Source organism: Bufo gargarizans, unplaced genomic scaffold, assembly GCF_014858855.1.
Source record: "Bufo gargarizans isolate SCDJY-AF-19 unplaced genomic scaffold, ASM1485885v1 fragScaff_scaffold_293_pilon:::fragment_2:::debris, whole genome shotgun sequence".
Taxonomy (NCBI): Eukaryota; Metazoa; Chordata; class Amphibia; order Anura; family Bufonidae; genus Bufo; species Bufo gargarizans.
The window spans coordinates 847,594-919,682 of NW_025334084.1; the positions used below are offsets into that span (position 1 = coordinate 847,594).

General features: G+C 42.5%; 1 pseudogene; it reads left to right on the plus strand.

The window, feature by feature from the left end:
• The first annotated feature begins 17,072 nt into the window (after nt 1–17,072).
• LOC122922377 lies at nt 17,073–22,381 on the plus strand (annotated as a pseudogene).
• Nucleotides 22,382–72,089: the final 49,708 nt, after the last annotated feature.

The window sequence follows — 72,089 nt, forward strand, 5'->3', positions numbered from 1 at the left end:
CAGTCTAAATACCTTGCTTTTCTCAAAGCAGCTGTCACTGTTGGGAGTGGAGTAAACCCCCCACCGTACAATGTCAGGGGAGAATGGAATGCCACCAGGCCAGGATACCGGGATAAGGGAGCAGGAGACCACCTAACGCCACCCTAATCCAATCCCTGACCCTGACCTCCTAACTGTATGGTCCAGCCTCGATTGTAGGGGGGCTCATACTCTGGAACCTGTGCCCTTCTGACCCCAACGATCCCTGAAATAGGAGACAGGAATAAGACAACCGGTTTATCCATGACACGGATGACCCGGAGTCTCACACAGGCCTAGCAACAAAGGGAAGGGAAAGCCAGTGAGTAAAACCCAGATTGTCAGCTAAGACCCAGCGTCCACAACACACACTGGAGCAGCAGCACTTACCTGCCACAACGACTGGGTGGAATAACAAGTTGCTTACTGACTTTATGTTCCCATGCCGGACAGAATAAACCAAAAACTGACTAGACATGGAACAGCAACTAGATGCACAACAACCCCAGAACATACACCACCACAAAACATAACAACAGGTAAGGTAGAGGATAAGGAGGAGAACATAGAGAGACATCGCGAAAGACCTTGATGTTCTACAAGGAGGCCCTCATGAACAGGTGAAACATCCAGAGAGGAGCAAAGCTCCTTCTCAAACAATTGACCTCAGACTCACAACACCAGTATAAGAAGAGTCATGACTTGAGGCCACACCCAGCTCCACCTTGCACACAACTTAACCCCGAACACACCAGGATGGGAAGGAACACAAAAGTTAAAGGGTAAGTGCCAAAACATGCTAAAACAATGTTGCCACCGGACAGTGAGTCCTAACTGGAACCCCACTCACTTTACCTGCCTACTTGCAGTGCAAGCCCTATGTGGCAAGACCGCAACCGGTTGAAGTTCCCTATCCTACTCAGGTCCAAAAAAGTTTTTGCATATTGGTGCAATGTGTGAATTGAACGCATTGCACCCGCACTGAATCCTGACCCATTAATTTCTATGGGTCTGTGTACATAAGCATTGTTATTCGTCTCTGCATTAGGTGTAAATCGCAGCATGTTCCATATTCTGCATTTTTCACGCAGCCCTGGTTCTATAGAAGGGAATGGGGCTTTTGTGAAAATCGCACTGCATTTTCCCTGAAAAACGCACTGCATCAGTGCTTTTCCCTGATGGTTGCTAGGAGATTTAGATTGTTATTTTTCTTTTTCTTTTTTTTTCATGCATCAAAACTGGAAAAAAAACTGAATCACTGTACACAATCGCAAGCAAAACTGACTGCACTTGCATGCAAAACCATAACCCGTATCGTTAATGTGAAACTTTTTGAAGGCTTTTTGGGGTGTAGTCATATGCACCATCTGCACTTCAAATCTCAGCTGCAAAAGAGAGTAAATTGTTAAGTATACAGTAATGGATCATGGGATTTATGCAATTTATTTTAAATAGCACAGAATAGGGTGCTCTGTGTCTACCGTTTTGAATATGTCTAGTGCTATATTATAAATAGCACAGAATAGGGGGCTCTGTGTCTACCGTTGTGAATATGTCTAGTGCTAAATTGCAGTAGTACCAAAATGGCCTTATAGTTGCTACAAATCAACTTACCATAAAATATAGCGGTTTATAGAATACTAAAAAAGCAAAATGCAGTGTTAGGGTACTTTCACATTTGCGGCAGGGACTCCGGCAGGCTGTTCCATCGGGTGAACAGCCTGTCGGATCCGTCCTGCCGCTAGTTCACGTGTGCCCCCGGACTGCAGCTCCGTCCCATTGACGTCCGGGATTGAAGCGGCAGTGAACTAGCGGCAGGACGGATCCAACAGGCTCTTCACCCGCCGGAACAGCCTGCCGGAGTCCCCTGCCGCTAGTGTGAAACTAGCCTAAACTGTAAGCAGTTGTGAAATCCATATTGACAACATCCTGGAAAATATGTGAAGATAGAGTAGGTGTTATTCACAAGCAAGATATACATTCTGAGTAGATTTACTAAACATACGCAGCTGTTAATACCGTTAAAACTGTTGATACTGATCCGCTTTAGTTGCTTATGTGGCTGTTTGTATGACATTTCTTGTACGGTAACTGAAAAATGCTGTGAAAACAATTTTACTTTTTGCTATGTAGACAAGAGTTACCACTAAAAGAAAGAGTATTTTAAGATCAGGTAGAATGAGCAGATGAGCAACTGTTTAATCCCAATGAGCTACTGTTCAGTCCCAGTAGCAAAGAGCTGTGGTTTTCGACATGTTCTATGATGGCCTGTACACTGTCAGCACTGAGTGCTGACAGATAAGCGGCAGGGGCAATATTCGAATTCACGATATTTTGCAAATATTTTTTAGAATATTCCTCATATATTCGCGAATTCGAGAACTCGCTATTATTTTCTTGATTGCGAAAATCGTCATGTAATATTCGCGCAAAGCATGCGCAATACAGGTGTGGGTCATTTTTGCTACATTTTTCAAGCTGCTAGAAGTTTCCTGAGTCTGGAGAAAATGGTTGGCACGGCAGAACATTACAATAGCTTTATATGCAGATAGAGTGCTCCAATATATTTGCAATGACGCTAATCGGCAATTAATGATGCACATTTTTGGCGCAATACGTGAAACTTTACATTTTAGCAAGTCTGACTACATATTACTGATTGGTGCACTATGTATTGTTGTGACATCACAGCACTATGTCTGTAGCATATATGTATGGACAGCAGAACCTATCACACTGCCTAACACCCTGCACTGCAACAGCTACACTATATCTGGATATAACCTACATTGACTATCTCCCACTAACTATCTGTATTATATATATAAGCTATCTAACTATCCATCTAATGTAGTGTGGAAAGCACAGAGCACAGCAAGGACATTGCTGTCTCTCTCAGAACTTTAAAAGCCTGTAGAAAATGGCTGCTGGGGAAGTTCTTATATAGTAAGGGGTAGGCAACTTTCCTATTGGTTGCTAGGGATGTTGCTAAGCTCAGACAAAGACATTGCAGCCTTCTCATTGGCCCAGAAGCAAGAAGGGAGGTTACTGATGGAAAAAAAAAAACTTGAATATTCAAAATTACGCATTTATATCACTATATTCTAAATATTCGCGAATTCTTGAGGTGCTGATATTCGTGATTAATATTCGCTATTCGAATATTGGCGCCCAACACTAGACAGTATATGTGCGATCTGTATGCTCAGCACACCCAGCACGCTTGATAACTAACTATAGCTGCTGCAAGATGCAGGAGATCACTCCTGGCTATCCTGCATCTCCCAGTGGTGCACCGGGCTTACAGATTGTACATACTGCGTCAGTGCTCACAGTGTACTAATATCAACCAGACAGGACAGTGTATATATATATATATATATATATAGAAAATACTGGGCACTCTCACTAGCTGTGAAACCACATCGTTTATTGAGGTAATGTTTAAAATAGCAGTATAATAAAATGGATACAATATCTAACTATAGTAGCAGTATAATAAAATATGGATACAATATCTAACTATAACACTCTGTATGCCGATATATTATATAAAAAATGCATACAACACTTAAAATGACACATAAATCATACAATGGAAAATCCGGAATTTTGACTTTAAAAGCAGTGCAATACCGCCAGATGGTTGGGTTGTAGGTGTCCTAAAATGTTCACAAAGTCTGTGGAAAAGTGCAGCAGTGCAATCTCTTTGAGATATGCGATCTTAATGTTAAAACCTCTTGCTTATAGAGGATATCAGTTGGTGATTTAGTTACAGTGATGTGTATGCGGCGTCCCGCTGTACTCACTGTTTGATTCAAGTTAAGTTGCTTTTCTCTAGTTGCTTTATCTTGCTGGTGTTCCAGTACACTGGATGTCTGTGTCCGGTCCTCACTCGTGCTTTTCTTGTTCCTCACGATCCCTTGTGACTGCCGCTCCGTAGATGTAAGAGCCGGCACTCCGCGCTTGGACTTTGTTTGCACGTGTGTTTGGTATCTCGTGCTTCTATGTCCAAGTCCTATGTAGATGCGCGTCCTGGGATATAAGTGGGCACTGGAGGTATCACCGCAAGTAAAACTGATGTCCGTCAGGGGGTCTTTTTGCACCAAACGCGTTTCGGGGTGTTAATACCCCTTCCTCAGTGGTAATGACTCCCCCTTGTAGCCTTCCTTATAAAGTCTCTTCCTAATTGGATTTTGCAAACCTGCTGTGCAGCTTTTTTTTTTTCCTCCCCAAATCCTGGTTTGGATTCCCAGTGGCTATTTGCTTACACATCCATCTAAATTAGCAGCGTTATAACATTATATTCTGTGACTTCTACATTTCATTATAATTTATACCAATAGTTACAAGGTTAAAAAGACATACAAAATTCATGCTACCAATAAATATATATATATAGAGATGTACTAAATGACAGATCCGCTGGTAGTCCGTAACCGCACCCTTGGTAAAACCTGCGTTATTCATGCGGCCTTATACTTTGTATTTTTATATAGTCTGCCCTTCTAAGAGATATTTCTATAAAACCTTCTCTTCCTCTTTCTCAATATATGGGAATCCACATATGCGAAAACATATGGCACTTCATAATTATTGTTAGATCTTTTTCATTCATATTTTCTGTATGAATGAAAAAGATCTAACAATAATTATGAAGTGCCATAAATATTAGTTGCCTAATAATTATGCACACCTGATATAGGGTGTTGATGTCATTAGACCACACCCCTTCTCATTACAGAGATGCACATCACCTAATATGCTTAATTGGTAGTAGGCTTTCGAGCCTATACAGCTTGGAGTAAGACAACATTCATAAAGAGGATGATGTGGTCAAAATACTCATTTGCCTAATAATTCTGCACGTAGTGTATATATACACACACATTTATATACAGTATTTATGGAACGTTTTAGCTATGTATGAGGGAGGCAGTGAGCGAGCAGCGTCTTCATTGTTCAGTTCTTAGTGATCTACTTTCCAGATCACTAAGTTAAATTTTTATTTTTTTTGCAAATGTTTGTATGAAAATGTTGGAATTATTCTAAGAAAAAGGGACATGACTGACTGGTTTCCATATGCCATATATTGTCTGTTAAATGTTTTGTATTTTATTATGTTGCGGTTTCAAAATCTTAAAAAATAAGGTAGTTTTCCACCTTAAAGGGACACTGACAGGCCTTCTGAGCATATTTAGATCTTTATATGCCCTCCTAGGTCTTGTAATAAGTTTCCAATGCATATAAGTATTATCCCTGTGTGCATTGTAAAACGTGAAAAATTATCTTTATAGTCACCTGTCAATCAACTGTCCTTTGTGCCCAAGGGGCGTTCTTTGCGCCGCATTTGTGCCCAGCCATGCCCCAACTGCCGGATCCTCAGAGATGCCCATCTCATTAGAATTCACTTCGCTGGGCGGTATTTTCCTGTCCCCGACATTCATAGATCCCGCGCATGCCCAATACGAAGTTACGACATGCACAGTTACGCAGGCGCAGGATGGAGAGGCTGAAGCGGCCTCATAGAAACATAGGGGACGCAGGCGCAATGTGATCCTGGTGAGTGAGGGTGTCGGGCGCATGCGAAGATGATGCTATTGAGGCCGATGACCGTAACTTCGTTTTGGGCATGCGTGGGATCTCCGAATGTCGGGAACAGGAAAATACCGCCCAGCAAAGTGAATTCTAATGAGATGGGTGTCTCTAAGGATCCGGCAGTTGGGGCGTGGCTGTGCACAAATGCGGTGCAAAGAACACCGTTGGGCACAAAGGACAGTTGATTGACAGGTGATTATAAAGATTATTTTTCACGTTTTACAATGCGCACAGGGATAATACTTATATGAATTGGAAACTTACAGTATTACAAAACCTAGGAGGGCATATAAAGATCTAAATGTGCTCAGAAGGCCAGACAGTGTCCCTTTAAATGTGTTTGGACAGGGCTGGCTTTTTTAGGGTTAAATCCCCTCCAACACATACAAACTCCGCAACTATGATAGGGAATTAAATACACTAAGTAAGTAGTATCAAATTTAAAATGTAACTTAATTTTATGTAGAAAAGAATGTACAGCTAATACGCTCATCTCGGACATTTATGACTTATCATTAGGCTATGCCTTAAAGGTCTGACAGGTGCCGGTATGGTTCCCACCTCTGGGGTACCCACTCTTATCTCAAGAATGTGCTGCCAGCCTTCCATTCACCGCTACATGACTTGGGAAAATCAATGAGCTCCGGCCCAGCTATTTTCTGAAGTCTCACAGCAGTAAATGGAGAGGACATTGAGCATGTGCAGTGTGCTATTTAAGATATAGTAGTAACAGTGCCATAACAAGCTCAATACATAAATACACCACCAGAACCAAGCTCATAACATGAATACAGCACCAGGAGAAATCTCATTACATAAATACAGCACTAAAACCAAGCTTATAACCATGCATATGACATAAAAACAGCACCAGCACAAAACTCTTTGCATAAATACAGCACGGGACCAAACTCATTACATAAATACAGCAACAGAACTAAGCTCATAACATAAATACAGCAACAGAACCAAGCTCATAATAAATACAGCAACAGAACTAAGCTCATAACATAAATACAGCAACAGAACCAAGCTCATAATAAATACAGCAACAGAACCAAGCTCATAATAAATACAGCACTGGGACCAAACTCATTACCTAACTACAGCACCAGAACCAAGGTCATTACATATATATACAGCAGCAGAACCAAACATAAATACAGCAATAGAACACTGCTTACAATATAAATACAGTACCAGAACCAAGCTCATAACATATATACAATACCAGAACCAAGCTCATAACATATATACAATACCAAAACCAAGCTCATAACATATATACAATACCAGAACCAAGCTCATAACATATATACAATACCAGAACCAAGCTCATAACATATATACAATACCAGAACCAAGCTCATAACATATATACAATACCAGAACCAAACACATAACATAAATACAGCACCAGGACAAAACTCATTACATAAATACAGCACCGGGACAAAACTCATTGCAAAAATACAGCAGCAGAACCAAGCTCATTACATATATACAATACCAGAACCAAGCTCATTACATATATACAATACCAGAACCAAGCTCATTACATATATACAATACCAGAACCAAGCTCATAACATATATACAATACCAGAACCAAGCTCATAACATATATACAATACCAGAACCAAGCTCATAACATATATACAATACCAGAACCAAGCTCATTACATATATACAATACCAGAACCAAGCCCATTACATAAAACACAGCACTAGAACCAAGCTCATTCCAAACATACAGCACCAGAACCAAGCTCATTTCATAAATACGCTAACAGAACCAGGCAAATTACATAAATACAGGCCCAGAACCAAGCTCATTGCATAAGTACAGCACTGGAACTAGACCCATGACGTAAATACAGCCCTACAGCTGAGCACACTACATAAATACAGCATGAGAACTAAGCACAGTGCAGTGGGAAACTACAACTCCCAGTATGTCCTGACTCCTGAACACTAGGTGTAAAGATATGCTGTGAGTTTTTTCACAAAAGAGAATTCTACCACCCACGATCACACTGTAGACCATATGAGGGACTACAGCACTAGTCAGACACAGTAAGTGGCATTTACATTTAGTGACTTATAGGTGACATCTCCTCCAGAGTTCTTCTCTTTCTTTTCCTTCATTTTAATAGCATCACAGTTGACTTCTCCAGGCCCCAACTCATCGCTGCCGAGCTTGCTGCTCTGACGTCTTCAGCATCCACTATTCACTAACACAAACCCCTCTTAGTGCCACACGCTGTTCCTTTGATATAATAGCAGCATACACTGTGCCACATAGTACGCCCCCTGAAAATAATGTACCACAGACAGAGTGCCCCTACTGGTAGTGCCCTCTAAGATAGTCACACACACTCTCTGCCCCATACTGTGGCACAGACGCTGTGCCTCTCAATATACTGCTACATGCTCTGTGCCCTCATGTTCTGCCAAATGCTCTGGTCTCCCATACTGTACCATATGCTATGTGCACCTATGCACTCTGTGCCCCCTTATACATTGTTACGAGTTCAGTGCCCCATTATATAGTGTTATGTGCTCTGTGCCCCCTGTTCTATGAAAGGGTTTAAAAGGATCAGACTTTCCGAATGCACTAATATATTTAATAGAAATGTATTTACATGAAATTTTCATTTCCTGTAGTCCATAGGCAGCACAGTCATGAATGGGTTAATGGTTTAAAGCCTTCCAGGTACAACTACACAGATACAGTTTAATAAGCAGCAAAGATCAATTAATCAATTATCCAATCACCATGGCCCCTATAAAGCTGAGCAGGAAAAAGGAGCCAGTGTATTTTTATAAAGCAATATTGAATTTATTAAAGGGAGGGAAAGTGTTGTTGCTACAGACTACAGGAAATGAAAATTTCTGGTAAATACATTTTTGTTTTCCTGGATATCTTACGGTAGCAGAGTCACAAATGGGACCTACAAAGCAGTGATCAAGTGGGTGGGATTGAAGACTACATTCAAATATTTGATGGTAAATAGAGGCCTATGCAGTGAAGGATGAAGACATTGACCATGCGTTTGCATTGCAAATTTGTTTCAGTGGTATGTGCCCCAGTTCAACCCAGGACATGGCAGTTCAGTGAGTAGAGTGACTGATGAAACTGGCAGCACTTCTCAATAAATCCCTTTATCCACCATGCTAGTGGCATTACTTTCTCACTGTCTCTTATTGGGTCCTTGACGCTGAAGAAACCAGGCCTCAGAGTTTCTGAAGGTATGTGTCCTTTTGATATATGTTAAGACAGTCCTTCTGACATCAAGGGAGTGCCATTCCTTCTGTCCTTATCTTATGGACCCTACATCTCTAAAATAGGGTTCCTTGTATGACAAATCCTGTAGTTCACTAATACTGACAACTATTAAGATGGTGAAAATGATGAACTTAAAAGAGTCATTTAATTATCTAATGTTTTAAACAGATGTATAGTTAGGGCAGCTAACATTATAGACAAACTCAAGCAGGTACAGACAATGAAATGCTGTGCGGAATTTCTTTAAGGCTCTCATAGAAAACCCTGACAAGATAGTGGTTAGAAACCTTGCTTTGCCACTGTGCCTTGATGGTGATGAATTGAGCCATAAGGATTTTTTTTTTTCTTTTAATACATTCAACAAAAAATTAGCATAGTGTTAAAAACCTCAGTGGAAATCCTAGGTATAACAGGTTGTTTTTGCCAGCTTCCACACCTTGAGATACTAGTGTGGATGAAGAAAAAGAAACTCCTTCTGGAAGAGAAGGTCTGGAATGCCTGGTAGACTCCAGCAACTGTTTTTCTAAAGTGATCACAGAAATGGGAACCAGGCCAAGCAAGGCTATCATGGGAGAAAGGCTTTTATTTCTCTCTGCCTCTCCAGACTATTCCTGAGGACTCTCAACACTAATGGAGGCGATGGAGATATACTAGTGCATCTAAATAAATTAGAATAACATTGAAAAAATCTTTTATTTCAGTAGTTCAATTCAAAAAGTGAATATATTTTATTGATTCATTACAGACAATACTTCAAGCGGTAATTTTTTTATGTTGATAATTATGACTTATAGATTATCTAATAAAATAAGAATATTGTGAAAAAGTTCAATATTGTAGACCAGGCATCCTCAAACTGCGGCCCTCCAGCTGTTGCAAAACTACAACTCCCAGCATGCCCGAACAGCCTACAGGTATCAGCCTACAGCAGGGCATTGTGGGAGTTGTAGTTTTACAACAGCTGGAGGGCCGCAGTGTGAGGATGCCTGTTGTAGACTCATGGGGGGAGATTTATCAAAAGTGTGAAGGAAAACTGGTTGAGTTGTTCTTAACTACTAATCAGATTGCCCCTTTCTATTACCAAAGAAGCTCTAAAAAAATAAAAAAAAAGGTGGAATCCGATCGGTTACTATGGGCAACTGAGTCACTTTTCCTTTACACCACTTTTGATAACTCTACCCCATGGTGTCACACTCTAATCAGCTAATCAACACAAAACCCCTGCAATGGTTTTGTGTTGATGGCATTCATAACCTGATAAAAAAGACTTGTGAATCTTCGAAACGCATTGTTTTAATTGCTGATTTATGAAATAAAAAACATCCAATTTACACTTTCTGGTCATGCTGGTTGTGCCAAGCAGTGAAATCATTGAAGCTATTGCTAAAGCAGGTGGCTGTTCAGAGTGATGCAGCCAAGCATATAAATGGATAGTTGAGTGGAAAGAAAAGTGTGGTAGAAAAAGGTGCACAAGAAATAGGGATAACTGTAGCCATAACTACAGGCTGTTCATCAACATGGCACGCCGCATTAATGCAGTAATTCATGCAAAAGGAGCCCCAACCAAATAAACCAGGTATTCAAGCAACTTGGATTGAGTGCCTCTCCACTCTTCCTCCAGACTCTGGGACCTTGATTTCCTAATGAAATGCAAAATTTACTTTCATGTGAAAACAGGACTTTAGACCACTGACTAACAGTCCAGTTCTTTTTCTCCTTAGCCCAGGTAGGACGCTTCTGATGTTGTCTCTGTGTCATGAGTGGCTTGGGCTGGAAGCCCAATGTCTTGATAAAGCTGCTGCTTTGTTACTGTGTTGGAATTAAAGGGTCGGAAGCCTGTTTGTCCGGCGAAGCTGCTGTTCTTGCTAATCTGGACACTTCTGCTGTGTTGCAAGGAAAACTTGCTAAAATTTAACGGGCCAAAAGCCCAAGTTGCAGAAACTGTGTTGCTACAGGACTGTCTGTTGCTATGGGGTGGATTGAGGATCTCAACGAGCAGCTGATGCAGGCCAATGCATGGCAAAGAGAGACTGCTGTGGATGAACCCCTACAAGCGAATGGCAGTCCATCAGGTGAAGCAAAGTATTGGTGGGAATGTTGCCAGCTGGAGGACTGTGCAATGGATGATTGGTTGATCAGGAGATATGACAAAACATATGAAAGATCCTGCAATTTGGTGATTGGGGAAATCCCGCTGGGATGGACCCCTACAAGCGAATGGGAGTCCATCAGGTGAAACAAAGTATACTTTTCAGTAGGCCAACATTTCTGTATTAAAAATAATTTTTTGAATTGGTCTTATATAATATTATAATTTTCTGAGATACTAACTTTTGGGTTTTATTTAGCTGTAAACCATAATTATCAACATTAAAAGAAATAAACGCTTTAAATGGATCAATCTGTGTAGTGAGTCTATATAATATGAGTTTCCATTTTTTAATTGAATTACTGGAAAACGCATATTAAACCGACCACGGTACCTTACAGAATCCCCCAGTGTGTTGCTAATCATGTTTTTCTTTCCTCTTTGTGTTTCTTCATACTTGTTAAAAACGCTGTTTTAATGACAGTTGGCGCTGTCTCCAAGTCAGGCTTGAAGTCAAGGGGGCAGCGGACTCCTTGCTTCAAGTAAAGCTAAGCCCACCTTACCCCTCCTCTACAATTAGATGGACATGCTGCCGTGATGCCGGGATTGCGCTCTTCTAGCGCATGCGCAGTATGCTGCCTGTTACAGCGCGATCACTCACCCGCCTGCCTTTTGCTGACTGCAGATGCGCCGGCCAGTTCAATCACGCGCCCGGCCGTCACGCTGTAACATGCAGCGTACCGCACATGTGCTAGAAGAGCGCAATCCCGGCATCACATCCATCTAATTGTAGAGAGGAGGGGTAATGGGCGGGCTTAGCTTTACTTGAAGCAAGGAGTCTGCTGCCCCCTTCACTTCAACTCTGACACGAAGACAGCGCCAACAGTCATTTAGGCCTCATGCACACGGACGTTTTTTTTCACGGTCCGCAAAACGGGGTTCCGTTGGTCCGTGATCCGTGACCATTTTTCCGTCCGTGGGTCTTCCTTGATTTTTGGAGGATCCACGGACATGAAAAAAAAGTCATTTTGGTGTCCGCCTGGCCTTGCGGAGCCAAACGGATCCGTCCTGAATTACAATGCAAGTCAATGGGGACGGATCCGTTTGATGTTGACACAATATGGTGCCATTTCAAACGGATCCGTCCCCATTGACTTTCAATGTAAAGTCTGGAGTTCTGTTATACCATCGGATTGGAGTTTTCTCCAATCCGATGGTATATTTTAACTTGTAGCGTCCCCATCACCATGGGAACGCCTCTATGTTAGAATATACTGTCGGATATGAGCTACATCGTGAAACTCATTTCCGACAGTATATTCTAACACAGAGGCGTTCCCATGGTGATGGAGACGCTTCAGGTTAGAATATACAAAAAAACTGTGTACATGACTGCCCCCTGCTGCCTGGCAGGTGCTGCCAGGCAGCAGGGGGCAGACCCCCCCCCCCCTGTTTTTAACTCATTGGTGGCCAGTGGGCCCCCCCTCCCCTGTTGTTAACTCGTTGGTGGCCAGTGTGCGCACCCCCCTCCCTCCCTCCCTCTATTGTTTTAATACATTGGGGCCAGTGTGCGCGCGCCCCCCAACCCCCCCTCCCTCCCTCTCTTGTTTTAATACATTGGGGCCAGTGTGCGCGCGCCCCCCCAACCCCCCTCCCTCCCTCTATTGTTTTAATACATTGGGGCCAGTGTGCGCGCGCCCCCCCAACCCCCCCTCCCTCCCTCTATTGTTTTAATACATTGGGGCCAGTGTGCGCACCCCCCCACCCCCCTCCCTCCCCCCATTGTAATCATCATCGGTGGCAGCGGAGTAGAAGATTTTCATACTTACCTGGCTGCTGGCTGCTGCGATGTCTGCGTCAGGCCGGGAGCTCCTCCTACTGGTAAGTGACAGCAATGCGCCGCACAGACCTGTCACTTACCAGTAGGAGGAGCTCCCGGCCGGACGCAGACATCGCAGCAGCCAGCAGCCAGGTAAGTATGAAAATCTTCTACTCCGCTGCCACCGATGATGATTACAATAGAGGGAGGGAGGGGGGGGGGGGTTGGGGGGGGTGCGCACACTGGCCCCAATGTATTAAAACAATAGAGGGAGGGAGGGGGGGTTGGGGGGGCGCGCGCACACTGGCCCCAATGTATTAAAACAATAGAGGGAGGGAGGGGGGGTTGGGGGGCGCGCGCACACTGGCCCCAATGTATTAAAACAATAGAGGGAGGGAGGGAGGGGGGTGCGCACACTGTGCCACCAACAGTTAACAACAGGGGAGGGGGGGGCCGCACAATGATATTCAAACTGGGGAGGGGGGGGGGTCTGCCCCCTGCTGCCTGGCAGCCCTGATCTCTTACAGGGGGATATGATGGGGTTAATTGTACTATCATATCCCCCTGTAAGAGATCGGGTGCTGCCAGGCAGCAGGGGGCAGTCTTGTACACAGTTTGTAGTGTATTCTAACTAGAAGCGTCCCATCACCATGGGAACGCCTCTGTGTTAGAATATACTGTCGGATCTGAGTTTTCACGAAGTGAAAACTCAGCTCTGAAAAAGCTTTTATGCAGACGGATCTTCGGATCCGTCTGTATGAAACTAACCTACCGCCACGGATCACGGACACGGATGCCAATCTTGTGTGCATCCGTGTTCTTTCACGGACCCATTGACTTGAATGGGTCCGTGAACCGTTGGCCTTGAAAAAAATAGGACAGGTCATATTTTTTTCACGGCCAGGAAACACGGCTCACGGATGCGGCTGCCAAACGGTGCATTTTCCGATTTTTCCACGGACCCATTGAAAGTCAATGGGTCCGTGAAAAAAAACGGAAAACGGCACAACGGCCACGGATGCACACAACGGTCGTGTGCATGAGGCCTAAAACAGCGTTTTTTAACAAGTATGAAGAAACAAAAAGAGGAAAGAAAAACACACTGGGGGATCCTGTAAGGTACTGTGGTCGGTTTAATATGAGTTTTCCAGGTGACAGGTTACCTTTAACTTTGTTATGATATTCTAATTTATTGAGATTCACTAGTATATAAATATATATCTGTATATATATATATATATATATATATATATAGTGAGGCAGTGACAGGCCTCATACATGATAGAGGTGCGGAGGGGGTGGATATTTCAGTTCACACCCCTATTCCACCACAGGTATTCACCTGACCAGGTGAGGCTAGCTGGGTTTAATCACTGGGGGATAAACGAGCCCTAATTGGTGTGGTCACAATCAGGAGGCTGCGGGACCTTAGGGCTGAAAAAAGCCGGATCTTACCCTGTGTGTGAACTACTCTTAAGGCCTCTTTCACACAACCGTTTTTTTTCCCATTTACGGGCCGTTTCTTGCGTTCCGTATACGGTCCGTATACGGAACCATTCATTTTTTTAATGGTTCCGCAAAAAAAACGGAATGTACTCCGTACGCATTCTGTTACCGTATTTCCGTTTTTCCGTTCCGTTGAAAGATAGAACATGTCCTATTATTGCCCGCAAATCACGTTCTGTGGCTCCATTCAAGTCAATGGGTCCGCAAAAAAAAAAGAACACATACAGAAATGCATCCGTATGTCTTCCGTATACGTTCCGTTTTTGCGGAACCAACTATTGAAAATGTTATGCCCAGCCCAATTTTTTCTATGTAATTACTGTATACTGTATATGTCGTATGGAAAAACGGAACAGAAATGGAAACACACCGGAAAAAAAAATGGAACAACGGATCCGTGAAAAACGGACCGCAAAACACTGAAAAAGCCATACGGTTGTATGAAAGAGGCCTAAGGGTCCATTCACACGTCCGTTTTTTCTTTCCTGATCTGTTCAGTTTTTTCAGGAACAGATCAGGACCAGATCTGGACCCATTCATTTTCAATGGGTCCTGGAAAAAATCGGACAGCACAATGTGTGCTGTCCGTTTCCGTTGTTCCGTTCCGCATGTCCGTTTAAATATAAAACATGTCCTATTCTTGTCCTGAAAAATCGGATCCTGGTACAATACAAAGTCAATGGATCCGCAAAAAACGGATGACAATCGGATGTCATTCCGTATGTCATCCGTTTTTTGCGGATTCCGTTCCAGGAAACACATAACAATTTTATTTATTTATTTTTTTTCAATTTTTTTTCAAAGAAATCCAAACAACTTTATTTGATTATTGAAATGTATACATGTTCCCGTTTTTTGCGGATCCGCAAAAAACGGATGACATACGGATGACATACGGAAACATTTTCAGGAACAACGGATCCGCAAAAAACGGACCGTTTTTCAGGATGAAAAAAAACAGGACGTGTGAATGGACCCTAAAGGTGAGTTAGGGAAAACACAAATGTATTAGTGAGTGCCTAGACGGGCAGGTGTTTATTTTGTTTTGTTCTGGCATGCTGGTGCTGGAGTCTCACCTTCCCCAGTGATGATATAACTGGGGATTGTTCACCTGTTTATGTTGAAGTGCCCACAGTAAAGTACAGTATGGACTTTAAACCTCCTGTTTGAGGTGAAGTCTGTCATTGTCGATCCCTGAGAGAGAGCGATCCCTTTCATATGGTGGAGGATGCTGGCAGTATCTATGCTAAAAGGGCACAACGTTGTTGCTAGGGGAAACGGCATGACAAAAGGAGCAGGTGCTGCTGAATGCCGCTAATCCAGATACTGTTGCCATCTTGCATGAAATTGAGTTGGACATTTAAAGGGCTGGAAACTCAATGTCTTGATAAAGCTGCTGCTTTGTTACTGTGTTGGAATTAAAGGGCCGGAAGCCTGTTTGCCCGGTGAAGCTGCTGTTCTTGCTAATCTGGACACTTCTGCTGTGTTGCAAGGAAAACTTGCTAAAATTTAAAGGGCCAGAAGCCCAAGTTGCAGAAAATGTGTTGCTACAGGACTGTCTGTTGCTATAAGAGTGGATTGAGGATCTCAACAAGCAGCTGAGGCAGGCCAATGCATGGCAAAGAGAGACTGCTGTGGATGAACCCCTACAAGCGAATGGCAGTCCATCAGGTGAAGCAAAGTATTGGTGGGAATGTTGCCAGCTGGAGGACTGTGCAATGGATGATTGGTTGATCAGGAGATATGACAAAACATATGAAAGATCCTGCAATTTGGTGATTTGGGAAATCCCGCTGGGAGTCATTCTAGATGCTCGCCAACAAGTGTCCCGGGTTATGCCTGCCATACTGGACTTCTTGGATAGGGGGCCAGAGACAGATACCATGGTGGCTCTGACCTTTTGTAACGGACTATGGCTCTGTAAAGTGGGAGCTCTTGAAATGTAAGATCCTGGAGGTAGAATTTGTGCTGGGTAGAGAATTTCCATTTTTTTGGCAGCTATGGAGCAGAGATAGAGATTCCAATTGTGCGGCTGGAGAATCAGAGGAAAAGTGTGTGACTCATCATCCTGAGAGAGAAGACTGGATTCAAGGTCAAGGCGATTCCCATGGCAACCACTGCATTGAGGAGCCTTTATGTCATCATGGCACCAGGAACCAAGGGCAGGAGGTTCCCAAGATCCAGGAGAAGGATGATTACTTTGGGGGAGTTGTCCCTGCAGCACCAGCACCCACATCTCCCGGGAGTGCAAAACCCATGACGTCAAGTGCAGGCTCGGACTGGCCCACAAGGGTACTGGTGAATCCCCTGGTGGGCCCCTGAGCAAAGTGGACCCCTAGTCTCCCACCCCCTGAACAAATGGCACATGAGACATGACACACTATAGTTACTGCACTAGATATAGATATACTGTAGATATAGATAGGCAGTGTATAGCACCACAACCAGCCTATTTTCATATAATATATGGGTAGATAATTTAATAAACTTCACAGTTTATTACTATTGATGCGATCAGGTGGCCAGCTAGTACCTTCTTTTCCCAGGGACTTACCTTCTCAAATTTGCTGTGGAGACCCCCATAATCAATCACCTTGTAGCGTCTTGCTGCTGTGTGAGCAGGGATTATTTGAATGTATCTGTACGGTGGGCCCTAGGCACCCCAGTCTGACACTGGTCAAGTGGTAAGACCATTCCTCTTATTACTGGTGTAGGAGACAATGTGATAGTGAGCAAGGCTCTGGAGGTTGGGCATGTTACTGACCAGGGCTCTACGACCTCAGAAGCAGTCGCTACCTGCTGAGCCGGTAGGTGTTAAGACACCGGGACTAGATACTGCGACAAAAATGTGTGACATTGTGGTAAATAACAGTCTAGTCCAAGCACAAGCATTGTTGGACGCAGGGAACCAGGTGAGCTTGGTACATGCCAGCTTGGTAGCTGGTGACTATGAGTTGAACAAAATGCTAAGTGTGCCGGACATACATGGGAATAGCAAGTATGATTTTGTGGCTCTCATTGAGGGTGAGACTCCAGTGATAACTGGGACTTATGAACATGATGGTTCTAACAAGCTCGTGCATGATGTAAGGTTGGGAGGTGATTTCCCCTTGTTCTGGGAGCTGTGGGGAAATGGAGACCTTTCTGCAGTAAGTAACATAACTCCTGCAGAATCTGCACCTATCCCTTTAAATGAAGGTGTAAGGGAGTTGCACAGTATACACAATCGTTTCGGTGAAACGACCATTAAAAACAATGGTTCAGAGTGAACATGTCAACTTAACTGAAAGGCATGATGAAAATGTAGGGTCATCTGAAATATATGATGATTATTATTACATCCCCTTTCCTATGCAGCTTGTGATCGGGGAAAAACCTCACCCTGCTGGTAAAATTGTATGTGATTTAAAGATGCTGATTAAGTTTTAGAGCACATAGCTGAGGGAACCTACTGTGATAAATGTGCAGTAAAGTGTGGCAGTGCTGCAGGGTGTAAACATTTACAAAGAAAAATTGTGCACTACAATGGAAAATGCAATTGACAATATATGGCTAAACCCTCACACTGATATTAAAATGAGACTTTCGCCAATATATTCTTATATCAAGAACATACCGGAGCCAACGCACCCCGTCAAGGTCTCTCAAAGTGGCACGGGACCTAACGGTAACCTGCCTGTGCCGTATGGGCAATTACAGGGGCCGTATGGGCTATTACAGGGGCATAAAGTCCGACACACAGCGAACATTGCAGGATTTGCTCCCCCTATTATATATGCGCAACAGCATATGGGGATTTGAGCATCTTTCTGCCTTTTATGACAACATTATTTAGTTATTTTGTTAGTGCTGAAGGGTGTACCACATGTACCAGGTGCGGATAAGCAGTCTTCACAGTTTTCTATGGTTAGTGAGCTCGGGTGCAGGGTTGATGAAGATGAATTATAAGCCACAGAGGATGCCAAGTTGCGCTTAGAAGTTAATCTGCGAGCTCTGAGGGCACAATTTGAGAGAGATCTGCAAGGACATGATGAGCAGAGGGAGGACAAGAAGAAACAACTTGTCAGACAAGTAAAAGAAATGGAAGCAGAGCTTGAAGATGAAAGGAAGCAACATTCATTGGCTGTAGCAGCCAGAAAGAAGCTCAAGATGGATCTAAAAGACAAATTGACTCTGCAAACAAAAATTGAGAAGAAGCCATCAAACAACAGCGTAAATTGCAGGCGCAAAGGAAGGATTCCCAGAAAGAGTTGGAAGACACTAGAGCATCCAGGGATGATATTTTAAGTCAGTCTAAAGAAAATGAAAAGAAACTTAAAAGTCTGGAGGCGTAGAGGATCCATATGCAGGAGGAGAGCAGGGCCGTCTTTAATATTGATTGGACCCTGGGCAAGAATTTACTTGGGCCCTCTGGATCCTGCCTTCCTACACCCTAGCATGCAATCAGGCCCTCCACCACAACACACAAAAAAATAAAAACACACACCTCGTAGAGTAGTAAACTTTAATAATGATGAGTGTTCCTTGGCAGTAATGTAAATACTGCCTTTTTTTCTGAAAAGGCAGTGTTTACATTAAAATGCTTGCCGAGACATGCTATAGACACCAGAACTGCTACGTTTAGCTGTTGTGGTTCTGGTGACTATAGCGTCCCTTAATATAGAGAAAAAAAAGAATCAGCACAAAAGTATCAAATTAAATGGCTTGATCATTATTAAAAAAATGTAAAAACCACAACTTCTGGCACAAATATATAGTATTTTTCAGATTTTTATTTTTTTCTTTACAATGTGCAGGTAGTTCTGTACTACTAACCCCTCCATCCACCCCTACATACAGGGTAATACAGTGCCACATACCTCTTACATCCAGTGATGTCTCTTTGATGTAGATGTTCTCTTTCCTCATCTTCTCCTTTCTGACCTTTAGACCAGACCACCATTTTTCTGCCATTTCTCGTCTGCAGTTTGACAAACAAAATCTTAGTTTACTACTTTTCCATCATCCTCCCTTCTTCTGGACAAATCATCCTACCACCCCCAATACTGTGCCGCTGTGCTCCCCAATACTATACTGCTGAAACAGATAAACCCCCTGGTAATAGTAGTACCATGCAGATAGTGCCCTTAAATAATTATTGGCACACAGTGCCCTAAAGTAACTGCGCCCAGAAAATAGTGCCCCTGACACTAATAGTGCTTCCAAAAGTCCCACCAATAGGAATAATTATCTGCTAGAGCACACATGGTAGTAATAGTGCTTCTACAGTGCCCCCAACATGTCCCCACTGTGCCCCAGAAGTAATAATGCTCCCATAGTGCCCATACTAGTAATCATGTTCCCCATAGACCCCCAGTAGTAATAAAGCCCATCATAATGCCCCCAGTAGTAATAATTCTCCTTATAGTGTGCAGTACAAAAAATACCCCCTTTTAATGCCCCTATTCTGACTCCAATTATTGTAATAGCGATTTATTCCTAGTGAGACCTCTATGCCTGGCCTGTGTAAGTAGATATAATCACTGCGGACAATCCTTATCAAATAGCTTGAACTCACCAACACCGAATTTATCCATGTAAGTTGCTTTATTCTGTAAGCCAGATAACAGTACAGCAGAACAGATGGATTCCAGTATTGTGCGGTCAAAAGATGATGCTTTCATAAGCGTACATGAGAATGCATGTGTACCTGTACATATGGCTGGAGCAGTATGAAAATACAGGAAGTGAAGTACACAGAAGAAGGGGTGGAGCAAGGAAAGGAAATTAATCACAGATATCAAGAACAAGAAAAACAAGTGCATTACCAAAAACGGCCACTGGATGGGAGCATATAAACAAATATAGAATATCATATGAATTAAACTATATAGATTTTAACTGCGTAGCAGCACACCCCCAGTTGAGCTAATGCCCCCATAGGGCCCCTGTAATGTGCCAGTATAAAATACTCCTATATAGTGCCCCCAGTAAATGCCCCATAATGCCCCTCTCCCCTTCTTCCTAGTGCCCCCCATAATGTACCAGTTTAAAATGCCCCATATATAGTGCCCCAGTAGATGCCCTCAGTGTCCCCCATAATTTTCAAGTATAAAATACCCCTCTTAGTACCCCCATAGATGAGCCCATAGTACTCCTCTCTCCCCTTCCCCATAGTACCCACCATAATGTGCCCCAGTATAAAATACTCCTATACAAAGCCCCCCATATAAAAAAAACCTTCTTTGTGGCCTCTGTAGAAGCCCCCATAGTGTTCCTCTCCCCATTACCCATATGAAATACCGCTTCTTTGTGGCCTCATTCGATGCCCCCAATAATGTGCCAGTAAGTGCCCCCATAGTGCCACCCAATAATGTGCCAGTAAGAAGTGCCACCAATAATGTGCCAGTAAGAAGTGCCCCCATAGATGCCCCCACAGTGCCCCCAATAATGTGCCAGTAAGATGTGTCCCCACAGATGCACCCCAATAATGTGCCAGTAACAAGTGCCTCCATAGATGCCCCCCAATCATGTGCCAGTAACAAGTGCCCCCATAGTTGCCCTCAATTGTGTGCCAGTAACAAGTACCCCCATAAATGCCCCCCAATCATGTTCCAGTAACAAGTGCCCCCATAGATGCCCCCAATCATGTTCCAGTAAAAAGTGCCTCCATAGATGCCCCCCAATCATGTGCCAGTAACAGGTCCCCCCATAGATGCCCCCCAATCATGTGCCAGTAACAAGTGCCCCCATAGATGCCCCCCGATCATGTGCCAGTAACAGGTGCCCCCATAGATGCCCCCAATCATGTGCAAGTAACAAGTGCCCCCATAGATGTGCCAGTAACAAGTGCCCCCATAGATACCCCCAATTATGTCCCAGTGACGGGTGCCCCCATAGATGCCCCCCAATCATGTGCCAGTAACAGGTGCCCCCATAGATTCCCCCAATCATGTTCCCAGTAACAGGTGCTCCCATAGATGCCCCCCAATCATGTGCCAGTAGCTGTACTGCTCAGGCTGCGCGATGAAGTCATCCTGCCGCCTGCACCGGCCTGTGAGCCTATTAGAGGAACAGGGAAGGGAGACGCCTCTCCCTCCCCTGCCTCGCCGAAGCACTTCCATCTGTATCGCTGTCCTGAGGACGGCGATACAGATGACTATGGAGATGAGTGCTTCCACAATGGAAGCGCTCATCTCCCTGTGCCCTGCCGCCGCCCCCCACATCACCAGTGGCCAGCGCTCAAGAGGCAGCTGCCTTGGGTCCCCCAGGACCAACTGGGCTCGGGGCAGCTGCCCCTCTTGCCCCACGTTAAAGACGGCCCTGGAGCTTGCTGTGGCAGAGCGTGCCAAAAGGCCAGCCCAACTGGAAGATGAAATTGCAAATAGCAGTGGTAGAGGTGCTGGCTTTAGAAGAAAAGATATTTAGAATCTCGCATTGCACAACTGGAGGAAAAACTGAAGGAGGAACAGGGTAATACTGAATTGGCCAATGACAGACTGAGAAAGGCTACTCTCCAGATTGACCAGATGAATGCTGATCTGAATGCAGAATGTAGTAATGATCAGAAGAACTTGAATGCCCGTAAGCAATTGGATCGACAAAACAAGAAGTTAAAAGCAAAATTGCAAGAATTGGAAGACTCTATTAAATCCAAATTCAAGGCATCCATCACAGCCTTGGAAGCAAAGATCGCACAACTGGAGGAACAGCTTGATACTGAAACAAAAGACAGGTTGCAAATAAACAAGTCCGTCGCTCGGAGAAAAAGCTGAAGGATGTGCTAATGCAACTGGAAGATGAAAGGCGCAATGCTGAACAGTATTAAGACCAGGCAGAGAAAAGTAATGTTCATATGAAACAGTTAAAGTGCCAGGTAGAAGAGGCAGAAAAAGAAGCACAGAATACTGCAGAAGACACAGACAAAGCACTTAAAGGGACACGGGATGAAACTTCCTCTGGGTTTCTCAAAGAGAACGGTGGTACTCCTACATCTGCTGCTGCAACAGAGAAGAGTGGGGACTACATTGTACAGGGAACCAACTGTGTATCAGACCTCTCTCATCAGGACTTGGGAACGTAAGCCTGCAGAGGTTCTGTGTGGTCTCAGCCAGGAGGGCTGAGGGGCCAAGGGGCTGTGTGAAAGCCTGAGTTTTGGGGGACCCATCGACACCTGCGGAAAGAGGTTTGCATGGTCAGAGTCGGGAGGACTTCTGGACTATATCCCCCCAAGGTACTGGTGTAGGTCACAGCCAGGAGGCTGCTGGACCTTCGGGCTGAGAAAAGCCGGATCTTATCCTGTGTGTGAACTACGCTTAGAGGGGAGTTAGGGAAAACACAAATGTATCAGTGCCTAGACGAGCAGGTGTTTATTTTTTTTCTGTCATGCTGCAGCCAGACACTTCCTCTTCCAGTCAGGGGAATGTCAGCTCCAGTAAGCAGGGGACCAGGAGAGCAGGGCAGGCCAGACAGGTGCTGGTAGTGGGGGACTCAATTATTAGAGCTACAGATAGGGCAATCTGTCACAAAGACCAGGATCGTCGGACTGTGTGTTGTCTTCCTGGCGCTCGAGTTCGACACATCCTGGATTGGGTTGACAAATTACTGGGAGGGGCTGGAAAAGATCCAGCGGTCATGGTCCATATCGGAACCAATGACAAAGTTAGAGGTAGTTGGAGCGTCCTTAAAAATGATTTTAGGGATTTAGGTCAAAAGCTTAGGGGAAGGACCTCAAAGATAGTGTTTTCCAAAATACTCACCGGTACCACGAACCACACAACAAAAGGCAGCGGGAGGTTAACAAGTGGCTCAAAAACTGGTATAGGAAGGAGGGGTTTGGGTTCCTGGAGAACTGGTCCGACTTCTCTGTTGGCTACAGGCTCTATTGTAGGGATGGATTGCACCTCAAAGAGGAAGGAGATGTGTTGGGGGAGAAGATGGCTAGAACGTTGGGGGAGTGTTTAAGCTAGGGACTGGGGGGAGGGTAATGGGACTGGGGGAGAAATTGAAGGATGGACTAGAACAGCTCAGAAGAAAAAGTGTAGGGTACAAAATGTACATAAGCCTCTTAAATGTATGTATACTAATAAAACTGGGGAAGAAAAACAAACGAACCAGCACCTCCATAGTAAGTAAATTTGAGAACGCAGGTGCACGCTACCTTGGCTGAAACACAATGTGATTAGTAGAACTACAAGTAACAGCACACTGCTAGTCAATCGCACAAAGATATAAGCAAATACTAAATGAAAAATAAGCTGCTTGTTGGCCATACTTACTGCAAGGGCAGTTAGAAGCTCTTTGCGCATATAATTGATCAAAAATATGTCAGGCCCATCTACCGAACGACAAGGTGGCTTCTCATCAGATGGGGCCTACTCTAACATGCCTCTCCTGGGCTTACAGCCTACAATCTGGGAAAAGTATCACCCAGCTATATCCTACACATGCCTCTTATCATTCGGTAGATGGGCCCGACATATTTTTTAACAATTATATGCGCAAAGAGCTTCTAACTGCCCTTGCAGTAAGTATGGCCAACAAGCAGCTTATTTTTCATTTAGTATTTGCTTATATCTTTGTGCGATTGACTAGCAGTGTGCTGTTACTTGTAGTTCTACTAATCACATTGTAATATAACTGGGGAACTGGAATAAGTGATGAGTGAGGAGGACTATGACATAGTGGGAATAACTGAGACATGGCTTGATGATAGCTATGACTGGGCAGTTAATGTACAGGGTTACAGTCTGTTTAGAAACGATCGCCAAAATCGGAGAGGGGGAGGGGTCTGCCATTATGTAAAGTCCTGTATAAAGCGCATACTCCGGGAAGATACAAGTGAGGGACATGAACATGTGGAGTCACTGTGGGTAGAAATACATGGAGGCAAAAACAATAATAAATTACTAATAGGAGTTTATTGTAAACCACCTAATGTACCAGAGTCCACAGAAAATCTGCTACTAAGTGAGATAGACGAGGCGGAAAATCATAATGAGGTCGTTATTATAGACTGGGAAACTGAAACTTGTATATCTCATAAAGGAAACAGGTTCATGGCAATAACCAAAGACAATTACCTTTCCCAACTGGTTCAGGACCCGACTAGAGGGATGGCCATACTGAACTTAGTAGTAACCAATAGACCTGACAGAACAACAGATGTGCAGGTCAGGGGACACCTGGGAAATAGTGACCATAAAGTAATAACCTTTCAATTATCATTCAAAACAGTGTTTCTTCAGGGAGGAACAAAAATACCAAACTTCAAAAAATCTAAATTTAGCCAACTAAGAGAGGCCATATGCCTAACAAACTGAAAGTCCTCAAAAATAAAAAAATACAGCCACAAAATTTGATATTTTTAAAAGCATCCTAAATTCTAATTGTGAGAGGTACATAACGTATGGGAATTTAAAGGTTAAGAAACAAGAAAAAAAAAACATGTGGATAAATAGAACTGTAAAGAAAGCAATAAATGACAAAAATAAAGCATTTAAATCACTAAAACAGGAGGGTAGCGAGGAAGCACTCAAAAACTATAAGGAAAAAAAATAGAATATGTAAAAAACTAATAAAAGCAGCCAAACTAGAGACCGAAAGAGAGCAAAACTAACTCTAAAATGTTTTTCAATTATATAAATGGTAAAAAGTATAAATCTGAAGGTATCGCCCCTCTACAGAGTAATGAGAGAGGAGTTGCACAGAGCAATGAGGAGAAAGCAAAGTTATTAAATATTTTTTCTCCACTATATACACTGAAGAAAATAAACTGTCAGATGAAATGCAGAATATAAAAGTAAATTCCCCATTAAAAGTGCCCTGTCTGACCCAGGAAGAAGTACAGCGGCATCTTAAAAAGATTAATATAGACAAATCGCCAGGACCAGATGGCATACACCCCTGTATCCTAGATGGCATACACCCCTGTATCCTAAGTATATAAGCATATTAAGTAATGTCATAGCCAGACCCTTATTTCTGATATTTAAGGACTCTATACTGACATGGAGTGTTCCACAGGATTGGCACATAGCAAATGTGGTGCCAATATTCAAAAAGGGTTAAAAACAGAGCCCGGAAACTATAGGCCGGTAAGTTTAACATCTGTCGTGGGTAAACTGTTTGAAGGTTTTCTAAGAGATGCTATCTTGGAGTACCTCAATGAAAATAAGCAAATAACGCCATATCAGCATGGCTTTATGAGGGATTGGTCATGTCAAACTAATTTAATCAGTTTCTATGAGGAGGTAAGTTCTAGACTTGACAGCGGCGTATCAATGGATGTCGTATATCTGGACTTCTCCAAAGCATTTGACACTGTACCGCATAAAAGGTTAGTATATAAAATGAGAATGCTTGGACTAGGAGAAAATGTCTGTATGTGGGTAAGTAAATGGCTCAGTGATAGTAAACAGAGGGTGGTTATTAACGGTACACACTCAGATTGGATCACTGTCACTAGTGGAGTACCTCAGGGGTCAGTATTGGGCCCTATTCTCTTCAATATATTTATTAATGGTCTTGTAGAAGGCTTGCACAGTAAAATATAATTTTTTGCAGATGACACTAAACTGTGTAAAGTAATTGACATGGAAGAGGACAGTATACTGCTACAGATGGATCTGGATAGATTGGGCAGGTCATGCACATGGGAAGGAATAATGCAAGTCACCCATACATACTAAATGATAAAACACTGGGTAACACTGACACGGAAAAGGACCTAGGACTTTTAGTGAACAGCAAACTAAGCTGTAAAAACCAGTGTCAGGCAGCTGCTGCCAAGGCCAATAAAATAATGGGTTGCATCAAAAGGGGCATAGATGCCCGTGATGAGAACATAGTCCTACCACTTTACAAATCACTAGTCAAACCACACATGGAGTACTGTGTACAGTTCTGGGCTCCTGTGAACAAGGCAGACATAGCAGAGCTAGAGAGGGTTAAGAGGAGGGCAACTAAAGTAATAACTGGAATGGGTGGACTACAGTACCCTGAAAGATTATCAACATTAGGGTTATTCACTCTAGAAAAAAGACGACTGAGGGGAGATCTAATTACTATGTTTAAATATCTCAGGGGTCAGTACAGAGATCTCTCCCATCATCTATTTATCCCCAGGACTATTCCTGTGACAAGGGAACATCCTCTGCATCTGGAGGAAAGAAGGTTTGTACGCAAACATAGAAGAGGATTCTTTACGGTAAGAGCAGTGAGACTATGGAACTCTCTGTCTGAGAACGTGGTGATGGGGAGTTCACTAAAAGAACAGAGGGGTCTGGATGTATTTCTGGAGTGTAATAATATTACAGACTATAGCTACTACAGATGGGTCGTTGATCCAGGGAGTTATTCTGATTGCCTAATTGGAGTCGGGAAGGAATTTTTTTCCCCCTTAATTGTAGAAAATTGGCTTCTACCTCACAGTTTTTTTTTTTGCCTTCCTCTGGATCAACTTGCAGGATAACAGGCCGAACTGAATGGACAAATGTCTTTTTTTGGCCTTATATACTATGTTACTATTTTACTATGCTAGTGCTGGAGTCTTACCTTCCCCAGTTATGATATTACTGGGGAGGGTTCACCTGTTTATGTTGAAGTGCCCACAATAAAGCACATTATGAACTTTAATCCTCCTGTTTGATGCGAAGTATGTCATTGCTGACCCCTGGGAGAGAGCGATCCCTTAATATATATATATATATATATATATACACGTTTTCACTATCCAAGAGAAAATTGTAGAATTGAGTCTCCCCTCCTCCCCTCCCCTGGATAAAGCTCCTTGCAGCCTGTTTATTTTTTGTAAATTACCTTGATTGAATAAACATTTGGTGGTTGGAAGTGAGCTAAGGCCACTCTGACAAAACTGAGATCTTTCAGGTTAGATGACAATCCCTTCTTCTTATGCCACATTTTCTGGACCCACAATCTGTCTACATGTATACCCGAGTCACAGGTGGAGTCATGTGTAGTGAGGACTTTTCTGAGGATGGGAAATCAGAAATTTGCCATGTAGTGGATGCTGGGGTTTTAGCCACCACTTTAGCTCTTTGCCAGTTGATGGATACATCCAAAAATCCCCATCTTTAGGCTCTTCTGACATCTGTTCTAAGGAGTGTGTATATCGTCTATAAGATATGTCCCATAGTAATACCTATAATAAAGATAGGAGATCCAACACTTTCATGTCATAGCAAAAGGACACTTTGGAGTGAGGAAAAAGGTGACTTGCCCACTTCATTATTGTGTCTCTCCTCTCTGATGACAAATTTATTGTTAGCGGATAATAGTTTATGATGAAACCATGTATTACAGCTCCTGAGTTGGGACTAGTTTTGACGCCTTCTAAATGATCTACAATCCATGATCTTGTAACAGCTGCATGTTTGTGTCCAGAGCCATCAGAAGCTGTTTGGAGGACACCTTTACTCACCAGTCATCAAAGTATGGGATTTCAGACACACCTTTCATCCTTAGGGACTCTGTGAGACCTCCTATGATCCTTATAAAAACTCTGGGAGCAAATAAAACGCTGATGGGCACGTACAAGTTCGTATATACTGTGATTCTAACAAATTGCCTGTGCCTGGGTAACATGGGGTTCGACAGGCAGATATCCATGAGATGTATTGCGTTCGTCCTTCATCAAAAATACCCTGACTGATTGAATAGTCTTCATTTTGAATTTCATCTTCACCAGGAACTTTTCTCTAAAGTTGCTACTTGTTCTAATAACTCATTTTACAAAATACTTAGAGGAGATGAAGATGACATGGATTCTTGTTTTTGTCAAGGACAAAGATATCTGGAAGGAATTTTCTGAATTCTAGTGCATAGATTTTTGTTATTCTTGGGGAGACCCTCTGATTGGGTCTTGTACCATACAAAGGAGATTTTTTTTTATCTCCACATCCATATGCCTAGTGTCAAGAGATCAGAAAATGTCTGTCTGGGTTTCAACTTGAAGATTTTCTTTTTGCCCCCAAAAGGATCTAACAGGTGCTCTTCTTAGTGTCTGTGAACTTTACTCCATTGCCATAGATCAGAGACTCTAACATTTTCTCTACTCGAGGACCAAACAAAAAACCTGTGTAAGGGTCCATTCACACGTCCGTTGTTTCTTTCCTGATCTGTTCCGCTTTTTGCTGAACAGATCTGGACCAGATCTGGACCCATTCATTTTCAATGGGTCCTGAAAAAAAATCTGACATTGTGCTATCCGATTTTTTTCAGGACCCAATGAAAATGAATGGGTCCAGATCTGGTCCAGATCTGTTCCGCAAAAAACGGAACAGATCAGGAAAGAAACAACGGACGTGTGAATGGACCCTAAAACAGTGTAACGACATATTGCAGAAATAGTTCTTGAATGGTACACAAGCAGGTCAATTAGCTTTTCTAGAAGCATGAGTGCCAAAACCCAGAGGAACATTTTACAATGTTCATAGGAGCATCATAGATGAACCCTGATGCACACTTCAATAAAGGTAAGTTTCGTGCACTCAGCCAGATTCATCATGTTTATAAGACTATTGTGTAGAACAAGGGAGGAATGACTGGACTGTGCTTAATTATAGATAAAGGACATCTGTGATTTAAGCAATGGTGTGTTAGGTGGAGGTATATATGTGTCTAATGTGCACTTTGATCTTATGCTTGAAAAAGGCATTTGTATTGCTGAAACGTCGCATTTTTGTATGGTGGACATGACTGAATAAACGGTTTGGAGCTACATTTAGAGCCTGTGATGCTGTGGTCTTTTGTTCATGTGAACATTCCAGATGTTCATCTGGTGATCATGGGCACAGTGGGTAATTGACTGATTTTTGTGGATTTTAGATATATATATATATATATATATATATATATATATATATATATATACAGCATAATAGTAAAGCATTTTTATTTTTTTTTGCTGTTGAGAATTTTTTTTTTAGCATTTTACCAGTGAACATATTCAAAATCAGCTATTGCAGAAACTATTCCAGATTACTGTCAGGAAAGTTAATTGCCCACAAAAGCTTTCCACTGTGGAATAAATTAGTAATGATTAGCATTTCCAGTCTTCTGCTAATAGTTAGTAAGATTGTGTACATCTTGTATCAATGGACCATAGAGCCAAATTAACTAAGCTCTAAGTAATGTTTTGGGTATTGTTCAATGAATAATTTTAGTGTCGCTATTAATTAATGTAACAATGAATTCAAAACAAAACAGCCCTGAACATAATGTGACCATAGATAAAAAATGGAAGTGGGGCACTCACTTAGAAGTATAGGGGTCTAATTTTTATTGAGGTGATTAAGATAGTGACAATGGATATCACTATAACACAGTAAAATAGCGTATAATGTATTACATCAGATATCAAAATAATCATAAAAGTGGAGCAGGATAAAATTAAGGCACTATCGACAATAAACAGTACATGTAGCTAAGTACAATAATAAAACCGTTAAAAATACTGAAAATGGTAAGATATATGGTTAAATATGGATCCCAATAAATACAATTATAAGTTCATGTATCAACCGTAGGGACATTCACTAACTGAATCCTGAGGGATAATTCCGTATGGGGCAATTCGTTCCGGTAACCAGTCTTTCAAAGGTGATCTCAAAGAAATATGACAAAGTCCCCAGCGTATGCAGCTAATGAGATATTACTGTAGATCAGTTTAGCTGCTACTACGCACAGCGGCGTCCCGCTGTAATTGCGATCGCTTATGAGTGGAATATAAGTCCTTACCCGAGGCTCCTGGATAGCGGTTCCTCGACACGGTGCGTTGATGTACTGCTCCGGTCTCAAGGATAGATGTCCTGTTTTGAAATTCGCGCCGATGGAAATGTTTGTTGCACGAGGTGTATGTGACCTGCGTGGTGTAGCACCGATAGTTGCGGTGATAACTTTGGCGCACAGGCAATAGTTTTCAGGTTTCTCGGGCTAGTGGACCCACTCGTCCTGGAGAGGGGGGGATACCAAACGCGTTTCGGGGATTTACAAGACAGACCCCTTCTTCGAACCACTGAAGAAGGGGTCTGTCTTGTAAATCCCCGAAACGCGTTTGGTATCCCCCCCTCTCCAGGACGAGTGGGTCCACTAGCCCGAGAAACCTGAAAACTATTGCCTGTGCGCCAAAGTTATCACCGCAACTATCGGTGCTACACCACGCAGGTCACATACACCTCGTGCAACAAACATTTCCATCGGCGCGAATTTCAAAACAGGACATCTATCCTTGAGACCGGAGCAGTACATCAACGCACCGTGTCGAGGAACCGCTATCCAGGAGCCTCGGGTAAGGACTTATATTCCACTCATAAGCGATCGCAATTACAGCGGGACGCCGCTGTGCGTAGTAGCAGCTAAACTGATCTACAGTAATATCTCATTAGCTGCATACGCTGGGGACTTTGTCATATTTCTTTGAGATCACCTTTGAAAGACTGGTTACCGGAACGAATTGCCCCATACGGAATTATCCCTCAGGATTCAGTTAGTGAATGTCCCTACGGTTGATACATGAACTTATAATTGTATTTATTGGGATCCATATTTAACCATATATCTTACCATTTTCAGTATTTTTAACGGTTTTATTATTGTACTTAGCTACATGTACTGTTTATTGTCGATAGTGCCTTAATTTTATCCTGCTCCACTTTTATGATTATTTTGATATCTGATGTAATACATTATACGCTATTTTACTGTGTTATAGTGATATCCATTGTCACTATCTTAATCACCTCAATAAAAATTAGACCCCTATACTTCTAAGTGAGTGCCCCACTTCCATTTTTTATCTATTTATCTCTATCAGACTGGGTGCTGTCTGTTAGTGGGTGCACCTCTGCTTGGATCCCCTTCTCATTTTGGTGCGACATTTCCCCTGAATATAATGTGACCATAGCATTCATTCTATTGCCTGTATCATACATGTTTGATTGCTTGAAGGGAATCTGTCAGGACTCAGGAGCTTCATGCTTCCTGTGGTCGGCCTTATGATTCCAACACATTTTTAAATTGTATTTTCTCTGAAACAACGCAGAGTTTGTCCACCTCAGCACAAAATCTGCAACAACTTCTCTGCTGTGGAAGTGCAAATACAGTAACACTCTCTCACTACTTTGTATTAAACTCTGATGATTTAGAGCAGGCACAGGATCCTGGTGCAAAATCTTACTATATATGCCCCACAATTCTTTATGGGATAAACCTTTTAATATTTTTTTTTCTATTTTCATAACTGTGTGAAAGCATGTTTTTCTGTGGGAAAAGTTGCAGTTTAATTTTTAATTTAATTTGTTTTAGTCTCCTCTATATGAAGTTCCTACAGTGGATTTATATCATTCTGTGTTATATTCTCATCAGCAACCTACAATCAACTGGTTGATGCGCCGAAAGTCTATTATGTTTTTTATGTTTTTAGTGATGTACAATAAATATTATTTTTATGGTATATACTATAGTCCAGAGCTCTCAGATATTTGAGTGCCCTTCATACAATAGATTTATTTTTATCTTTTTGATTCGGGTGATTCCAGAGGAGTGCACCGAGCCCATAGGAGTTCCTCAGGTGAGCCGCTAATTCTTATATTTGAAATTCACAATACTTTGCATGGAAAAAAATGAAAAAAAATGAAAAAAAATTTCTCTGTGCATTAAAAATGTCTGTAGAGTCTACAGAGCTAGGTGAGGGCTTAGTTTTTATTGGTATGATTTTGGGGTACTTTTTTCACTATTATTTTATGGGGTGAGGTGCCCAAAAACAGCCATTAAGCCAATTCAACCATACAGGATAAATAATTTTACAGTCAGTAAAAACAAAGAAGATAGTGATCAGCACTGCTGAGGGCGGATAAATCAAACAAAAGGAATTGTGTTGCTCATGAAGTCTGTGTTATATGGTTGCTGCGGTTGTGCTCTGACAGAACAAAGTCCTAATAACAAAAATAAATACAGTAGAGAAAATAGTCATGGCACTCACCAGTATAAACTCTTCTTTCTTTATTTCTCCATATAAAAACAAACAGGGTAGTCAGACGAGGGGTGCCCAGGGAACATCTGTTTCGGGGTGATCAGTGCTTCCTCAAAGCCTACATAATGACCCGATTGTGTACTGGTCTAATTGATCATTAATTGATGTGCAGTGCAAATTTACCAATGCAATTACTGTCAATACAATTGTGGTTCCAGTAACCTCTCTATAGAAGGTGTGAACTGGGTGGTAAAGGATTTCATTAATTGTTGAACAAACTATGTGGTGTATATCAATTCACAGCATACAAGCAATCCCTCCTCATATTCAAATCCTCATTCGCTGATGCAAAACAGGCCTGCTTCTCATCTCTCATATCTTCCCTGGCCCACAACCCTAAACAACTTTTTAACACTTTACACTCCCTTCTCTGTCACCCAGTGCCCCCACCCTCTCCACTCTTCTCAGCTGAGGACTTTGCCAAATACTTCAAACAAAAGATAGTCAACATCAGAGAAAGCTTCAGTACACAATTCCCACAGACCCTCTACACAACTGCTCGGTCCTCTTCTCCCAAAACCCGCTTCTTCACTATTACAGAAGAAAAACTCTCCACTCTACTCTCCAGATCAGATGTCACCACCTGTGCACTTGACCCAATCCCATCCCATCTCACCCCTAACCTCACCACAGTGTTTATCCCAGCCCTAACTCATCTCTTCAACCTATCACTAACCTCTGGTGTCTTCCCCTCTGCTTTTAAACATGCTACCATTACACCTATCCTCAAAAAGCCTTCACTTGACCCATCTTCTTTGTCCAGTTATCGCCCCATATCACTTTTTCCGTATGCCTCAAAGCTAATTGAACAACATGTCCATTCTGAACTGCCCTCTCACCTCTCCTCCTGCTCCCTCTTTGACCGCCTACAATCTGGCTTCTGACCCCACCACTCAACTGAGACTACCATTACCAAAGTCACCAATGACCTACTAACAGCCCAAACCAAAAAACATTACTCTGTCCTCCTTCTCCTTGACATGTCCTCTGCCTTTGACACTGTCGACCACTCCCTTCTGTTGCAAACTCTCTCATCTCTTGGCATCACTGACCTGGCCCTCTCCTGGATCACATCATACCTCACAGACCGGACATTTAGCGTCTCCCACTCTCGCACCACCTCCTCGTCTCATTCCCTCTCTGTTGGTGTCCCGCAAGGCTCTGTCCTAGGACCCCTGTTCTTCTCTATCTACACTTTTGGCCTGGGACATCTCATAGAGTCCCATGGCTTTCAGTATCACTCTTATGCTGATGACACACAGATCTACCTCTCTGGTCCAGACATCACCACCTTACTATCCAGAATCCCACAATGCCTATCTTTCATATCCTCCTTCTTCTCCTCTTGTTTTCTAAAACTTAACATGGATAAAACAGAGTTCATCATCTTTTCCCCATTTTGCTCAACCCCCCCCAACAGACCTATCTATCACGATCAATGGCTGCACTCTCTCCCTGGTGAACCAAGTCCGCTGCCTTGGAGTGACCTTGGATTCTGCCCTCTCCTTCCGACCGCACATCCAAGCCCTTTCCACCACCTGCCGCCTCCAACTCAAAAACATCTCCCTCATCCGCGCTTTCCTTAACTTTGAATCTGCGAAAATGCTTGTACATGCCCTCATAATCTCCTGCCTAGACTACTGCAACATTCTCCTCTGTGGCCTTCCATCTAGCACTCTTGCACCTCTCCAATCTATCCTCAACTCTGCTGCCCGACTAATCCACTTCCCACACTGCTACTCCTCTGCCTCTCCCCTCTGCCAATCCCTTCACTGGCTCCCCATTGCCCAGCGAATTCAGTTCAAAATACTAACAAATACATACAAGGCCGTCCACAACCTGTCCCCTCCCTACATCTCTGAGCTACTTTCCCGATACATTCCCACATGCACTCTCCGATCCTCACAAGACCTCCTTCTCTCCTCTCCTCTTATCACCGCCATGACCAACTTCACCCGCACCTACTGTGTCCTTCTTCCATACCATGTAGATTGTAAGTCCTCACGGGCAGGGTCTGAGAAACATCTCCTCTCTCCTTCTGTACCAGCTTGTAACTCGTCTTGTTTATTATTAATGCAATTGTCTGTATTATGTATGTATACCTCTTTTCATATGTACAGCGCTATGGAATAAATGGCGCTTTAATAATAAATAATAATAATGATGTGATTTTTTTATCTTTTTTTGCCCCGGCAATAGATTTTATATAAGGAAAACCATTTGTAGCTTATGTGAGAGATTCCAGGAACACTATTGTTCTATTACAACAGGACGTAGAGCCATGTGATTGAATTGAATTGAACATGTAAAAGAGAATTATGCGGGCAATCCCAATGTGTTGTGATTTGGAAGTGTTTTAAAAGTAAAAGCCCTGGTAAATTGAGATCGCCATAAAGTACTATTGTAAAAATAGACTAGGTTAATAATACAAACCAGAGCCAGGGGGTCCAATAGGTTTCAATAACAAAAATGTTTGAGCATGTTCCTTTAAGAAATAATTGCATTTGTAAATTTGCATGCTGTTTAGTATGAATTAGGCCTCATTCACACGACCGTATGGCTTTTTCAGTGTTTTGCAGGCCATTTTTAACGGATCAATTTTTTGTTTCAGTAGTGATTCCGGTTCCGTTCCGTTTTTCCGTTCTGTTTTTCCATATGGCATATACAGTATACAGTATGTACATAGAAAAAATTGGGCTGGGCATACAATTTTCAATAGATGGTTCTGCAAAAACGGAATGGATACGGAAGACATACGGAGTACATTCCATTTTTTTGGGGAACCCATTCACTTGAATAGAGCCGCAGAACGTGATTTGCGGGCAATAATAGGACATGTTCTATCTTTGAACGGAAAGGAAAAACAGAAATACGGAAACAGAATGCATACGAAGTACATTCCGTTTTTTGGGCGGAAACATTGAAATGAATAGTTATGTATACGGATAGTATACGGAACGCAAAAAACGTTTGTGTGAACGAGCCCTTAATGATGTGTAGTGCGCATATGGCTATATTAGACCAGTGCACACAGTTAATATGCAGGCTTTGAGGAAGTGCTGATCAGTGCGAAACAGCTGTTACCTGGGCGCCCCTCGTCTGACTACCCTGTTTGTTTTTATACGGAGAAGTAAAGGAAGAAGATTTTATGCTGGTGCGTGCCATGACTATTTTCTTTGGAAACAAATACTATATTTTACTATAATATTACATTTTAATAGTTGGGGCATTTTCAGATGCAGCAATACCGAATATGTTTCTTTTTTATAGTTTATTCATTTTCATAGGTAAAATTTGTAAAGGGAAGTGATTTGATTTTTACATTTTTTTAAATATTTTTAAAACCTTAGTTCACTTTTGTTTTCTTAGTTCCCCAAAGAGTATGCAAAGGGAACCCCCTTCCTCTGACCAACTTTCAGATGCTGCAGACACCAGTGACCACAGCTTATGAGGAAGTACAGTAAATAGAACAGAGTTGTCTCCAATCCTAGTCACAGCAGGCAAGCATGGAGCAGGCTCAGCTTGTGAGTAGTGATCGAACCGTGCGTTCGGGGCGGGCTCCATTCACTTTAATTGCAGACGAACCTGAAAACCTTCAGGTCATATTTGCAGCCAGCAAACATTTACTAGAAGTAAACAAATAGTCCCACAACATGGACAGTGATATACCAGAGGGGGATCATTGGCAAAAATTCCCACAAAAAATATGTATTTTAATCAGGGGCCATTTTTATGCGTCTTAAAGGGAAACTCTCAAAAATGTGCCCTGCTGGAGTCTAGAAAATTTTACTTCCTATCGGTTTGACAAATGTGCAGCACTCCATGTTTTTGTGTCCTGCAGATTCCATTTAAAAAAATGCATACGTTAACGTAATTTTTTTTTCTACCATGGAACTGTATGGTGAATGGACGCCACTGTACGGCCTCAGTCTGAGGCATCTGTTAATGCATACATTTTTAGTATGCATTAAATGGATGGCAAAAATAGGATGTGAACCCAGCCCTAGAGTCAGAATAAGCACCAGTACACAGCGGAGCAGCGTGGCGGAGAGGGGAGGCTGCCATGTACTGACAGAGCGCTGCCTGGTCCTGGTGGTCAGGGAGGAGGACTGTGTTTCCCAAGGATAATTTTCTACTGGGAAATACAGGGCACAGTGTAATACACTAGAATCCGTACAGTGTAATACACTAGAATTAAAATAATATAAAGATATTAGCCCTACCCCCGAAAATAATACAATTAGGTTATAATTTATTATATAAAAAATATGTCTATGCTAGGCTTTTTTCTGACCCAGATTGTGGCGCAAAGGTCCTTAGCAAAGCAATCTGCATATTTTTCCCGCTCATGCCATGTCTAAAAAAGGATGGCGTGGGCAGGGAAAGGGATACAGTTATGGCCATCCAGTTATTGGGTACCACCGCCATATATTGACCGGATAACACCTCTGTACAGTGACCGGATAACACCTCCATACAGTGACCATATAAAAAGGGTATAAGAGGGCACAGTACAAGTAATGACTAGGGGCACTGCACAGGGTGTGGTAAGATGGCACAATGCAGGGTATAAGGGGGCACAGTACGAGATGAGGGGTACAGTACGGGGTGGGGGGCACAGTCACATGACTCTGTGACATAAGAAGGTCCTTATGGTGAATGTGGTTCATACACCACCATAATGAGAAGAGTGAGACAGGGGTGTAATTATGTGGCTAGAGATAAAAAATGTAACTTTCAGCCAGTACAGGCCCCAAAAATTAGGCAATAGGCATTCACCTGACAGCAAAGAACTTTGTATTCTGTGGCTGGAGGTACATTAGGCGGTCAGAGAATAAATATGTAACTGTCGGCCAGTACAGGCCCCAAAAATTAGGCAATAGGCATTCACCTGACAGCAAAGAACTTTGGATTCTGTGGCTGGAGGTACATTAGGCGGTCACAGGATAAATATGTAACTGTCGGCCAGTAAATGCCCCAAAAATTAGGCAATAGGCATTCACCTGACAGCAAAGAACTTTGGATTCTGTGGCTGGAGGTACATTAGGCGGTCACAGGATAAATATGTAACTGTCGGCAAATACAGGCCCCAAAAATTAACCAATGGGCAGTTACCTGACAGCAAAGAACTTTGTATTCTGTGGCTGGAGGTACATTAGGCGGTCACAGGATAAATATGTAACTGTTGGCCAGTACAGGCCCCAAAATTTAGCCATTCACCTGACATAAACGGCCTTTTATGCCGCTGTATTTACATAAGGCAAGGTCCATTCTTTGTTCTGGGTGTGGGCTGGCATGAGGAAATTCAATTATACGTGGTCATCACAGGTGTTGAATTCCGCCGAGATCCATGCCTCATTTGCTTTTAAAAATGTGAGGTAGTCCACACTGTCGTGAGCTAGGTGAGTGTGCTTATCGGTCACAATCCCCGCTGCTATGCTAAACATCTTTTCGGACAGGACACTCCACAAAGGGAAAGCCAAGAGTTCTATAGCAAATTGTGCCAGCTCTGGCCACAGGTAGTCAAGGGGTTCCTTGCTTCTCAGAGCGTCCACATCGGCCGTTAACCCGATGTAGTCCGACACGTGTCGATCTAGGCGTTCCCTGAGGCTGGATCCAGAGGGCGGCTGTCAATGGGTTGGCTGCAAGAATGATCTCATATCCGAAGTAACCAACACATCTTCAAACCGTCCTCTTTTTGCAGGCGCAGTAGGATTGGCACCCACACCTGTTTTGCTGTGGGTTGAAATTCCTCTGCCAGTGCCCGCAACAGCAGAATGCAGCATCTCTCCAAGCAAGGCCTGGAAATCCTGCATTCTGACAGCCCTCTGTGATTTTGGTAACATGTCCGCCATTTTGTTTTTGTACCGGGGGGTCTAAGTATGTTGCCACCCAGTACAGGTCTTTGACCTTTATGCTTTTATACGGGGGTCCCTCTTCAAACACTGGAGCATGAAGGCCCCCTTTTGCCCTAAATTGGAAGCGGTGGAGCGCCCTGGCTCCTGCTTATCGCCCAGGAGAATGTTGTCCTCAGTCTCCTACACCCAGCCACGGACAACACCAGAGATCCCCGAAAAGTTTAAAGCCTTCTCTTCTTGCTCCTCCTCCTCCTCCCCCCAGCCACTATCCTCCTCTGACTCCTCTTCAGACTCCTGCTGATGGAGTAGCCTCCCCTGGGAATTCATTCAGCATTGCGACTCCCTCATCTTCCAGCTCCTGCTCCTAGACGGCTTGATCAATAACACAACTCAATGCACGCTCCAGAAAGAAGGCATAAGGTACGATGTCACTGATGGCACCCTGGCTGCGACTAACCAGTTTGGTGATCTCATCAAATGGCCGCAGAAGTCTGCATGCGTCGTGCATGAGCAGCCAAGCTCCCCAGTACTTATTCTGCCACAGAGTTCGTAGAGGTAGTTGTTAATGGCACGTTTCTGCTGAAGCAGCCTATCAAGGTGGAGTTCCAGAGGTTTGGGCAGTCACAAATCAGACGTCTGACGGGCCAGTGGTGTTGCCGCTGAACGTCAGCAGGGCGAGCCATGGCCGTGTAAGATCTTCTAAAATGTGCAGAGATTTTCCTGGCCTGCCGCAAGACGCCCTGGACCACGGGGTATTTGGCAACGAATCGCTGCACGACTAAGTTCAGGATGTGTGCCATGAAAGGCACGTGTGTCATTTTGCACCATTTCAGTGCACTCAGCAGATTGGCACCGTTCTTGCACACCACTTTACCAACTGTCAAATTGAGCAGGGTTAGCCACTGATCGGCCTGTGACCACAAAGCTGAAAGGGGTGGCAGGACCGGTGTGGCTCTTGGCTACCAGGCACAACAGCTACAGCACAGCATGGCAATGTCTCACCTAGCACGTCGAATAGGTTCTGGGTAGTTTGGGGGGGGTGCAGCGGAAGAGGCGGTAACAGTGGAAAAGGAGGAGTCAGCCGAGGGGGAGAAGGAGGATGGAGGAGGAGAAGAAGAGGCCGGCCTGCATGCAATCCGTGGCGGTAACACCAAATCCACATGGGTGCCATGGGTTACATGCTTGATGGCCGTCAGAAGGTTCACCTAGTGGGCAGTAAAAGTTATGTACCTTCCCTGCCCGTATTTGCTAGACCACGTGTCTGTGGTCAGATGTATCTTGGCACCGACACTGTGTGCCAGAGATATATTAACTTGCCATATTCTGGCCATAGGGATGCCCTTCTGAGAGAAATATAAGAATAATATCCGGCGTCATCACTTTTTTTTACGCTCGAACATTTGGGCCATGGAAGCCTGCCTTGTGCCAGATGAACACGACGACGGTATGGTGGAAGGTGGAGTGGAGGACAAATGGGAGAAGAGAGGCGAAGCAGAAGAAGAGGCAGGACGTGGAGCGCCGGGAGTGTGGATTTGTGGGCTCTGACAGCGTTGCTCCCACTGGGCTTGGTGATGGGAGGCAAGGTGCCTTGTTAAGGCTGTCGTCCCTAGGTGAGTGTTGTGCTTACTGCGATGTATGTGTTGACAGCACAGGCTGCAGATGGCAACACTATTGTCAGCAGCTGACACATTAAAAAAAGCCCACACTCCGGAGCCATGTGCTGGCGTCCTGGGAGTGCAAGATGTGACCGTGCATGGTGGATGACTCGCTCTAGATACATTTGCAGTTTGCTCTTTGCCTCCTGTGCACTGCAAGTTCTGCCTGCTTCTCCTCCTTCTCCTCCCTATCTGCTGCTCTGTCTCTTCCTCTGAACTCCCCTCCTCTTCCTCTCTTGTGGGCACCCACGTGACGTCCATCGACACATCATCATTGTCACCTTCACCACCACTGACATTGGAGATCTTGGAGTAGGCAGCAACAGCGGGACCACCCTCCTTGGGCTGATCTGGGTACTGTCGTCAGACCGCTGAGTGGTGGCCGTTGCTTCCTCATCCGATGCCAAGAATGGCTGCGCATCAGTAAGGTCTGGGAATGGATTGGAAAATAATTCCTCTGACTCGAGTGGAGGGGCTATGATGGTGGTGGTAGTGGTGTCTTTGGGGGTGCACATAGCAGAAAGTGAGGCGGGTGCAGATACAGAGGATGAGGAGGGAGCAGAAGCGGAAGGCTGAGTGAGCCACTTAACCAACTCTGGTGCGTCCTTTGACATAATCGCACGCACCTTCTCTAACTTCCAACTTAGGCTCCGGCCTGGTGCACCTGCCCAACCCCTACCACCCATGTGCAACGGCTTGCCTCTTCCTCCTTCCTCTGCCTGTCATTTTCAAAATGACCTTGTGCCAAAGTCCCTAGAAAAAGAGCAGTATTTGTGGAAGCTGATACATGGCAGGCCTCAATCAGTTGTTAGTTGAAGCTGGTATACCACCCTCAAGCAGTAATTTTGTGGACGCAGGTATATGGAAAACCTCTATCACTATTTTGTGGAAGATGATACATGGCAGGCCTTAATCAGTTGTTAGTTGAAGCAGGTATATCAAAACCCGCAATTAGTATTTTGTGGACGCAGGTATATGGAAAACCTCTATCACTATTTTGTGGAAGCTGATATATGGAAGGCCTCAATAATTTGTTAGTTGAAGCTGGTATACCACCCTCAAGCAGTAATTTTGTGGACGCAGGTATATGGAAAACCTCTATCACTATTTTGTGGAAGATGATACATGGCAGGCCTTAATCAGTTGTTAGTTGAAGCAGGTATATCAAAACCCGCAATTAGTATTTTGTGGACGCAGGTATATGGAAAACCTCTATCACTATTTTCCCACCTAATGGATGTGTCATAGGTCAAAGTTCGGCGTAATGGAAAAGAATATGGCGTGCCGGGCGAACCGCAAGGCCATCACTACGCCTGCTCCATAAAACCACTTGTGCACCTTGGATGAACCATTATGTCCGAGAGCACAAAGTGTTTAATATGATCATGTATCTGAAAGGATTGTGAAATGTAAGATAATTCATATAGCTTTGTCATTCATAGTGATTCGCTATCACTCTTTAGGTATTGCCACAATCTTGGGTTCCAGGTTCCAGTAATGTTTAAAAATATATATATAATTTTAGCCTTTAACCCCTTCAGGACAAAGCCACTTTCACCTTTGTCATTTTATGTGGTAATAAATTTAAAATGCTTTTACTTACCCCGGCCATTCTGAGACTGTTTTCTCGTCACATATTGTACTTAATGACAGAGGCAAAATTGAGTCAAAATATTTCATTTTTACTTATAAAAATATCACAATTTGCCAAAAATTTAAAAACTTCCAAATTTCAATTTATCTACTTTTATGATAGTAATACCTCCAAAAATAGTTATTACATTACATTCCCTAATTCATGTTTGGATCATTTTGAAAATGACATTTTATTTTTTTGGACGTTAGAAGGCTTAGAAGTTTAGAAGCAAATCTCAATTTTTTCAGGACCAGTTCTGTTATAAAGTCACTTTCTTTGGCTTACATATTAGAAACCACCCATAAATCACCCCATTTTTCGAAACGACACCCCTCAAGATATTCAAAACTTTTTTATTAAGTATTATATTAACATACTGATGAAAATGAAATAGTTGACAATTGCATTACATGTACATGCATAGAAATGTAACAACTGACTCATAACGTACTTAGAACAAAAAAAAAAAGGGTAGGATGAAAGGGGAAGAGAGTGAAACGGAGGGGGTGGTATATAAGGTATTCCGCAATTAATTATACAGAAAGGTCACTATAAACAGCAAGTTATATGGAAGAATCTAATACCTTATAAAAAAAGTCGATAGGAATGTTACAAAAAGTGCTCTGAAGCCAAGTTTCAATTTTAAGTTGCCATGTCACATTGATGCACCCCTAGAGTAAAAACAAAAAAAAAAGACCCCATTTTGGAAATTACCGGATAAGGTGACAGTTTTGTTGGCACTATTTTAGGGTATATATAATTTTTCGTTGCTCTATATTATACTTTTTGTGAGGCAAGGTAACAAAAAATAGCTGTTTTGGCACTGTTTTTATTTTTTATAACTTACAATGACAGATTCGATTTTTTTTGGTTGTTTGTTTCAGTTTTACATAATAAAGCATTTTTGGGACGACTGTCTTATGTAGGGGCTAATTTTTTTTCGGTATGAGATGACGGTTTGATTAGTACAATTTTAGGGTGCATATGACTTTTTGATCGCTTGCTATTACACTTTTTGTGATGTAAGGTGGCAAAAAATAGCTTTTTTGACACCGTTTTTTAAAAATCTTTTTTACGGTGTTCACCTGAGGGGTTAGGTCATGTGGTATTTTTATGCAGCAGGTTGTTATGGACGCGGCGATACCAAGTATGTCATTTAACACAATAAAAGCATTTTTGAAGCGTGGCCTGGCTATGGAGGAGTGAGGACGCATGCTGCTCTAGCTCCTACCCTGGAACCGCTGAGATACCTAAAAATCCAAAAGGAAAAATATCGCACCCCTGTCCCTTAGCCAGCCCGACTCCTCACCCGCGCAGGGCATCGTGCGATTCCTGGCTCCCGGCGCCATCTTGATGCACACCACACCAGGCTGGCTACGAGAAGGACAGCAGCGCGTTACCTGCACCCGCAGGAATTAAGATCCAGGCGTCGGGGACCCCATAGAGAGTACCGGAGGCTTCTCTTGGCCCAGCTCCGGACACAGCATATGCTGTGAAGATACGAGATGTGCAGCACCTGAAACTACGGATACTGGAAGCCTGTGCTAGCATTTCTCCTGCGGTGTTGCTATCAGTGTGTGAAGAGTGGGAGAAGAGGGTTGCATTGACAATCCAACACAATGGGCAGCACATTGAACACATTTTATAAGTGGTCAGAAACTTGTAAAAAACTAATGAAAGAATAAAGTTACGTTAAAACCAAGCACACCATTGTTTTTCTTGTGAAATTTCCAATAAGTTTGATGTGTCACATGACCCTCTTCCTATTGAAAAAACAAAAGTTGGATTCAAAATGGCCGACTTCAAAATGGCCACCATGGTCACCACCCATCTTGAAAAGTTTCCCCCCTCACATATGCTAATGTGCCACAAACAGGAAGTTAATATCACCAACCATTCCCATTTTATTAAGGTGTATCCATATAAATGGCCCACCCTGTACATTTCTGATACGGCTCTCCCCACCATAGTTGATACCGGCAGAGATCTGCTAGAAGCAGATTTTACAGTTTCAGAGATAATACGTGCCATCCAGGACTCTCCATCCGGAAAAAGCCCAGGCCCGATGGCTTCACACTGGCCTTTTTTAAGCATTTTAAGGACATCATTTCCCCTGTCCTGACTAAGGTTTTCAATAGTATTGATGCAAACTCACATTTTGTCACCCAATCACTGGAAGCCCACATCAGTGTAATCCCAAAGCCCGGAAAAGACCACACTCTCACATCAAACTACAGGCCCATATCCCTACTTAATATAGATATTAAACTGTATTCCAAGCTGCTCGCTGAGAGACTGGCTCCTCTGCTCCCATGGCTCATACATACTGACCAAGTGGGATTTGTTAGAGGTAGGGAAGCTAGAGACAATATGTTGAAAACGCTCTCCTGGGCTTCTGTAGCTGACAAGCTCCGATTCCTGTCATCAGGGCTGCCATGGTAACCATCGGCCCCATGCCAGCGCAGCGCAGGTGACCGATGGAGTCAGAGGGAGCCCCCTCCCTTTGTAAACCCTGCAAGTGCCATAGTTAGCTCTGACCGCGGCATCTGAAAGGGTTAATCTGTCAGCATCACCGCATACAGCTATGCTGGTGGATGCAGCAGTGGCCCGGCTATCAGTAACAGCCGGGCCCGTGCTTTGATAACATCATGTATATGCACGTGGGAATGCGGTAAGGCACCACATTCCCCAACGTACATGTATGTGATTTTGCGGGAAGGGGTTAAAGCAATTGAGATAATGAAAAATCTAGGACAAGCCTTCTATTTGGCCTTCTATTTGGCTCCTACCAATGCCATGTGACCCCTGTTGCCAATCACTGTTCTCAGCAGTATAACACTGAGTGCAGTGATTGGCTGCAGCAGTGACATGCTGTATACGCACACATCACACTATGAGTGACATGCACACTGATGTGCAGGTGTATGGCACATGACCTGCTATAAAAAAAAATACTTTTAAAGAAGAATTTGTGGTTTTCCTCCAAATTAAGCCTTAATGAAAGAAAAAAAACTCTAAAAAAAACAAAACATTCTAATTAATAAAAAAAAAGTCTCAAGTAAAAAAAAGAAAATTGCTAAAAAAAATATTTTGGTAGTCAAACAAGTAAAAAAGGTTGGGTCACTAAACCACCACATGCACAAAATCACAAAAAGTTGCCTGGACATTCAGGCGTTTTTTTTTAAGCCCGATCATGAAAGGGTTAATTATCCCAGACAACCTCTTTAAGACCAGCAGAATTTTGTTTATTTCTATCTCTCTGTAGTCCAGCAGTCTTAACTGTTTTAAAACGTTTTACTAATTAAGCCAGCTAGACAAAAGCTAGCCTTCTAATTTGTTTTCAAAGACATGTAAGAAAATACATTTTAGCGTTGTCATATTCTGAGCGCTGTAACTTTATTTTTATACTGAGCTGTAGTTTTAATTTGCACAATTTAGGGGTATAAACCATTTATTATCTTTTAGAATTTTTAAAAGGGTGAATGCAGAAAAAAACAAGGAACACTCCACCCTGAGGAACGCTTTAAACACATCCAATGACAGGATGGAGCAGTCCTACCCCCTCCCCCTATTGAATACTCACGAACAGCCGTCTCAAATTGTTCACAATTTTACTGCCTGGAATAAATCCATTCTGATCTGTCTGAGTCACATTATGGATAACCCTCCTCAACCTTGCTGCTAAGACCTTTGCTAGTATTTTATAGTTTGTGTTCAATAGAGATATGGATCTATCTATAGATCCAATGTCTATGAAATCCTTCTCTTTCTCTGCTATTAACCTTATTATTGCCTCCTCTATTGAACACAGAAGATGACCATCCTAAATAGATTCCATTAAGGTCTGCAGCAAGAGCAGGAGAAGGACACCTTCATACCTTGTATATACTGTATCTCAAAGGTGAACCCATCCGTGCCTTAGAAATATATTACACACTCTATCCCCCGGGGCTTTTTTCAGTTCTTCTAATGTTATAGGGGAGCTTAACATCTCCATTTGTTTATGGTCTAGTACCGGGAGATGAATGTACCAGGTCCATCACCCTCTCTGCTGAATATAACCTGTTTAAAAATATATACATATGAATTCCACTTTTATCATATCTTGATGCAGACATATCTTGCCTTCGCTTGTTTTAATTGCCGCAATATAGGTCAAATCCGGCTTATTTTCCACTATTGCTGCCAATTATTAACCTAGTTTCCCGCTTTCATAAAAGGACCTTTGACCCATAAAAAAACCTTCTGCTGAGCCCTGTTCCCTCATAATACTTTTGTGCGACCTCCAAGTTTACCCTATTATCTTCTGTTGGGTCTTCTGCAAATTTTTTTCCTGGCAAGCAACCCCCCCCCCCCTTTTTCTTTTTTTTATAAAATTAGCTATCTAATGCCATTATCCCTGTAAATAGGCTTTAAATATCCTAAAACAATGAAATTAATATCTTAACAAATGGTTGGATAATGAAAATGGAAAATGTTTAAAGATTTACAAGGTTCAGTTTTGCCTGGGACACTAAACAATTCTGCACTGACATGCAAAAACAAATCGCCAACTGCTTTGGATTCTGTCTGAAAAATGTACTAACCAGGCAATAAGATATTGTTATCATCATGGGTGGTTTAATGATTGTTTCATAGAACCCTGATATGTGATGCTTTAAAGTGGGCTTTTGATGGACTATAGTGTGAATGTGGTTTAAATAATACAGGTCCAAGGAACTGTGGTTAGTAAAGCAAGGGAGTATAGATGCCATGGAATTTGAGAATGTGGTTTTTAAGGGTGTAGAGATATTTTGTTTGTGGTTTTACTGGTGCACCCATATTGACTTATCTCCAGAGTCAGTATTATCCCAAATTGATATTTCAGGCAATTCCAGAAAATTGAATGCATAATATACCAATCTCAATTAAATAGATAGAATTATAGTATTGGGGTGTAAAGAGGACCCGTCACTTCTCCTGACATGTCTTTTTTAGTATTTACTTGCATGTCCCATGTAATAACAATTCTGCAGCATCTATTCTTATGAGTCTATGTTGTGCCTTCAGTATTTGAATCTTGGAAAACCCTTGGAAAAAGACTGGAACAATTTATTTGCACTTTCTTTTTTTTATATTTGCCTTCCAAGAACCCTAACATTTTAAACTTTCCATTCAAATGGCCACCTGAGGATTTATTTTTTGCGGGACTTATTTTATAATGGCATGATTTAATGTATCATAGCTTCTATTAAAAAATTTATGATTTTTTTTTTTGTGGGGTGGAATGGTAAAAAAGTGCAAACTCACTATTTGTTCTAGGGGTTTGTGTTTACACTTTAACTGTGCACTAAATATAACATGACAACCTAATTCTATGGTCAGTACAATTATGGCATACCAAATTTACAGTGCGATGGAAAAGTATTCATAACCCTTCAACTTTTCCACATTTTTCACGTTATACCCATAAACTTAAATGTATTTTATTGGGATTTTATGTGGTAGACAAACACAAAGTAGCAAGTACAGTATGTGGCATGCGTTTGTATTCAGCACCCTGTACTCTGATACCCCCAAATAAAATCCAGTGTGACCAGTTGCCTTCAGAAGTCACCTAATTAGTAAATAGAGTCCACCTGTGTGTAGTATAAACTACAGCTGTTCTGTAAAGGCTTCAGAGGTTTTCTTGTAGTATATATTGTGGGTAGCTGCCTCTTTTAGATTGAACACTCCCTGCCCATCTGCCTGGGGCTTCTGAGCAGAGTGTATATGTAGCTGGTTCCAACACTGCCCTGAATATTATAGGCTTAGTCAAGCCCAGGAGAGGCAGTTGTGTTAGTGTTAGGGACCCATCTTCAGAAGCCACCTTGACGCCTGGTAGATGGGCCCGACACACGTTTGATCAAAAATGTGTGCAAAGAGCTTCTATTTTTTTTCAGTTATAGTAGGTATAACACTACTTTAAATTAGAATAATCCCTATTTCCCAGTTTTATTGTTTGCATGTGAGATGTTGTGCTGCCATACTTTTTTATTTGCTTTATACATGCTAGCTTTATGGATGTACACCTGCGACTATGAATATGCTTGTCTTAATTTTCTTGTAGACTTCAGAGGTTTGTTAGTGAACATTAGTGAACAAACAGCATCATGAAAACCAGGGCACACACCAGACAGGTCAGGGATAAAGTTGTGCAGAAGAGTAAAGCAGGCTTAGATTATAAAAATATATCTGTCACCACCAGACATCTGAGAAGCTCTGAGAGACGTCCTTCAGAACCTCCTCCTTGAGGTTCCTTTTGTTTTGCTTTCATTTTCTCATCTCGTTAGCCTCTCTCAGCTGTCATGTAGTTGCACTGACTGCATCCCTTTAAATCCTTCCCATACTGAATCACTTTGCGGTTTATATTCCTTCCTGGAGTGTGTGCATGCTGATGCTACTACTGAGTCTTCTACAGATAAGTTTTGTTCATTCATTTGTGTTTTCCTGTTTGCTGGATCCCAGGTGACCCTGACTCCCTCCGTATCAAGTGTAGGGAGCCGGTGGTCGTGTCCCCTCACTATTATAGGGTGTTCAGGTGTTATACAGTCGAGGTACAAGGATATGCGATCATCTACCATTGAGATTTTAGGCTGAGCTGTTAGGGAGAGAGCCAGGTCTGTTGCAGGGCTCTCCCTTTTGTTCCTTAGTTTTGGATCCAGTCAGTCGGATCTTCATTTTGTGTCTTCTAGTTTTCTGTACACCTTCCGTGACAATATCCCAAGCTCTAAACATCTCACAGAGCACTGTTCAATTTATCATCTAAAAATAGAAGCAGTAAGGTACAACTGCAAACCTACCAAGATATGGCAGTCCACCTAAACTGACAGCCCAGGCAAGAAGAGCACTGATTGGAGAAGCAGCCAAGAGGCCCATAGTTTCTGTGGAGAAGCTTCAGAGATCCATAGCTCAGGTGGGAGAATCAGTCCACAGGTCAACGTTTAGTCATGTACTCCACAAATCTGACCTTTATGGATGAGTGGCATGAAGAAAGCCATTTATGAAAGCAAACCATAAGAAGTACCATTTGCAGTTTGCCACAGGCCATGTAGGGGGCACAGAAAATATGTGGAAGAAGGTGCTCTAGTCAGATGAGACTAAAGTTGAACTTTTCGGCCTAAATGCAAAACACTATGTGTGGTGGAATACTAACAGTGCACATCACTCTGAACGCACCATGCCCACCGTGAAACATGGTGGTTACTGATCATGCTGTAGGGATGCTTTTCTTCAGCTGGTCAGACTTGATGGGAAAGTGGATGGAGCTAAATACAGGGCAATCCTGGAGGAAAACCTGTTAGAGGCTGCAAAAGACTTGAGACTGGGGCAGAGGTTCACCTTCCAGCAGGACAATAACCCTAAACATGCAAAATTACAATTTTTAATTTTTTTTTATGCTACAGCATTCACTATGCACAATAAATATTTTTATATTTTAGGAATTCCAATTATGTTTATTTTGTATTGTTTATTTTTAAATGTCAAATTGGAAAAGGGGTAATTTACATTTGTAATATTTTTGTTAAATATTTATTTACTGTAATTTTAAGCCCCCTAATGAACTTGAACATGCAATCTTCTGATACCTCTGTTACCATAGACTTGATAGAATGCTATTGTAATCTATGAGATCTTGACAGGCTAACTGTTAGGCTGTGCCTCAGGCATCTTACTATGGCAGGCCTGGGAGCCTTCACAAGGCCCCAGGCTGCTATAGCAACTGATCAGAGCCTCATGATCTTGCAGTGGGCTTTCCAACCCATTCCTTGGACTAATCTCACAAATATCATGGTTGCTATTGACAGTGGCATCTGAGGGGTAAAATGGTTGAGAACTGAGTCATCTCTGATCTCAGTCATTGCTAGAGGCTGTCTTCTGAATTGTACTGCCAGCACTCACTGTGTATGGAGTGGGTTCAGCTCATGAGCCTGCTCAAAGCAACCCCATAAAGGGCATCTGTCAGCAGATTTGTACCTACAGTATGAAACTGGCCGATCGGTTGCATGTGCACTTGGCAGCTAAAGGCATCTTATTTGGTACTGTGTTCATAGGTGCTGAAAAAAATTATGTTTTAACATATGCAAATGAGCCTCTAGGAGCAACAAGGGTGTTGCTGTTACATCTAGAGGCTCTGCTCTCTCTGGAACTGCTAAGCCCTCTCCACTTTAATCGACAGGGCTAGGCAGTGAAAATATCATCACATCTGGCTGGCCCTGTCAAAGTGTAGAGGAGGCAGCAATTACAAAGACAGCTGCTGACAGATGCCTTTTAATGCAAATGATGTCTTAGAAGTTTACCCAGCCAAATCGGTATGCAGGGCTGTGCTGGGAGGGTTGCTAGCTGGTCAACGTGTCAGTATGACTTAAAGCTAAGCCAATCATATTTCTGACACTGTGTCAAATCCTTGAGCAAGGCAATGGACTTAAAACTGCTGATTCCTAACTAACTTGATTGTGATTTCATTGTATCCTGGCTATATACTGTGCAATCAGGGGCGGACATACCACATGTGCAGCCGGTTTGGTTGCACAGAGGCCCAGAGCAGGAGAGGGCCCTTTCTTACCGGGTCCGGCGGCAGGGGGAGATGAGCACTTCCATTGTGGAAGCGCTCATCTCTATTCATCTGTATCGCTGTCCTTAGGACCGCGATACAGATGGATGCTGTGGCGGGGCAGAGGTGTCTCCCTTCCCCAGTCCTCTCATAGGTTGCAGGCCTAGTGCCTATAGCCTATCAGAGGCCAGCGCAGGTGGCGCAATAACATAATCGCGCTGTCTGAGCCGTACAACGCGGGACACAGGCCAGAAGAGGCCTGCATTGCATCGCTGAAAGCAGCAAGGACGTAAGTAATAAGTATATGTGTTTATTTATTTTTATTTACATTTTGCTAGGCCCTATCTGGCACTCATGGGGGCATCTACTGGGGCCCTATCTTATGTACTCGCACACATGGGGGGCACCATGGAGGGGGGAGGACTATTGGGGCCCTATTTTATATACTGCCACACATGGGGGGGACTATGGAGGGGGAGGAGCACTATGGGGAGCCCTATCTTATATACTGTCATACATGGGGGGAACTATGGAGGGGGAGGAGCACTATGGGGGCTCTATCTTATATACTGGCACACATGGGGGCACTATATAGGGGAAAGAACACTATGGGGGGCCCTATATTATATACTGGCAGACATGGGGGGCACTATGGAGGGGGAGGGGCACTATGCGGACCCTATCTCATATACTGGCACACATGGGGGCCACTATGGAGAATGGGGGAAAAGGTGCACTATTGGGGTCATTATATAGGGACATTATACTGGCACACATTATGGGGGCATTTTATACTGGCACATTGTCAGTCACCATAGGGACAAGGGGAGGTGCACTTTTGATGCACGATATAGGAGTATTTTATACTGGCGCAAAATATAGGGCACTATGGGGACTTTGGCTCAACTGGGGGCACTAAGAGAGTTGGGCACACATTATGAGGTACTATGGAGACATTAGCTCTACAGGGGGCACTAAGAGGAGGTATTTTTTATACTGCCACACAACAGGGCACTTTTATGTACTGGTGCACATTATAAGGGGGCATTTTTCTACTGTTACACATAGAGTTATAAAGAGAATTATTACTACCGGGGGCATTATGGTGGGCTTTATTACAGTTGAGTGACTATGAGGAACTTGAATACTAGTATGAGCACTATAGGAGCATAATAACTTCTTGGAAACAGTGGGGACATTATTACTGTAGGGACACTATTACTACTACGTGTTGTCTGGTAGATAATTATTTCTATGGGTGGGATTTTGATGAGCACTGTTACATTGGTGGGCACCCTGGCACTGTATCAGCTTAGCACAATTATTTTTGGGGAACATTATGTTCACACTATTAGAAAAGAAGGGGAGTGAGCACTCACAACACTTGGACCATAGGATACAAGATATATTTATTAGAGTAGGACCTGCTATGTCCAATAAATAAAATACATAACATGTACTAAAATACAATCAAATAGCATAAAATAACAAATTGGTACCAATGAAAAAATACCCTGTTGGTGGGGTGAATCACTTAATGGCACATCCTGCACATGAATATTGCTTATAGGCACATAATACGGGCACTGTTAGTATTGGTTGTGCCACCATCCACAGTTCAATATTTGATTCACAAAGGTTTTGAATGGATTACTGTTGTTGGTAACAGTTCACAGTTCAACTGGAGATGTCCCAAAAATGTCTGTGATAGATCACTCCAAGTGCTAACTTAATAGCTAGCTTAATAGTACATGCAGAGTTCCAGTGTTATAACACAGTGAATATCTCCGACGGTTCTCCTCTTACAGCTATGGATGTAACCGCCTAGACCGGTAAGTTTAAATCGCCACTATTCCAGATAGTGTTACAGGTTCCTACCTGAGTCCCGGCACTGCGTCCCGCTGCTGTGTCAGCCAGCCAGTCCTTCCACGAGGTGCGTGCGATGTCGATCGCTTCGGCGTCCCGTCACGCACGTCTCAGCTGGATGACGTCACACTCACGGGGCTGGATAGACAGGACTAGTGCCTTAGTAGTAGCGTATGTTGCTGTATAAGAGAGCGGTAGTTAGAGCTGAAGATTTTCTTATCGCATGGCCATGCAATTTTTTTGTAGAGGTTCCGCAGGTTAAGTGGGCGCTTCTTCCTGGTGTCCGGCCAATTCCTTGCATTCTTTGCCGGATCAGGTGGCCGGAGCAGTAGTGCTGCAGGTGTGAAAGTAGCCTTAACCTGTATGTTTTGTATTGCTATAAGTAATGTTAGGACGGAATTGGCTATGTTGAGAACTTGGCTTGGAGGGGAGGGGGCCCAGGCACATTCTTTGCACAGGGGTCCTCTGCTGTCTGTGTCCGCCCCTGTGTGCAATATCCTATTACTGTATATTGACCCTCCTGGTGAACTGATTCCTAGCTTCTTTCTTAATTAACCCAGTATCTGCTGTTCCTGCTTATACTGATTGAGGGGTTAAAGAGGAACTGTTTTTTAGGCTCCATTCACACGACCGTATTTTTTTGTCGGCATCTGTTTTGCATTCTTTGCGGAGTGGATGCTGACCCAGTCATTTCATTGGGCCGCAAAAAATGCAGACAACACTCTATGTGCTGTCCGCATCCGTATGTCTGTTCTTTAGTCCCACAAAAAAGATAGAACATTTCCTATTCCTATTTTGAGGACAAGAACAGGCATTGCTACAATGGATCCGCAAAAAACAACTGATGCAACACAGACGTGAATAAATACGCTTGTGTGAATGCATCCTTACAAAAAGATAAACGCAGAATGAATATGGACAGCAAATGACAACAGAGGCACTGTCTTTGTGGTTAGATTTAATTTTCACTGGCAGGATTATAGAGGGGGAGCAATTACAGAATGAGAATGATTAATAGAAAAGACCCCAATTTCTCATACACACATATGTTTTTTTTTCAATATGTTTTACGTTTGTTAAAAAAAATACTAAGTTTACAGAAAAATTAGCTATTTTCAAAATTTCAATTCCTCTGTTTTCAAGACTGATAGTGATACCTCATAAAATAGTTATTAATTACCATTCACTAAATGTCTACTGTATGCTGGCATCATTTTGTCATTTAATTTTTTAGGATGTTAAATGGCTTAGAATTTTAGAAGCAATTTTTCAAATTTTCAATACTATTTTTAAGTATCAATTCAGTTCTTAAGTGGCTTTGGGCATACATAATAAAAACACATAAATGACCACATTTTAGAAACTACACCCCTTAAATGATTAAAAACTGATTTTAGAAACGTAGTTAACCCTTTAGGTGTTCCACAAGCTGTATTCTGTATGATCACACAGCAGGACTCAGAAGGGAAGGAGCTTTATGTGGCTTTTTGTGGAATTATTTTCGGGTGCCATATTGAGGTACCCCTACAGTGGAAAACCCCCAAAATAGACCCCATTTTGAAAACTACACCCCCAAAGAAATGTATTGAAGCGTGCAGTGAGTGCTTTGAATCAACAAGCATCTCAAAGAATATACAGATAAAAAAGGATTGCGCTGCAGGAGAGAGTTTTTTTTCAATTTCAGTAAATTCTTATTCTTTTTATATTCGAAAAATATCTTCAGATAATAGGACCACATGCACACATCAATCTCAGCAATGGCATGGAAACCTGAAATGAAGTGAAAAACCGCACTATGGTGTAGTATGCTCTCAATGGTTATCGCACCTTGTGAATAGATTATACTCACAAGACTCCACTGGGGGCACGCGTGGATAGAAGTCTGGTCGGTATCCTCTAAAGGAAAGTTTTGCAGGTGCAATGGACATAAGTCTGGAGCCGTCGGTTAAGCGGGTATTAATCAACACCACGGTCGAGAGGGGTGGAATACCACTTAACTTCTACCTCCAAAGGTAAGATTCCAATCATGAACTGCATGGATGGAGGTCTCGACGGTATCCTCTGTAAAGGAACTCTGTAGATGTAGTCGACCCAAGCCTGGAGCCGTCAGTTCAATAGATATTCAGAACAAAACCGCGATCCAAAGGGTGCAATGCCGCTGGTCAGGGATAACACCAGATTTCCACTTTCAAAGGTCTCAAAGAAAGGAGGTCACAAAGATGGTGAAGTATGTACCAATGTGTCAAATATAAATCATTTAATAAACTCACAAAAGTACTGCCCCTACTGACTGTTTTTAACATGCTTTTATATCTGTACTTTTGTGAGTATATTAAATTATTTCTATTTGAGGCTTGGGTCGACTACATCTACAGAGCTCCTTTACAGAGGATACCATTGAGACCTCCATCCGTGCGGTTCATGATTGGAACATTACCTTTGGAGGTAGAAGTTAAGTGGTATTCCACCCCTCTCGACCGTGGTGTTGATTAATATCCGCTTAACCGACGGCTCCAGACTTACGTCCATCGCACCTGCGAAACATTTTTTTCGAATATAAAAAGAATAAGAATTGACTGAAATTGAAAAAGAACTCTCTCCTGCAGCGCAATCCTTTTTTATCACTATATTTTGTGGAATCTTTCGCTCACATTGTCCTTAGATTTGCAGCGCTAGAGGGGCTAATATCCTATACAGAGACTTTATTATATTGTCAAAGAATATACAGTAGAAACATTTGGCTTAAGACCCAGATTTATAATTTTCACAAAGGGTATTTTGTCTTTACTTTTTTAGTCCAATAGGGCTTCGATTTTTGAGGTTCACTTTTACAATGCATTATGATAAATCCTGCATTGTAATGCATTGTAACTGTCTGTTTTACATTGACAGTTCACCTGTGAGACCCCGCCTGGGGTTGTGCCTCATAGATTTCTGTAACTGGCAGGCCCTGAGGTCTTTTTAAAGCCTCAGGCTGCCATAGCAACCATCAGCACAGCTCAATTGCATTGCAGGAAGATGATGGGGTGAGAGAAGGAGCCCTCTCCCTCTGTAAACTGCCTAGAGGAGGTGGTCCCCATTGAGTGCTCCATCTAAAGTGTTAAACTGCTAGCATCCGAGTTTTCTTAAATACTGGCAGTTACAGCAGGGGCCAGGCTGTCACTCCCAGCCTGTCTACCTGCTGTCCGTGCTGCACACGTCGCTTACTCTGAATATTAGCTGGTGGTCAGAAAAATGTGACTCAACTGTGGATAAACATCCTTGCAGAGACTGCAGAAAAGGTAGGAACGGTTACTTACTATGCCTGCCATTCCCATCATTGCATAAACAGTGCAATGAGTGCATTGTATACAGATAATGAAGCAGCAATGCTGCTTCCTGTTCAGGTCCAAGAGATCATGTGATACCTGGGGGAAGGAAGGCTGCGCAAGCTGCTGGGTCTTAGCAGTACGAGGTTTGTTCTGCAGTGAGGCTGTACAAGCTCTTTCGATGTTGTATTCCCTCTGTAACTGGGGCTAATATGTCAAAAAATGTAAAAAAAGAAAAAAATATATCTAAATGAAAAAAGAAAAAACACCACTACACACCACAGCTTCTAGCCTCACCCCCAGTGACTAGTGTTGAGTGAATAGAAGTATACAAAGTGGACTTCAACCAAAATTTCATGGATAATTCGATTTGCTGCGAAGCTGAATTTCCTCATGATTCGTGGTAACAAATCCATTTTCACTGAAATGGCGGTAAAAAAAAATTCATACCCACATCCATTTGGGCGCAAAAAGGCTGATGTGGCCATCTTGATTGAAGATCCCGCAGAAAATCTTGTGTTCGCCAACATATGTCGTCACCACGCCAGTCAGCATGATGACGTCACCACGCACCGTGCGAGATTTTGTGCAGGATCTTCAATGAAGATGGTCACGACATCTTCTTCACTCTCAAATGTATAAGGTGAGTACTATTGTTATTTTTTTTAACTAATTAACCCCTGAAAGCTCTAATTTTTCATCTCAGTGAACAAGGCATCTGAGGGGTTCAATGACAGGGGCGGCACTAACGCCATTCCCCGTCATTGCACCCACTACTTGCAAAGTAAAGCGCTTAGTGACAAAGTAATTAATCACTAAGCAAAATTTATTTGTGAAATTCGGAGAAGCAGTCGACTTTGCTCATCTCTACCAGCGACCATAACCCATACTCCCTATATACAGTCCTGATCAAAAGTTTAAGACCACTTGGTTCCAAGTAGAGCTTCAACATGCAACAAGAAGAAATGGGAGTGAGACATAACATTTTTTTGAGCATTCAATTTAATGAAAACAACGAATAGGCTGTTTTTCAGCTGATCAAAAGTTTAGGACTACACCTCCCAAAAAAACTAAACACCCCCCAAAACAGAAATCCAACTTCCAAACATGAACTCAGTAATGAGTAGCTCCGCCGTTATTATTTATCACTTCAAAAATTTGTTTTGGCATGCTTGATGCAAGCGTTTCCATAAGGTGAATGGGAACATTTCTCCAAGTGGTGAAGACGGCAGCAGGAAGGCCATCTACTGTCTGGAACTGTTGTCCATTTTTGTAAACTTCCCTTGCCATCCATCCCCAAAGGTTCTCAATTGGATTTAGATCAGGGGAACACGCTGTATGGGCCAAAAGAGTGATGTTATTCTCCTGGAAGAAGTCCCTTGTCCTGCGGGCATTGTGTACTGTTGCGTTGTCCTGTTGAAAAACCCAGTCATTACCACACAGACGAGGGCTTTCAGTCATGAGGAATGCTCTCTGCAACATCTGGACATAGCCAGCGGCCGTTTGACGCCCCTGAACTTCCTTAAGCTCCATTGTTCCACTGAAGGAAAAAGCACCTCAGACCATTATGGCACCCCCTCCACTGTGGCGCGTAGAAAACATCTCAGGTAGGATCTGCTTGTCATGGCAGTAATGTTGGAAACCATCAGGACCATCAAGGTTACATTTTTTCTCATCAGAGAATAAAACTTTCTTCCACCTTTGAATGTCCCATGTTTGGTGCTCTCTTGCAAAGTCCAAACGAGCAGTTCTGTGGCGTTCAAGGAGACGAGGTCTTTGAAGATGTTTTTTGTTTTTGAAGCCCTTCAGTCTCAGATGCCATCTGATGGTTATAGGGCTGCAGTCAGCACCAGTAAGGGCCTTAATTTGGGTCGAGGATCGTCCAGTGTCTTGACGGACAGCCAATTGGATCCTCCGGCTCAGTGCTGATGAAATTTCTTTGGGTCTTCCACTTGACTTTTTTGTTCCATAACCCTTAGGATCATTTAAGAAATTCCAAATGATTGTCTTACTGCGTCCCACCTTAGCAGCGATGGCGCGCTGTGAGAGACCCTGCTTATGCAGTTCAACAAACTGACCACGTTCAAAAAGGGAGAGTTTTTTTGCCTTTGTCATCACAACGTGTGACTACCTGACAGAAAATGACAATGAATCCACATCTTTGCACAGATTTGGACTTTTAAAGGCATGTGGTCCTAAAATTTGGATCATCTGAAAAACAGCCTGTTTCAGTTTAATCGTTATTTTCAATTAATTGAATGCTCAAAAAATGTTTTGTCTCACTCTCATTTCTTCTTGTTGCATGTTGAAGCTCTACTTGGAACCTTGTCAAGATCCAACAATGTAAAATATGATTTTTTGCCAAGTGGTCTTAAACTTTTGATCAGGACTGTATCAAAATGACTGAAAGGGGACATCATTTTAAAGAATATTTTAGTTGCACTTTGCGTTTTTAACAAAAGAAATTAAAGAAATCTCAAAAACAGAGTATTTTTCCTTGTATAAAAAATAAAATAAAAATGACATAAAAATAGAGCCCCATATACCATCAAAAAAAGCATAACATTTATTTACATAAGGAAACAAAAGTTATGGCTTTCAAAGGTGCATGTGTTAAAATAAAAAATGATCTGGTCATGAAGGGGCTAAACTAATTAAAGGACCTTTACTATATTTAATGTATCTGCAGGTAGTCGTATATATTTTTTTACATTGCATAGTACAGTAGCAAATTATCTCGCTATAGCCTGTAGCCTTCCTCGTGTGATGGGTGTGTTTTACAAGGATCCCCAGTGGTCTGAATATTTACATTTCAGGCTCATGAAAAGAGAGAGTTTATCTTTGTAACTGTCGTCACCCTGGTCTCCCAGTTCTGCACATTTTCTAATCCATCTGCTGCTCCACACTTGTTTTAATTTACCCTTCCCTCAAAGTTTCAGTTACATATGCACTTATGAAACCCCCAGGTGATGTGAAGATTTGGTTTCAGTCACACAATGAACTTTGATTGTGCATGTTAATGCTGTACGTTATCGCTGCTCTATGATAAATGGTTTCTTAAAGACTAGAATGACCATGAATGTGTTTTTCCAACGTCTGTTCCATAATATCTCAGCAGAATTTATGTATATTCTACATATTGGCAAAATGATGTTGTTTTTTCCTCTCTCCTGAACTATGTCAATCATTAATGACTAGAAGACATGAAGAAAGCACAGGACAGTGGACTAAAAGAAAAGAAGAACATACTTGGAGCACCATTTCAACTGTTCAATCCTAGCCTGTTATAAAAAGACATGCATAACAGTAGGTAGACTTACATTAAACACAATAGTGGGTAGTTGAAAGGTTTTTATGGTGGGACAACCGCTTTAAGTAAAGCACTAGAAATTATCCTTTAATTCATTATTCAAACTGTACTATGGATTTATAACAGTTATAGGGGTTATGTCATGACTAATGTAAAAAAAAAATAATAATCTGACATCATATAGTACATGACAATCTCTTTCTAACAAAGCTAGAACCAGCCCTGTAACTCACATGGATCCCGAGATCTCCAGATTCATTGCTCAAGGGGATTGTCTTTTCTGCTGCAGCTCTCTCCCTATCACAGCTCAGGAGGCAGCTGAAGGATGAAACTGAGCATGTGTGGCCTTGTCAGTGAGCAGGACAAAGAAATAAGAAAAAAACAGCAGGTGGCGCTAAACAGATACATTTTATTGAATAACTCAGTGGCTATGCTAAATTTTTAATCGAATGCAATTGCATAAATGTTCAGATCCAGGTGCTGGTTTGAAAACTGTATAATATTTTTCAGGGGGAAAACCCTCCTAATAATAAAGGTTATTTACCTAAGCCTGAATTAAGGAATGCGCTTATTGTTTTCTTTAGATTTGTACTTCTGCATTTTAAATAACCACATGAATATTTAAACTGTCATAAAGATAACATGAAGGTATTTTAACAACAATTATTAGATCATCAACCAACAATTGAAAGGACAAAGGCTCCATATATGTTAGGCCAAACGTGGCATTTTCAGCAGGACTGGACCACAATATAATTTGTATGGAGAGTCCACGACAGATGATGTTTGAAGAATAAAGGATCGGTGCCTGGAATTTCAAAGAACAATTGTCTTCTTCACCCAAGCAGTGATGGCTTATCTCTGGCATTCCAGCTGTGGTGAAACGACGACTACCAGCATGCTCCATTTCTATGGAGTTCTGAGAACTGCCAAGCAAGTGTACGTCTTGGGAGTCATAGTTTTGCCACAGCTGGAGTGGCGGTGGTTAGCCATCACAGTAGGAGATAAACCAATGTCTTGCAGTGGCTTTCTTCTCTCTTACCACTGAAAACACTACTCTTTCTTGGCTACTAACTGCTCTTGCAGGTTGATAACAAATGTCCATTGATAAAAAGAGCATGCATACCATACTTGTAGTCGTCCAGTACTGACAGATCAGATTAATTGATTAGTAACTTAAGGTGGTCAGACACATAAGATAGAAGTAGGATGGTTAAACAACCAATGAATAGTGTTGGTCGAGCACCAAAGTGCTCAGGTGCTCGAGTAAAACACCTCAGGATACTCGGGTGCTCTACACAGCACCCGAGCACAATGAAAGTCAATGGCAGAACCCGAGCATTTAACCAGGCACCCCCTGCTCTGAAGAGGGGAGGGTGTCTGGTTTATAGTAAAAGGTCAGAAATTGATGGAAACACCACTGAAATGGTTCGGGAACAGCATCTGGAGGATGTCTGGATGCATTTTGGATGCCCAGGTCACTGCTGGGAACGATGTTGTCCGAGTAGTACGCCACTTTTACAGTCTGAGAATAATACGCACCAAACCGAAGATAAAATCGATTTTAGAGGAAAAATTGTTAGGAAACATTCTTTCCTGTATATTTACTTGTATATAAAGTGCAAGTGCTGCCAAAAATTACGAGGAAGAGGCACTCCGATACAATCTATATATCATATAAAGGAGGGCTTCATTCACATTGTGGTACAATTGTTCAGGTAGTGGGACTCCTACACTCATAAAGCCTATACACTAAGGGAAAGGGCTGCCAAAAATTACAAGGAACCAGCACTCCAATACACCCTTTATAACCCATAAAGGATAGCATCATACACGCCCTTGAAAAATTATGATTTATGGCCGGCTGGTGACCCTCAAAAACATTAGGAGCAAGGGCCTGCTGGTGACCCTCTAAAACATTAGGGGTGAGGGTCTGCTGCTGATCTGACCATCTAAAACATTAGGTGTGAGGGTTTGCTGCTGAGCTGACTATCTAAAACATTAGGGGTGAGGGTCTGCTGCCAAGCTGACCATCTAAAAAATATTGTGGGAGAGAGCCTGCTGCTGAGATGACCATCTAAAAAATGTTGTGGGCGAGGGCCTGCTACCGAGCTGACTATTTAAAACATAATGGGCGAGGGCCTGCTGCCGAGCTGACCATCTAAAAATATTGGTGGGCGAGGGCCTGCTGCTGAGCTGACCATCTAAAAGATTTTGTGGGTGAGGGCCTGCTACCGAGCTGGCCATCTTTAAAATTTTGTGGGAGAGGGCCTGCTGCCGAGCTGACCATCTAAAAATTTAGGGGTGAGGGTCTGCTGCTGATTTGACCCTCTAAAACATTATGGTTGAGGGCCTGCTTGTCACCCTCAAAAACATTATGGGTGAGGGCCTGCTGGTGACCCTCTAAAACATTATAAGTGAGGGCCCGCTGCTGAGCTGACCCTCTAAAACATTAGGAGCGAGGGCAGCCTAATAAGCATGTTGATATGATGGAGGAGGAGGACAAGAAAAGAGAGAGTGAACGATATACCCTTTTTAGTGGTGGAAGGGGTGCATGGGAATACAGGTTGCGCTAAAAATATATATTGCTGCCAGATACAATTATAGTCCTTAAAAGGACTTTTGGGTCTCTAACAAGCATTACAGTGAATTGCAGTACTTACCTGCACTTTTATTGGCTGCATAGCAGCCAACAAACGTGCGGGGAGGAGACTTGAGCATCGCGCTCGAGCCCACGTGGTATTCGGCCGAACACCGCGATGTGCCGAGCATCGCGATATTCGAGTAAAATTGGTGTTCGGCTGAGCATGCTCACCTAACACTACCAGTGAACAAACAATTGTTTCATGATCAATCATTTTGCAGATGCAGCCATACCCCTTTTAGTCTATCTTGGCCATTACAGCAATTCAAAGTGGACATATAGGTTTTGTGACACTGGACTAAGGATGAACAATCTTTCTGGGATTGTGTTTTTAAAGAAAGAACGAATACCCATGACTAATCTCTCCTTGAACAATAGATCTTTCATCCAAGTATGGAATGAAAATTTCAAGCGCAGCCTTCTTCTTTTTAGCAGGTGAATCAGTCATTGGTCAGCTAAAACTAACATTCGTTGTAAAAGTTCACCTGAAAAATGATAATTTTGGTTTAAATTGTCTGTTCAGATTTTTCTCTAATATCCAGGGATAGCTTTACATTTGCATCTGATCGTCATCAGATGGACAATTAAAGCCATTAATTGCTAAGTGTTAAGCATTCTTGCTTCACTGACCCTTTTATAAAGAGCAAAACAATTACATTTCATCATATTCATGAAGCTTTTATGTTATACCTGCACCTTGCACATTGGGGGATTTTATTCCCATGCACTGTATAATGTAACATCGTCAAATGCCGGATAGCTGATATGGATGCAGTGATGGAATCCCATACTTCTAATAATTAGAGACTGTACACATAATTGGATATCTCGTAAATAAATGGTGATTAAAAATCCCAATTTTCTATTCCCTCTGCATGGCAGTTAACTAGTTAACTTTGCTAGCTTACTGCACAGTGGGATCACTGTTTTTCGCCTATGTGTCAGCTCTTTGTCCTAGGAAATAGCAAGATATTTCAGCCAGGTGTTCTGCATGACCTTGTTCACATAACTTAACCCTGCATTGTGCTAAACATCTGTAAGCTAGAAGCGTTCACACACCAAGGCCACCGTGCTCATGAGAAGAAAGAAAAAAGATTCTGCGGCACCTCAGCTAATTCTCTTTTCCCTCTATTGTCATGACACGTTTCTGTGGACATAGAAGCAGGATTCAAAGAGTCTATATGCATGACGTTTTACAAATTATCCATGTCAAATTAGATTCAACAATATTAGACTATAAGTTCAAATCAATTCATACAAAGAATTTAAATAACATGAACAAAGCTCATCATTAAAAAAAATAAAAATTACTGGGATTTTATCAACTATAAAGTTGGCCTCAAAATTGAAAAGTGACAAACCTTTGTAATATACTGGCTTATTTAATAGAAAGGCACATTAGAGCTGCCACAATCAACTGAAGCATACCCATAGCATTACACTGACCTCTTTATGGTGTACCATGTTGTGCCCAAAATAATAGAGTGCACACCTCCAGGGAGTTACCTGAATAACACTTCCCAATTAATAACCTAGGCAATGCAGCTACCTATAGGCCTGGAACCAAGTGTAGGATCAGGGGTGCATTCACCAGGACACAGGTGCCCCCTTCAGCAGTGCACACCCTTACACTACAGTAGGCACACCAAAACTAGTTTCCCCATGTAACAATTTTCCTCCATCAAATTTTTAATTCGTAAACTACAGTAACATCATAACAACCATGTATTTCTGTAATACTGTACAGAGGTGCACGTTATGTCCAGCCAAAACTGGAATTTATGCCTGGAGAGCAACTGGATCCCATTGTGGTCAATGGTGATCCACTGTGCAGGGCCAGGTGCATCTGACTTAGCCGGACAAGGTGAATTCCGGAAGGCTGTTCCTTTGCTGGAGCAGTCTGCCAGATTTAGAAACACAGATGCGAAAATAACCTTACATGGTTTACTGGTGACAGTACCTGCTATCGGATAATGCAAACTAAATAGTGTATGAGAGTCAATGTAGCTGCTAGGAAATGAAGGTCCCCAAACCCATACGTTCTACAAACCCTTTTATTTCACATCATTGGGTCACCTGCTTTCATACTGTGTTCACATTTTACAGCCAGCCACTCAGTGTATTTTGGTTTAGATTCTGTTTCTTTGGCCAAAGCTAGTAGGAATATATCATAAAGAAAACTTGTTTTCTTGTTGGATCCAATAGCTGTTTCCATTTAAATAAAAAAACATAAAAAATATTGTTAAAGCTAAAACTGCAGTTTGTACACAAGTCCTAAATATATATGTATTTTAACAGATTGCTAAAATGAGGTAAAAATCAGTTTTTACAATTTTTCATCATGTCTAGTTTCATTGGGATCAGTTATTCCATTTTGACCTGTATGTAGCAATCCATGTTTTAGCCACCAGGACAGTCACTGGGAAGAATAATATTGATCAACTGAATAACGAAGAAAAAAGCAAACAGATGAGTGCCTGGTTTCACTGCATCATCAATTACATGGAATTTGTATGGACATAAGACCCTATTCACACAACTGTAATTTTGTGTCCAACTGACTGCACATGGACAGCATGCGGACTCATTGAAGAAAGTTGTACTACTCACACTTTGTGGGCATGGACTATTGTGGTCTGAGACTCATGAAACATTGACCTGGAGACCATTGTCTTGAACAGTCGCCAGAACCACTGCCATATTAAAAATTGTGTGTTGAAGCGGCAACATGAGCAATGTTTAATACATTTGTGTTAAGTCTTTTGGTGGACACTCTTAGGCTGGCCATACAGTCAGACTACTTTAGCAGAAGCTTATCTCCGAGAGATCAAAAGGATAAGGCAGTTGAAATCCAACTGCTGGATCCTTTTCTCCTCTGAATTGTGCCATCAGGGGAAAGTCGGTAATGCCGCATACAGATTAGTATGGAATTGTCTGGAATATTATGTTTTGTTCATGGTAGAGAACTGCAAACATTTATCAGTTGTCATCAATTCTTATAGACTGTGAACAATACAAGTATTGATTCCTAGTGAGCCTGTGATAGACTTGCAGTCCTATAAAGTGATGGCAAATCTGAGATTCTAGAACCCTCCTGATCCTAAGGCCTGATTCAGAAGGCCATTCTGACTTCCATCCGCAAAACATAGACGTATCTGGATGTCCAAATGGCACTGGGTGCATCTGTTCTTTTCTTTGGATCCATTCATTTAAACAAATGAATCTTAGTTGGAATTGGGATAAGAATGGTGCATAATGCAATATTTAATGCATGGACCTATCATCCACGAGGAAAAATGGACATCTGAATTGCACAAATCACTTTAACGTGTCCAGTCAGGACCACACACACAAGTGGAAAATACTGTTGTGTGAATCACAAGGCGACACAGCATCGTACTAACTTTTCCCTGTACTCCTGGTCACCTGGCTGTGCAGGGAACTGCGGCCAGTCCCATTAACTGCAGTCAGTCCCATTCCTACACTGCTGGTGGTGGGATTGTCAATGTGCAGGGTAAAAACAAGTGGGGCTTCCAGAGATGGTAATCCCATCCTTAATAAAGTGATAGCATATCCTAGTAATATGCCATCACTTTACAAGATGGGAGTATCCTTTCATACTGCTAAGCTAAAAAGCCAAGCAGGTGAAGAAGGAGGTGAAAAAGAAGGCTTGTTAAGATTCAGAGAGCCTGCAGGCATGGGAAGTGAACCACAGGTGGCTCATGCCAATGGCAAACAGGCAGGGGATGTGCCATAATTACCATACAAATGGCCATGCAATAGCTAAGAGCAATATCATCATCTTATAGATGTTCTTTTTAATAAAGTCACAGATTCCCTTTTAAAAAAACACATTGGTTGCCTTCGCATGCAGCAAATTTTATTTCAGAAATTTCTGCAACTTATTTCCATTCATATAAATGGGCCTGCATTGGTGGCAAGCAAATAGATTCCTGCAAGCCCCATTCCTATGAATGGATCTGATTTTCAGTCATAGAAATTTTAGCAACAAAATCTGCCACATACATAGACACTCGTGTCTAGCCACGCACTACACTGTGACCTGACATCGCACCGCATCAGGACATAGTGTGCTCCTACACACTCTATGTCCCATCCCATCCAGGTGCCCAGAGAAGAAGAACAAGGAGCTGCCTGCTGGCATCTGTGGGGTTAGACAGAGGGAGGGGTGAAATTGCCGGCTACAACCAGTTGCTATGACAGCCTGGGCTGCCTGAAACATCATACCTTAGGGACGGTCTGACAGCCTGCAAAAGTCCAACATGTCTATGGTAAAAGCAATCAGATTATTGTATATTTATGTCCCCTAAGGGGACTAAAAAGAACATGTGAAAATGTGAAAAAAGTAACAATATTGGACCCCCCGAAAAAATTATTCTTTACTAAAAAGTCATATGTACCCCTAAATAACCCAAATTTACCAATAAAAACTACAGCTCACCCCACAAAAAATTAGCCCCCATACAGCTCTGTAGATGGAAAATTTAAAAAAGTAATGGCTGTCAGAAATCATAATTGTACCAACCCACAAAATCTGTTTGTCATGTAATTTTTTGAGCACAAAGGACGCTGTAAGCACATTTGTTACTTATCCCCTCATGTTTAAAAAAATAATAATTCTATATAAACAGAATTTAAGAGAAAAAAATAAATGGGAAACAAAGATAATGTGTGGCCGTGGCTTTTCCTTTTACACCCTTCTACACTAGAAGATATAGAAACATTATTTATTACTTGACTATAAAGGACCCCCTGAAGGAATGGAATTTTCAATATCCAAACAAAAGTAAAGCGGACCATGACTTACAAAGCTTGAAGGGTGTTTTCCAATAAGGCTACCTGTACATGGGTGCTGGTAAACGTGCAGAAATTACACACGCATTTCCGTGCGGATTACTGTGTTTCTACACAAAATCGTATCAAAATGTCTGTGTGTTAATTGCGTTTTTTGATGCGGAGTTGATGCGATTTAGCCACAGATCTCAACCTTCCGCACCAAAAATCACCCAAACAATTGACATGCTGCGGACTTCAAAATCCACACGGCAGGTAAATTTCCGCATGGAAGAAAAGACCATGAGAATAGTCTAATCTCGTACACTTTTCAGCACATAATCCTCAATGTTTTCAAGTAGCCTAAAGTAACATTAAAGGGGTTGTTTCACTTCATCAAATGGCATTTATCATGTAGAAAAAGTTATTACAAGGCACTTACTAATGTATTGTGATTGTCCATATTGCTTCCATTGCTGGCTGGATTCATTTTTCCATCACATTATACACTACTCATTTCCATGGTTACGACCACCCTGCAATCCAGAAGCGGTGGCTGTGCTTGCACAATATAGGAAAAAGGACCAGCCTATGTGAACTTCCACCATTCCAGCTACCACAGAGGCCAGCCCTTTTTCCAGTAGTGTGCAAGCATGGCCACCGCTGATGGATTGCAGGGTGGTCGTAACCATGGAAACAAGCAGTGTATAATGTAATGCATTATATGATGGAAAAATTAATCCAGCCAGCAAAGGAAGCAATATAGATAATAACAATGCATTAGTAAGTGACACAACCCCTTTAACAAACAACTGTAATACTAAAAACAATATGTAAATATAAATCAATGTCCTGGAATTGTCTTCAATCCTTTTGAGAAGTGTGGTGTAATCCCTCACAGTGCCGCAGACTTACTGCTTAAACTAGAATTTATAACAAAAAAAAGTTGTAATCTGCAAAAAATATTAAACCTAAAATTTCTCCATAGCAAAGAAACAAAAATATTTCCTGAATGGGATTAAGTAGACCTGTCATTTCTAACTACAGATGAGGAATATTTTACTCCGCTCTACACACAAACATTAATTGCTTTGCTTCCCTAATAAGTAACTGACCACAATTAGCTGAATTAACAATTTACTTTAATTTTGCCTCATTACAGAAGAGGAAATTCCCTATTTGAAGAATATTTTCGCATAACATTATTCTTTTCAGTCATGATATTGTAACGCACAAGGAAATACCTAATTATGGTTCAGTGGCAAACACTCATGGGTCACTTACAGTCATAATTCTGCCTCCTTAGCGTTCACCATAGAAGTAGTGCTGTATTGTGAATGATGAAAATAAGAAAGGAATTAGGATGAAGTAGGAAGCTGCATTGGAGGCAGAGTCACTGAACCTTAACTAAAAGCAACTGTGAACCATTATTAAAACCAATGTTACCCCTTCCTCCTATTATCCCAGGCTTAACTGTTTCCGTTTACATTAAGAGCAAGGTTAACAAATAAGTTGATAGCAATGTGAAATTTCTTGAATCTAAGCTGCTAGCTACGGTAAGCATATATTTAGATACACTGTGAATGGTATAATAAAATTAGTGACTCATTTACATTGTTGTGAGCACTTTTTAGGCTCTATGAGATCATGAGCAGTGAATGGCTACTAAACATAGTATTTGTCGGAAAGGATGGACATTATCGAAACCTTTAAATATGTTAAAGGGGTTATACCATGAGAAATATTACTATGTATAGAATAGGACATTGCAAATTAAGTATTTTGCAATGTACATGCAATAAAACATTGATCAGCTCTTGCTTTCTGGTATCGCCCCCTGCTGTTTATCCTTGTGGTCCACCTTCTCTTGCATTCAGAGGTGGACAAACATGCTCAGTAGTTTCATTGTGGCCCGCCCTTCAGCGCTAGCATAGTTATCACACAATAAAGCAGGTGAAGCATACATCTTTCATTCATAGACTCGTAGTTCTAAATTTATACAATATATGGCTATATATCTCTCTAGACAGTGGAGAAGGAAATTGTGAGAAGCATTACATACTATAGGTTTCTCTGGGGCTATTTGTGGGGGAGTCTTTTCCACAAAAGGGAAAAAGGGGTTAACAAGAGCTAAATTGTAGTGCATCCCAGGAGATGCATGCACCGGCTTTTCTCATGTGCTGCCCAGCCAAAAGATAATTACCGTATTTTTCGCCCCATAAGACGCACTTTTTCTTCCCCCAAAATGGGGGAGAAATGCCCCTGCGTCTTATGGGGCGAATGCTTGCAGTTTTACATCGCAAGCTGCGATGTAGGAGCGAGTGGGGACTCGGGGAGGGACTGGGAGGAGGATCTGGGGGCTGGCAATAGCGGCGGGGCGGTGCAGTCAGTGTAGTATAGCCCCGCCCCTCCTGGTATATTAATATAAGATGTCATATACAATTAATAGTTATTAAACATGCCCCCTCACTCCTATTACTACCTTACATCCTAATCGCTTCTGTAGAATTCAGGCAGGCCGGGCGGGCAGCAGCGTAACTCTTGTCACGTGCCTGCGCCGCCTACTTTATGAATGAAGCAGGCGGCGCAGGCAAGTGGCGTCAGTGAGAGACGCGCCGGCCGCCCGGCCTGCCTGCATTCTACAGAAGCGATTAGGATGTAAGGTAGTAATAGGAGTGAGGGGGCATGTTTAATAACTATTAATTGAATATGACATCTTATATTTGTATACTGGCGGCGGCGGGGGGGGGGGGGCGATCTGTGGATGGCACAGTTATGGGCTGGGGGGTCTGTGGATGGCACTGTTATGGGCTGGGGGGGTCTGTGGATGGCACTGTTATGGGCTGGGGGGTCTGTGGATGGCACATATATAACAGTGCCACCCACAGATCCCCCCTCTAACAGTGCCACCCACAGATCCCCCCAGCCCATAACAGTGCCATCCACAGATCCCCCCCTGTAACAGTGCCAGCCACAGATCCCCCCCTGTAACAGTGCCAGCCACAGATCCCCCTGTAACAGTGCAAGCCACAAATCCCCCCATAACAGTGTCCGTCATCCACAGATCCCCCCATAACAGTGTCCGTCATCCACAGATCCCCCCATAACAGTGTCCGTCATCCACAGATCCCCCCCATAACAGTGTCTGTCATCCACAGATCCCCCCATAACAGTGTCAGTCATCCACAGATCCCCAGTAATAGTGCCATCCACAGACCACCATTAGTTCCAAACCCACCAAACACACAGCACACCTTTTGGTTAAAAATATTTGTTTTCTTATTTTCCTCCCCAAAAACCTAGGTGCGTCTTATGGGCCGGTGCGTCTTATAGGGCGAAAAATACAGTAGATAATTGAATAAAAAAAGTTTTAAATGTGTGGGATACCCAATTTAAAGTTTTTAAAAAAGGAGCGCGATCTGAAATTAGTTAGGGGAAAAATCAGAATCAATGTTAGAAAATATTATTTTACTGAAAGAGTAGTAGATGCTTGGTATTAATTTCCAGCAGATTTTGTTAGGAAATCCGCAGTAAATGAATTTAAAGATGTCTGGGATAAACATACATCTATCCTTAGAGAAAAAATAAAAAATAAATAATACACTGCCTGTCCAAAAAAAAAGGCACCACCCAAAAAAAAAAGGTCACACACACTCTAATATTTCACCACCTTTAGCTTTGATTACAGCACGCATAAGCTTCTGCAATGTCACAAGATTTATTTCTATCCAGTGTTGCATTAATTTTTCACCGAGATCTTGCATTGATGATGGTAGAGTCTGACCGCTGTGCAAAGCCTTCTCCAGCACATCCCAAAGATTCTCAATGGGGTTAAGGTCTGGATCCATGTGTGAAAATGATGTCTCATGCTCCCTGAAACACTCTTTCACAATTTGAGCCCGATGAATCCTGGCATTATCATCTTGGAATATGCCCTTGCCATCAGGGAAGAAAAAATCCATTGATGGAATAACCTGGTCATTCAGTATGTTCAGGTAGTGAGCTGACCATATTCTTGGAGCACATACTGTTGCTGAACCTAGACCTGACCAACGGCAGCAACCCCAGATCATAGCACTGCCCCCACAGGCTTGTACTGTAGACACTAGGCATGATGGGTACATCACTTCATCTGCCTCTCTTCTTACCCTGATGCGCCCATCACTCTGGAACAGGGTAAATCTGGACTCATCAGACCACATGACCTTCTTCCATTGCTCCAGAGTCCAATCTTTATGCTCCCTAGCAAATTAAAGCATTTTTTTCTGGTTTGCCGCACTGATTAGTGGTTTTCTTACTGCTACACAGCTGTTCAGTCCCAATCCCTTAAATTCCCTTCGCATTGTCTGTGTGGAAATGCTCTTACTTTCACTATTAAACATAGCCCTGAGTTCTACTGTTGTTTTTCTTCGATTTTATTTCACCAAATTGCCGAACACAATCATTGAGGATTTTTTTCCCGCCACATTTCTTTGTCGTTATACGATGGGTCCCCACTATCCTTCCAGTTTTTAATAATACGTTGGACAGTTCTTAACCCAATTTTAGTAGTTTCTGCAATCTCCATAGATGTTTTCTCTGCTTGATGCATGCCAATGATTTGACCCTTCTTAAACAGACTAACATCTTTTCCATGACCACGAGATGTGTCTTTCAACATGGTTGTTTAAGAAATGAGAAGCAACTCATTGCACCAGTTGGGGTTAAATAACTTGTTGCCAGCTGAAAGATAATCGCCCATGCAGTAATTATCCAATAGGGGGCTCATACCTATTTGCTTAGTTAAATCCAGGTGGCATTTGGACAGGTAGTGTATAAGGCAGGCCAGAAGGGTCAGGCGATCTTTTTCTGCCATCTATGTTTTTAATACAGAGCTATACTCATACATTATAAAAAAAATTATAATCTACTACTTAGGGACAACCACTTTCAGGTAATTCTTTAACCATTATGATCAGCAAAGAATTTAGCTAGAGGGCTAAATCCTCAATGTATGATCAATGGCAAAATACTATGAGAAATAGGTAATCAAAAAAATCACCCTATGTACATGTTTGAAATTACTGTATTGATGCAGTGTTGAACAAGCATACCAGAATATCAGAAGGTACTGTGGTGGGCCCAAGTTCTAACATAATAATAGTCCTCTGGTACAACAGTGCCCCAAATGTCCAATGCAACCTGATTTGGAGCACATCCAAAGTCATAGGTGCACATCCATAAAGCCACATACAAACAGAAAACAACATATGGCAGCACACTGTTTTACATGCAAACAATAGAACTAGGGATTATTCTGGATTACTATACCTACTAAACATGAAAAATGGAAGCTCTTTGCGCACATTTTTGATCAAACTTGTGTAAGGCTCATCTACCAACGTCAAGGTGTCTTCTGCAGATGTGTACCTAACACTGACAAAACTGCCTCTCCTGGGTCTAACCTAAGCCTACAATGTTCAGGGTGGTGTAGGAACCAGCTATATTTATACTCTTCTCAAAAGCCCTGGGCAGATGGGTGGAGAGTGCTTAATCTAAAATGAGGCAGGTACCCTCCAAACACACTGCAAGGAAATATAGACTAGCTGTAAGATCCTCACCTGCTTTGCACTCCAGGGGAACCAAGAGGGGTCCTCGTGGAGTTGCGGGACAGGTTATGCGTGTCTCTGATGCACCAGCGCTGACCTCTTTGCGAGCCAGTGCGGAGATGCGTTCGCGTGGACATCGGAGGGGAGGACCGTCGGAGTCCCGGGGACAGAGTGGCCAGGCGAGTGACAAGACGCCGCGGCCAGGGTTGTCTCCGGTGTCTCCTGCGACTTCCGTTTCCGCATCTGGGTCCACGCGCTCGCATACTCGCGCTGAGTCAATCATGCGTACGCACGAGGGCAGGTTCGCAAAGGGATACACGGTCGCGAGTACGCGCTTCTTATGCACTTCGTCGACCAGTAGCGCATATTATACTGACTCACAAGAGCAAAGTGGATTAGGGAGCCAGCCATGGGTTAATCAACTTGTGATTGCCTTAGGCCTTGTACTCAGGTGCAGGGCAATTTGTTCACCTATGGTAGTGGACACTTGGCACCCTGGGATTGGTCA